Below are 72089 nucleotides of genomic sequence, written 5' to 3'. Positions count from 1 at the left end.
AACAGTTGGAATATCATCACGTGACGGAATTTATATTAGACTGAAAGAGAATACAATAGTAGTCTGAAAGTTTCTTGAGAGCGCAAAGTGACCCTTCGGATGAGTTTAGACCACACTATCAACTACAGGTTTAATGATCAGAAAGTATGTAATACATGGGCTCAAAAAGTTACGCTTCGGCTGCTTAGATCCTACACTACCACCTAAGAATTTAAGACTAGAAATTATCAAATATATGGGGGTAGAGTGTGCCCTCTTTACATTTTGGGTATTATAATGTTCTAATGAATCTTGAAAACGTACGGAGGGGAGGTTGTGTCCAGGGCCTGAAAAAAGAACAAAAATGTTATCCCATTTTAGCATTTATGATTTTAAGCTCTAAAAAGAGTATGTTATTATACTGAAAAAAATATTAATATAAGTGCCAGTGGCTCCTCAAACCCTTCAGAATTAACGAGCCAATGCTTATTAATAATCTTTAAAAAATGTGTGATTTTATTTATTTCTCTCTTAGCAGCGAGGGGATCTTACTTCAAAACTATCGTAGAGTTCCCCTATAGTAAACTAAAAATAATATACATTAGCTAGAAACATCAAGTTTTTTGCCACTCGATAGTTAACATTTTACGAAAAATGTCAATAATTTTACTTACATTAAGATCGACAGCTTGTATGACAGACGTATTCTACTGTTGCTTGGAAGTCAAAAAGGTGCATTCTCGCATTGCATTGGGATCGCAGGCGGCGCAGGTCTTGAAGCCCCGGTGACTTTACTACCTTGGTTGCGGAGGGCATAAAGGCCGGTATTCTTGCCATAAACGAAGACTAATGATCTTGAAGAGCCTGGCAGTCTTGAGGGGGCTGCGTTCTCATCGCTTTGTATAATCCTCAGCTTCTTTGCTAGAGGAGGGCATTTTCCCGAATTTTCCTTAAAAAGAAGCTAAATTTCGTTTATCATGTAGTGAAGAAAACGTCATATTTGATCATATATGGAAGTTAGTTTTTATAAAAAGGACACACATGATATCTTGTTTTTTCTTAGCCTCAGAAATACCCCTATTGCCCCCCCATTAACCTTCACGGGGTAGCCATTAGAAGGAAATACATTTTCAATCGAATGAAAATCCGTGTTTTCTTGCACAAATAATATTTTTCTGTTCAGTCTAGCCAAATGTTTGTTCTTAAATAAAGATACAACAAAGCTAATGAAAAAACTGCAAAACAATTCAATAAAAAAACAAAAATTAAAAGAATTAGAATCTAATACCTAACAAACAATAAAGTAAGTGATTTGCCAATTTCCGCGATTTGCACAAAATCTAAACAAATATGAACTGCTGTCGACGGATACAATGAACAACTGACGAATTTTGTTGGCTCATTCTGCTAGTTTTTCTCAAGCTTTTAGTGACTCATTTTTTACCTGGCGGCAACCCTGATTTAACTAGTAAGAATATATCATATACAAGACCTGTTTTATTGATTAACTGCGTTTTTAATGAAATTAAGTATTGAAGCAAACTATCGTCAATTAAAAAGGATTTTGCTCCAATAACAACTTGTGATCATTCGAAATGATTGTTGACTAGATAGAAATGAAGGGGTGATTATTCAATGAATACTGCTACTACTTCTAACAACTCATCATAGCACCAAGCCACCTGAGACCAACAAAGATGCGTACGCTCCTCTCCCACCCAAATCTATTTAAAGCATCCCTCTTTACAACCATCCAGGAAATCTCTATTTCCCTTAAATCTGTCTTTGCGATATCCTCCCATCCTATCCGCGGATGAAAATAAAAAACTCGGACACATGAACTAGATTAGACTAAATTGTGATGTTTACTTAAAAAAAAAACATAGGGTATATTAAAGTCTTCCTTTTTCAATACGAGCAAAGTTGACATTGCCCAAAAAATTTACTTTCAATCAAATCCATGAATCTCTATTAGAAAACAGAACTCACCAAAGGGATTTAAACCTTTATAATGTTTCCAACTTCTTGGAAGTTCTACTTTGCGAGGATACAGTCATTTGAAAATTTGCTGGTGCCTCTTGGGACCATGTTTTCTTAGTGGATTACTACTAACCAAAATAGAAGGGGCGGGAATAATTTTAAATAGGATTTAATTTGCAGAAAGCCCTAAATAAAGGCCTTGCAATTATATGTCTTACCCATAAGCAAAACAGTCATGTAAAGATAAAGTTTTGCGATATAATGAGATTTGTTTATCATAAATGAATATTATTTTGCATTGCGACTGAACTGTAATAATTAGTGCTAACTATAAGACGCCTGTTGGACAGGAGCTTAGGCAATAAGACAATTTGGAACTGTCTCGGGTACAGAATATATTTCACTCTTTTTTCTCTCCCCCCCCTCCAGCCCTTTTCTGAGGTGAATACCCAATTCTAAAAGCATTCTGTTTGCTCTCGCATTAAGACACCCACCTTTGGATGAGTATTTCTTCCCTAGCCCCAGAACACCAACATTTTTTAATATTAGAAGGATGAAGTTCGTAATAACTGGGAAATATAATTCTGACAACTTTTTGCAAGCTATTAAATAGATAGATAGATTTTCCATATAACAGTAAAATAATTACACAACAATCTACAAATCCCCACAAAGGCTCAATGGCCTTTGGAAGGGGGTTATGAAACGGTCACATAAAGATTCAACGTTTAAATTCTTAATATTTAAACATAACATCAACATTTAAACATAGAAACCTAAACATTTAAACGTGATCATTAAAATCTGACAATGTAAAGCATAGTTTTATTAGAAGGAGAAAAAAAACAAGGGGAGTTTAATCAATAAGCTTTATCAGACTGCAATGAATCACAACATCTACAAATATAATGATAAAAATAATAAATAAGAAATGGATAGCACTATATACGTCAAGAAAAAACTATTCACATAAAGACAAAAAACTTTTACACGTTTTTTGAACGTGCCAAACAAGTGGTATTCTCGAGCCGAACCGGGAAGGATGTTCCAAGTCAAATGAAACGCAACCAAAGGATTAGAATCAGATTTTACTGTTGCTGTACGCAGAGAACTACAGAGCTGATAATTTGACCAATCAGAATCGTAATTCTGACCAATTGACCAATCAGAAACCAATCAGAACCAATTGACCAATCAGAAGACGTAAATCTAAGAGCTTTAGGAATATTAAAATTGAGTTGAAGAAAAGCGAAAGACGTACTGGAAAGAACATACAGTTTTCCAATATCAAGAAACGTTTTAACTATTACTATTATTACTGCTGCTAAAAAGTCACTAGGGAATGAGTCCACCTGAGGCCAACAAAGCTGTGCACGCTCCCACCACCAAATCTATTCAAAAACTTCTTTCTTTACCCCCTTCCCTATTTAGTCCACATTTCCTTACATTCTTTCCTCATGATCTCTTTCCATTCCATTCTGGACGACCTGCTTTGCCCTTAGATGGATGGATAAAAAGGCACAATCTTCGGCAATATGGCATAATCTTCATCCATAAAACATGCCATATTAACCGTTCTTTCATCGTAGGCCAAGAAAGCGGGATCAAAGAATCCTGAATTTTATTTGTCAATTCTTTACCCTCACAGAAAGTCTTTGCGTGTGCACATATACTGCCGTGATTATGTACATTTAAAATTTCAAGTTTTTGAGAAGTCATGGAAGCCTTCTCACTTTCCTTTGAGAAAGAATGGTTTGTGAAAGGCGCATTTTGGGAAAATACCAGGAAAAGTATTTCTTGAGATTAAAACAAGGAGCCTCTCTCGAGAAACGGTCGTCAAGAATAATGTTGATCCTAATTGAAAAAGAAAGAAGTTGCAGATTCCCGCTGGTATTATGAATCTCGGTGGTTTATGGTATTGTGGTGGTTTATGGTCCCCTGAAATATAAACGAAATGGAAAACGTTAGAGCAAGCTTCAGAAGTAAAAACAGTACAGTGTTTATTAAATGCTTAAGCATTTTCCCCAATGGGCACTGGCGCAAACTGGGATCAGGAGGGGGTGCAAATGCCTCTTCTAAATTTTGATAAATATCTTCTTCTGATTTTTCACAAGAGATCAAAGATGTGTTAAAAAAGAACCCTCCCAATATTTTAAATATCTTTCATGTAGCTTCATATAAAAAATCCTTATCCCCCCCCCTACATTTTGAGAATTAGCATCACTACTCATTGTTGCTTCTGTCAAATCCACGGGAGAGGGACAAAGTTGGGCAAAATTTTCCCAGATCAAGTAAAAATGACAGTGAAAAATATAAAAACATCCTTATAGTCCCATAAATACGAAGAAATACTGAAGAAAATTAACCCATTTCTTTGAATTACGCAGGCTTATCTTAGTTTTGAGAATATTTTTGAAGAAACAAATTTCAGCTGTGGGGCAAACTACGGTCTCGAGGGGACAGTTGCCCCCCTCCAGAGCACTAGCAAGTTACGCCCCAGTGCAAAAGGGTGAAGGGGCACCAGCATTCTTCGATTCTTGAAAACTAAAAAAGATATTTAATTTTGAATTCAACACACTAGATCGACCAAACTAGAACATCAAATAGTAATTTTCAATGTATTTCCAATGCATTCGACTTCCAATGCATTTACGAAAAGCAAGTAAGTAGTGGCTCGTGCTAATAGTAACCAAAGCTCTAAAAAGAAGTTTTGGTAACAATTATATACATCAGCAGAATTGTATTTTTATTGTGTTTCCACATTCGAATCATTCATTTAATTTAAGCTACCACGGAAAGTTACAAAATTGAAATTCAATTTCCGCTCAATTGAACCCTCCCCCGATATTCTAAGACCATTGGTTCAATTAGATTACTTTTAAGGAAAAAAAGAAAATAAACAAGCATTCCAGATCATCTTCTAGTAAAACATACAACATTTTGCGTTTTGTAGATTCGGGGTTGAACTCTGCAATAGGGTTTTTTTCAGCACTACAGTTTGTTTTTCTTTTTTCTAAAATTAGAAAATCTTCTTAGGTTCGTAGCTCTTGATTGGCAGCTTTGAAATTAACAAGTCTTATATATTTGAAATTGTCACCATAATAAAAACGATTCTTTTGATGTATATAGTGTTATTGAAACTCCTTTTTTTAGAGTTTCGGCTACTATTTGCACGAGTCACTTCTGATATACTGTTAATCCGAAATGTTTGACAAAAAAAGTCACCCCATAGGAAAGAACCAAATTCATAAATTTTGACCCGTAAAAAAAAATTCGGTCCAAACGGTACCGAAACCTTATCAGTCAGAAACTGTGAGAATTACTGACCACTCTAAGAAATCTTTGTTTATTAAAAAAGATTACAAAGATAACAAATATAACAATTATTTACAAATCTAACAATTTATCAAACAGTTCGTGGTAACGAACTGTAGTAAGGAGCGACCCGGCTCAATAGTAAAAAAGCTCTAAAAAACGAAATTTCGATACCAATAGTTACATCAAAAGAATGGAATTTTAATACTGATTTTAAATATATAAGTTTCATCAAGTTTAGTCCTACCCATCAATAGTTACGAGCCTGAAAAAAGCTTGCCTGATTTTCAAAAAAGGGGGGAAATGCCCCCGAAAATTCTTGTAATTCTAATGAAAATCACACTATCAGACTCAGAAGATAAGAGAATCTTGTTGTAGAGGTTTCAGGCTTGCCCTATTTTAGAGAATAGGGAGAAACACCCCTTAAAAGTCATAGAATCTTAACGAAAATCACATCATTAGATTCAGCGTATCAGACAACCCTACAGTACAAGTTTCAAGCTCCAATCTACAAAAATGTGGAATTTTGTATTTTTTGCCAGAAGACAAATCACGGATGCGTGTTTTTTTTTTTCAGGGATGATCGTATCGACCCAGTGGTCCTAGAATTCTGCAAGAGGGCTGATTCGAACGGAAATGAAAAGTTCTAGTGACCTTTTTAAGTGACCGGAAAATTGGAGGGCACCTAGGCCCCCTCCCACGTTCATTGTTTTCCTAAAGTCGTCAGATCGAAATTCTGAGATAGCCATTTTATTCAGGATAGTCTAAAAATTCAGGATGAAAAAATAAATATGAAAAAGTTTTTTCAACTGAAAGTAAGGAGTAGCATTAAAACTTAAAACGAACAGAAAATATTACGCATATAAGGGGCTCACCTCCTCCTACTACCTCCCTCTTTACGCTAAAGTATTTTTAGTAATTTCAACTATTTATTCTACAGCCTTTGTGATTCAGGGGACAAAATTTAAGCTTTAGTGTAAAGAGCGAGGTATTGACGAGTGGGCAAACCCTCTCATGTACGTAATAAAAACATACAAATACAGAAGTTTTTTACGTAAGCTAATTCGTAAGTTACGCATATCTCTTACTAATGAAAACGTTCTTAAAAAATTAAAAGTTCTAGTTGCCTTTTTAAGTACCCAAAAAATTGGAGGGCAACTGGGCCTCTCCCCCCTCCTTTTTTCTCAAAATCATTCGATCAAAACTATAGGAAAGCCATTTAGCCAAATAAATAAATATGCAAATTTCGCTTGAATTATTCATCTGGGAGAGCCGAAATCAAAACATGGATTAACTAAAAAACGTTCAGAATTTAAATTTAAAAAAAAAGTTCTTTTAACTGAAAGTAAGGAGCGACATTACAACTTAAAACGAGCAGAAATTACCCCGTATATGAAAAGGGCTGTACCCTCTTCAACGATCTGCTCTTTACGCTAAAGTTTTTACTGTTTAAAAAAGTAAAGTTGAGAGAAAGAGTGTAAAGTTGAGAGAGAGAAAATGTGTCTAAGATTCCTGGGAAAATTGGGGTCGGCTTTTAGTTCTGTTGTTTATTCGGAACTCTTATACACACTCTAAAAGCTATGACAATATCACCGCCAATTCTGAATTATTTGGCTCCATAAACTAAAAAAGTTTATAAGAGAAGGGATAGGGTGACCCTTTGAGGTATCGTATAGCCTGTGTAGGTGTCTGTGGCATCTGTATTGGATATCGTAGTGATCCTTTAAAGTATCGTAGGGCATGTGCATGACTTAAGGATGAATGAGCTTAATAATGATTTTGTTTAAAAACATTTAATCAATCAGCAAATAAAACACTTGCAATTATGCATTAGCTGCATTTTTTTGCAGTCATAAGTGCATTTACTAAAAAATATATAAATTTAACATAACGACTTCAACATTAGGAGGGCCTAGACCCCTTATAATAGAATAATCTTTGTTCGTTTCGAAGTTTCATGTTGCCCTTTAGTTTCGCTAAAAAGAATTGTTAGTTTTTTTTTACCCTACAAGAACGATGTGCCGGTCGACAATGTTGATCAACAAGCTCGCAAAATATATCTTTCGGTGGCACCTTTTTATGCATAAGGGGGGAAATATATCTTTCGGTGGCACCATTTTATGCATAAGGGGGGAAATTCTAGAGCTAATACTAATAATTAAATAAAATTCTCTGGAATGGGATCGATCAGAAAAAAAGAGATATACTGGGTCCTAAGACGTCATCAATTGAAACAATTGCTTACCTAGACTAAAATTCTCCGACACCTAGAAGGGCATAGGGCAGCAATGGTCGACACCTAGAAGGGCATAGGGCAGCAATGGTCAAACTCCACGTTGGACGACCTTGAGCCAGAGGCCACAGCTCATTCAGGGATGACCCCATAACTCTTACCTCATCTTCAAGAGAACGACCAATAGTGATCCATAGTCTACCACTCGTCCGGCAGAGTCCAGCACCAGGCTCCAAATGGAAGTTGAGGGATTAACATAGGGATTTTTACATGTGAGATGATAGCCATATTTTGTTCATTTAACACAAAACTATGAGAATTATACTTCGAACGGTTTAGCTTTTCAAAAAGTCACCAAGTCAAAATTTAAGATTAGAAAAGTCAATTTTACGAAGAGCTAGGCTCCATGAACCTTTGGATTTAACCCTGACTGTCTCCTAAATCTCCACTAGGAATGATGTATGTAGTAAAAAAAGGACATATTTCACCTAATTGCTTCTTTTTTCAGACAATAATGGAACGTTTGACACAAATAGAACAGTATGGACAGTTCAAAAATCAGGAAGCAATTTCATGAAACAATTATCCTTCTGGACTTTTGCAGTTGGTATAAAAATCATTCCGTGCATAGCACTTACTTTTCTAAGCTGTTATCTTATCAAGGTAAGTCCAATGCATTATGATGTGAGCTAATGAACGAGCAGTAATGCGTCGCTTATCATGTCGTCCGATTGACTCGAAAGTTTTGATACAAACTCAATTCCTACGCCTCTGAAATTCTACAATAAACAGCAATACCCGTGCAAAAAGGCGTATTTGAGAATTACTTGCTATAACAGACAGCAGATCGTACATTCATTCTGATTATAGATCAAGTGATTGCCCCCCCCCCCCTCCAGAAGGAAACAATGTGTAATTCTGAAAATAACTTGAAAAAATCCCATAATGCTTGCTTACACGATTCCCGAAAGCGCATCACTTTACTTTACCCCTCCCCCCATGCGCAAATATATACCCGAAAATATATATACACAATGCATTTCGGTCGCTTGTTTGCTGTTAAATTAATTTTAAAAGAAGACGGTGACATGTTGAAAATGTATGGAGTATATATAATTTAGGCTATACGTTTGCACGTTAGAAGGTAGGAGTTTAGTAAAGTAATGCGTTTCTAAAAAAAAGTCAGTTTTTAAAATTTTCAAAAAATGGGGCTAAGAATTTTAAGGTAATTCCTTCTGGAGGGGTCAACCACTGAAATATTGCCTTATTTTGTAGTATTCATTTGTATTGCTCTTTTTCCTTTTATCTAGATGGATAAGATTTAGTAATAATTAATCATATATTGACCACATTCTCCTGATCCCCCAAGGGCATTGAGAGGGATTGGAATTATAATCATATCGTTAATACTTATATGGTTAAGACTGATGAAGCTTTCAAAATATATCTACATTTTTAGAATCTAGGCCGAGATAAATTGTAAAATTTAATTGTCAAAATTCTTGAATAAAATTTTGGGATTTTTGACTGAAAATTAAGTACTGATTTTGAACCTAATCCTTTAAAAAAAATTTGATTCCCCAAATTTTTTAAACAAGCTCAAATCTGCTTAAAATATTGTGGAAAATTCCCATAAAAGGACTTAAGGAGAAAATTCCCCTAAAAGAGCCAAACTGACAATTATACCCTTTAACGGAGTGTCACTTAAAATGTTATTGGGCCTTGAATAGGTAAATTCTGTACTGCTGAATCTAACTTAAAATTGATGAAAATTTTTAAATTAATGAAACAACAGTTAATTCTCACATTAAATTATACTGAAATAACTGACCGTTCTATGATCTGCAATGAACAGGTGGTAAGGAAAAGAAGTCTTTGACCCCCCCTCCCTGTCTTTCTCTCTTTGGTAGTCATTTCTCCCTATCATTGCCTTTTCACCGTATAGTTGTTTTGCATATATATCCCCCAAAAGGCGTGGTGTTTTACATAATGCAAAAACAATCATTCTCTTGATAATTTGTATAATGAACAGCTGGTATGAAAAACCAAATTCTATTGCTCTTTTTCTTTCTATTTTCTCACTTTTGTTGTGATTTTTCATGACTTACTTTCCTGGCGGTTTGCTTATGTATTTCTTCACAAGGAGTGATCTTTTAAATAAGGCAAGAGTAATGGTTGGTTTGAAGATTTGTATAATGAACAGCTGATATAAAAAATAAAACTCTGTCCCTATCTTTCTTTCCCCTCTCTCAATTTTTCTCTCTTTTGTTTTAATTTTTTTCGATTTAATTTTTCTTGATGTTTTGCTTATGCATTTCTTCACAAGGAGGGATCTTTTACATAATGCAAAATGATAGTTTGTTTGAAAATCAGCACAATGAGCAGCTGGTAAGAACAAATCTATAAGAACTATCTCCCTGTCTTTTCTCTCTCTCTCTCTCTCTCTCTCTCTCTCTCTCTCTCTTTCTCTTGTGTTGTCGTTTTGTAATTTTGTTTTTCTTGATGTTTCGCTTATGTATTTCTTCACAAGGAGGGATCTTTTACATAATACAAAATGATAGTTTGTTTGAAAATCTCCACAATGCACTGCCGGTAAGAAAAAATGAGCTATCTTCCTCTCTCTCTTTCTCTACCTCTCTTGTGGTGTCATTTTTCTTGATTTTATTTTTCTAGATATTTTGTTGATATGCCCCTTCAAAAGGTGTGGCATTCTACATAATACAAAAAAAAATGCTTCACTTGGAAATTTGCACAGTGAACAGCTAGTATGAAAAACAAAACACTTTATCTCTATCTATCTTTCTCTTTTTTCTCTATCTCTTTGGTTGTCGTGTCTCTCGTAAGGACTGACACAATTTCTTTTTTTTAGAGCCGCAAGATCTAATTTAGGGGGGGGGGCGAGAAAAGGAAAAGACGGACTCATGTTAAGCCTATTTTCAGGACATTTCATCCTATTTAGATGATAAAACATAAAACAACCGACGATCAGGACTGTATCCAAGATATTTTTTGAGGTGGAAGGGTATTTTCATTGGGAGGGGGTGCAAACAAAATTATAAAACGAAACAAAATATGTTTAAATGCATTTTTGTGTGAGTCTGACAAAAATTTCGCAGAGTGGGGGAAGGAGGAAGTTCACTCTGGGTAACCCCCTGGATCGGCCCCTTTTCTTTTAAGCGAAAATAGATTGAAAATGTAATTTTTCTGCAAAATTCTTTTTGAAAACGCAGTGATTTGAAAATCTCAATGAATGACCCTCTGAAAACCACATCCATCTGACAATACTGGCATTGAAGGCCATATCCAGGGGGTGGGTTCACTGGGTTTGAACCCACCCCAAAATTTTCGTTCGACTCATAAAAACGTAATAAAGATAAATAAACATTTTTTTATCCTTTGTTTCAGTTTTTTGCATCCCCCCCAAGCAAAATATTGGATACGTCCTTGCTGCCATTGGTGATTATTTTATTTCTTGCAGGCGATTTTGAGCGCTCAAAAGCGAAGAAAGCAACTAAAAGCGAATGGAAATCAGAATGATCGGACAACAGGGATGCTTGTATCCGTCGTAATTCTTTTTATAATCACGGAGCTTCCCCAGGGAATACTAGCTCTCTTGGGCGCAATACTTGATGAAAGTTTCTTGAAAAACTGCTACGGCAAGCTTGGTGATCTAATGGACATTGTTGCTCTTGTGAATAGTGCAGTTAATTTTGTGCTCTATTGCTGTATGAGTAGGCAATTTAGGACAACATTTTGTAATTTTGTCCTCCCTACCAGTTTTAGAGAGGGATTAAACATCAGGCAGTAGTATTATTTATTGACATTGTTGGAAATGTGCTTTGAGTTTTATTAAAAATAACCCAAAGCTTTTCGAATATCTTCCTGTCTACTTCTTACATGTGGTACGATTACAATTTTGTTAAATTGCCGTATTTTCTAGTATAAACAAGAGAAGGGTATCACCCATCTTTTGTTACTAAACCTTCGTTTTTGGAGGGAATATATTAAAATGTGAAAATTTTTGGTTATCCAACTACATTAAACCCCTTTTAGCGATCGAATAGCTTCTCCCTCATTTCCAATAAAACAACAAAGCCCTCTTCTCCGCTCCTTTCTAAAAAAACAACAAAGCCCCCTTCTCCCTTTCCCCCTCCCTTCCAATAAAACAACGGAGCCCCCTTATCCCCTCCTTTTTAATAAAACAACAAAGTCCCCTTCTTCCCTCCCATCTCCCCTTTACAATAGAACAACAAAGCCCCCTTCTTCCCTTCTTTCTAATAAAACAGCAAATTCCCTTTCTCCCCTCCTTTCTAATAAAACAACAAAGCCCCCTTCTCCCATCCTTTCCAATAAAACAACAAAGCCCTCTTTTCTCTCCATCTTCCCTCCTTTCTAATAAAACAACAAAGCCCCCTTCTCCCCTCCTTTCCAATAAAACAACACAGCCTCCTTCACCCCTCCTTTCTAATAAAACAAAAAAGCCCCCTTCTCCCCTCCTTTCTAATAAAACAACAAAGCCCCCTCCTCCCCTCCTTTCAGATAAAACAAAAAAAGCCCCATTCTCCCTCCTTTCCAATAAAACAGCAAAGCTCCCTTCTCCCCTTCCTCCCTCCTTTCTAATAAAACAACTAAACTCTCTTCTCCCCTCATTTCCAATAAGACAACAAAGCCCCCTGAGTTAACATTTGGTAATTTTGGGGACAGAAATCAAGGGTCAGAACCATCCTCAAAACACTACTTGAGGGCTTCTAGCTTCACAAAGCCAATATCACAATTTTTTATTTCTGGAGTGACGAACAGCCCGCAATTAAAATTTATTAACGCAACGAAAAATTAATCCATCTTTATTAATTACTCCATAAATTACTCTATCTTAAAAATCAGTCAATAAATCCAATGAAAAATCGCTTATTCCATCTGATACAGCTTATAGTTGTAGAGAATTATGAGTCAACATAAATAACAAGTCTTCTAAAGAAACTAAATATCAGGTAAAGGAAAAAAAGCTTCTATCGATTTCATTGAGCCTAGAATTTTTGCTAGTAGTTCCAATAAATCATTTCGTTTTATGAATCTGGACCCTATATCGATTTAATAAGATTTTGATCATATATTTTATTGGAAAAAAAATTCCAATAAAAAACCCCTTGGTTTGCCTCTCATAGATTTTCTTATTAAAATAACAATTAAAAGTGACAAAAATTGGTAAAAGTAAACGAAAATAATAAAGGAAAAACTATTGAATGAATTTCAAAGAGGGCTTAGCACTCTGACCTGAAACACAAGATCAAGCACAAGTATCCAATAGAATTCGTAAATACTTATTTTTGGACCAATGAGATCACATTGTGTTTGATGAGTCGTAACGCCCATTTAAAAACGAAAACCTTACTCTAGATAAAATTCAAATGAATGGAAGAAAAGCGTCAAATGAATCCTAAACAAAATTGGAAAAATAAGAGTTTAACGTAACCAGCAGGGCGCCAATTATGGGGACAGGGAGAGTGGCAATTGACCCCATAGATTCTGAAGAATATATTTTTAGTATTTCATTGAGAGACTATGAAAAATACCTTTTTTCGATCATAATTTGAAAAATCATTACCTCCTCCCTTTAATCTTCGTGGATCGGCGTCCCTGATAATCAATATGTGAGTGTGTGTGTGTGTGTATATGGTAGTATATTTGACAGTCAACACACCCAAAGGGTCATGGCCGCAAAAGATCATAAAAGAAGGCCAGAATCTTAGTACTAATAAAACACCCATTTCCCAACAATTTTTCCACCCAAGGCTAATCCCCCTCATCCATACTAAAAATTTTCTTTTTCAAATCTTTTAACCCTTCACATTTCCCCAGAAAATGAAACCCATTTCCTACCTCTCTCCACACATCGGGCAACTATAAGGACCACTCCTCATTCTAACCTCTTCCAAATATCTTCTTCTTCCCCCAAGTGGCATAAAATTACCTCTACATGAAATTACCCACTTAATATCATCCCTAGATAGCCCAGCTCTAGAGTATACCTCCTTTCCCCGTGTGTCTTTTACCTTAGAATACAAACCAAGAGAGTCAGACGTTCAGATCTGGCACTCCCCTTCTGAATTGTCTGATCAACTAGAATGGAATATACTAGTTTCGACACCTTCCATCTTGCCTACCCTTATCATACCTCCTATTCTATTCACCCGACATTCCACACAAATACAAAAATCGCCTTAATCTGCCCCATACACGAACATCTTCTTCGTCTAGCGGAGTCTCCACTAATGTGTTCTTCACTAACCTATGCTTTTCTATGCTTAATATTCTTTCCCAAAACTTCTATGGTTTTTACTAGCCTCCTACTTGTTAAAGACAAAATTCCCAAATCATCTTTGAGAGCTAAGCTTTTAAACCTCTAAGTTTAATTTGGCATCTTTCTGTAATGCTTTAATTGTATTCATTCTAATACAACACCCTTATCAAGCCACCAGACTTCTGCTCCATGCTCCATTACCGCTAAACACACACCTCTGTAACTTAATATCTCCAAGACCTACCGACCTGAAGAGACTACTTAAAGTCATTCCTATTTACTTATTCCCTTTCTTTTAACTAAATCTACATGCTTACCCCGCTTACCATCTTTTACTAACCTACACCCTAAGTAAATAAACTCATTTACAACAGGTAGATTTTCACATCCAAACATAGACTCCTCTTTCTCCCCCTTCTCACTCCCCCAAAAACAAAACCGCTGATTTATAGGCATTAGGTTATAGCTATTTCACTCGTAGATATCCTTCAACATGTCCAAAAGCCTCTGTAGGTTGCTGAGTTGACCAGCAGTACAATGTCATCAACAAACATTAGAGCAAAAAAGAGCATTAGAGGTTTAGCTCAAACTTATACTCGAAATCCTTCAGATACAGTGATAGCAATAATGGAGAAACTGTGCAACCTTGCTTTACTCCAAGTCACCTTACCACAACTCTACAGACAGATTTCCTAACCCTTACTACTATCTTAACTAACTAATAAATATGAACTAATATTTCAACGTTGGAAGGCCTATATACAATAGAATCTTTATTAATAAATCCCTCCTAACTTCATCAAACGCTCCCCGTAGACCTAGAAACGCAGACCATAATCATCCACCCTTCCTCCTAATATACTTCTTAACTAATGAATCCACTATAGGAATTTGATCTACCGCAGAACAGTTTTTTTCTATTCTGCAGTAGAATGTGCCATTGGATTTTACAATCCCTGCTTGTGGTGCTGATCTCCGTTTCATTATCCTTCAGCCAGGAAATGCAATGGGAGTTCGGGGCTAGCCATAGTGTGCTATACACACCCTTCCTGTTAAAGCTCCCCAGATTTCTTCAGGTACCCATTTAGAGTTGGGTTGACTCTGGCTGAGCTTATAATCATGCCACTGATCCCGGCACAAACCAAACAAACAGCGACATCAGGATTTTCATTTTCAAAATCAATAACTGTATTTATGTATGTACATACAAAGGATATATATCCTTTAGACATATATGTTACACACAGACAAATTCAAACTTATCTAAATTTATACGATTGGAGGCAGCATAAAACTAGATTCTTTTGTTGTGCATGGGCTTTTAAAGTTTATGTTGCTTTTGATACGGAAACTCTCTCCATTAGTATTCATGTCAATGAGCGGTTGCATTTCTAAATTAAAAAGTTAGCAAATCCAGCAAGCTCATTGTGTCATCAATAAAATAAAAATATATTGGCAATATAACACTGCCGTTATTTTCCTTCTTAAGGGGTTTCAAGTCATTTCAAGGTAAGGGGAACTCAAGGCAATACAAATAGCTGATATAACATATTCAATTCTATCTGATAACCAGTAAAACGGGTAAAATTGTTGAAACGGTTAAATGTTAATTAATCCCTGCTTGCTGTTTCTTATGTTGATTTTGGTTATCAGTTTTTTTTTACATCTAGTCTCACAGGTTTTTAAAGTAAATCTTTTAGCGTTTGTAGTTTTCTCCAGAAATATTTGCTTATAAATTGTTCTGAAATTGGAATCCTTGGCAATAGTCTTTGATCATGCTTAGCGATAATGTGACCAACAGTTTTTATTGAGGATCTAAGTGCTTTGAACTCATGTCGTGTGAAGGGAAAGCATTGAATATGTCTTGGGTGCTGAGAGACTGCATAGTTAGAAAAGTTTTGCTGAATACCCCAAGAAGGTGGGGCATAATAACTCAAGGCAATAGCTGATATAATATATTCAATTCTATCTGATAACCAGTAAAACGGGTAAAATTTTTAGGATTATAAAGCTCATTCATGATCCGTTCACGGGCAAAATTAGTTAAGGCCATAAAGAGATCATGGCAAAATTCTAAAAAGAAAATGCACTCCTGCTTTTATCCAATGTAATAATTATATATTGGAAATAATATTATGGATTTTTCTTTGCCTTTACTTTTGTAATAGATTTTTTGCTTTGCCATTTTTTGATTTTTTGATTTTTTGCCAGGATTTTATTTGTTCATTTATGTCTTTAAATTGTGTGTTTCATGCACCATGTTAAAGGTTCAATTCAATTTATTATTAAAAAAACACATAACAACAATAATAATAAAGATCCTAGAAGCGAACTTGTTAAGGACCAAAACAACAACAAAAAATTGAAAATGAAGAAGAGAAAAAAATGAAAGAGAAAACATTGTTAATTAAAGCAAATTGAATAAAAACTTAGAGAAATATAATTTCTCTTAAAAGGTTCCACTCAAAAGGTTGCCTAGCTATTTTTTCTCCTTGGGCTTAAACGGTTAGTATAACCGTTTAAGTTAGGTTTTCTAATTTTTCATAAAAAATCACTAATCTAAGTATTTAAAATATGAAAGTGTTTCATTAGTCGTAGCTATAAGCGGTTTTTTGTCAAAATATATTATAGAGCGGTTTTTAATTAACAGCCGGGGGGCTGACAAATTGTAAATCTGAATGAGGAAACAGTAGAAGTTTCTATAAGCAAAGGGGGAGGCCATCACCTCGCCCACTTAGCTTGGGTGCATATTACAGCTACAATTTATGCAAATGTGCCGGGCATACAGCAAAAACTGGGCAACCATCCTTTCTTGGGCACATAAGGACAAACTTACCAGAAGTGGTTGTACAAACATTAAAAAATGGAAAAATCAAGCAGTCCGTAAAATCGCGAGTTCTCAGGTTCAAATGACGATTTTTGTTCACTTGACAATTTTTTTTATAATGCATTTTTATAATTTTGGTTACTATGGGCTAGGGTTCATTCTTAATTTGTCTTCGGTTTTTTCTTAGCTGCATCTGATCCCCAGGGAATCAGGCAGCAGAGTAACTCAAATATGGCATCATTCCACTGAGAAGCAACTCGTCAAAAGATACGTGCTTTGCATCATCTTGTATATAAAAAGCAGTTTTGGTAAACAATTCCAATTTATTTTAACATAATGTTATTATATTTACAAAAGGTACTAGATATACCAATTTCCTTTCAAATCTACTTTTAAACATCTCTGTATGTTTCAGTGCCCCACTAGCAGCGACAGAAGAAAAAATAACAAAACAAAATGAGGATACACACCACTGCTTCCCATACGAATGAAATGTGTCTTATTGCTCAAGATAGGGGACTGTAACTCTTCTAAATGGGGGTTTTCAGCCATGGTAATTCCAACGGTGTATTTTTTATTTCGGTTCGACAAAAATTTTGTGGGATTTCTGGCAATTTTTGGAAATTCACACAAATTTGTTGTCAGAACAAACTTTTAACATTAACAGTAATCGAAATAATAGCTACTATTCCTGCAAAAGGTTCAAATTGTGATTCTTCCTCACCTGACCTTTTTTAAAAATAAGTTTAAAAATTTTTGCTTACAATGGGCTGGTTATCACAGAGCACTTTCAACGAAATTGAAAGAACTGCAATATTCCCCATTATGTTGCCACTACTGCTTCGGTATTAAGCTGCATCTAAGTTCCGTGTCATCTACTCTGCTCTGACCCTTCCAACGCCTCAGCCACAGTTGATTAACCATCAAGTCATCCATACTCTGAAAGTTGCCCAATCGAAAGCGATTCCTACAAGACGAGCCAAAATTGGGACAGAGATACCGATGTGCTCCGAATCCACTGAACTTCAGTCGGCAAAACGACATGCAAAGCTATGGCTGAAAATTTGGATTACTTGTGGTAGACCGCAACGTAGAACAGTATTCGAGCTGAAACGGAGCACAAAACACAAACACAAAACTGAAATGAAGAGGTACCGAATTAACAAGCAACAATTCACTGGGAATAAGAAATCGTGGCTAAGCCTAATCAGACCAGACGATCGTCCATCTAGTGCTTCTCTGACACTGCATGATTGGCACTCTTACTATGCTTCGATGCATAGAGATGGTATTCTTACTATAGCCAATCAATATGAAACAGAAGTTTCCAGCTGGCTTGCACGTTTTTCAGGGCAGCATCGAGTTGTCCACACTTCGCTTGAGAAGATCAAGTTAGCTGTCTGAGAAGTACCTTCCAAAGCAAAGAATGAGATAGACAGCGAGGGTCTTACAATAAAAAAAAACTCAAGCACTTATCCGAGTCCTTCAATTCCCATCCTCAGCTTATCTTCTAGATGTGCATCACTACGGTTTTATCTCCCTACACTTTCCTGAAAGGGGTCATCTCACCTATCGCCAAAAGGAAAAGATCCGGACGAATGCAAATCTTATAGACCGATAACCGTCTCGTGCATCTTGAGCAAAGTGTTTGAATATGTGATCTAGTCTGAGCTTGATACTGGATGCTTTGGGGACAATCACCTGGGATTCCAGAAAGGTCTAGGGATCCAAGAGGCTCATCGCCTTCTGGCTAACGTACTTTCGAACTCAGAAAGAAATAAGTCACCTCTATTTTTTTGTACTATCTATATATCGAAAGCGTCAATCACATACAAGCAATGAATGCTCTGCTGCACATTGGAGTAAGTTCGAGCATAGTGAGTACTCTGAAATATTAGTATAAAAATTCGACTGTGTTGGCCAAAGTACTATTTCAGATCTCACAAAAATCAGAAGAGGTGTGGGGCAAGGCAGCGTTCTTAGTCCTCTTATTTTCAAACATGCAATCTCCAAGATTTTGGACCATATCTTACCCTCGCTCTTATTATATGGTACTGACCTGTCTTACTTGGCATGCACTGAAGACGTCCCTCTGCTAAGTAGATCCAAAGCAGACTTACAATACAACCTGAATCGACTCCTAAGCGACTTTCTATCTATTGGAATTTCTATCAATATTGATAATTGTCCATTTTTGACCTTTAATGCACCTCAAAGTGACTCTGTCACTCTCGAGAATCATGCTGTCCCTACGGTATCGGAGCTGAGATATCTTGGTATTATGATTGCAGAAACGATCATTAAAACTAGACAAGCAATTGTTAAGCAAACAATTACCCCCGTTAAATGTGCTTATGCGTCTACAGTGCCAAATCACGAAACGCTACTCCAGGAAATCTCTTGCCTTGATTTATCGTTCAGTGTGCCTACCACGCATAATCTACCTCGCTGGTGCATCCCAAATAATGTCAGTGAGAGACACAATAAAAGTCGATAAGTACTACCATAAGTATGCAAAACTTTAACTGTACATGCCCAGGGCTTATAGGAATTCCCGCCTTGCAAAACATGGTCTTAGAGAGCCATCCAAACAATGGTCTAGCATTCGAAATAATTCAATGCTAGAAGTTAAATTACATAGATGACGTTTCTCACCTGCATTTATTTGAGGGTCGTATCTTTGTCTTTTTGGAATCTAGTTTCTTTTTGTTTTGTTCTTTTTGTAATGCTCCACAATAGTCTATTTATGAAGATGGTGGGTGATTAAATGAAATATTGTTATAGACCGCACAAGCAGTATTGTTAACGGTTAGAAAGTATTTCTTAGTTGCAAATCAACCGTTGGAGGAGGGCAGCTATTGGGTGAGAGGAAAGGTAGGTGGGTCTTTTGTAAGAGGAGGGTGTGCCTAAAGCCCCAAAAAATGCATCTTAGAGTTATTTTCCGTGAGAGGTCCTTCCAATCAATAGAAATTCCACCCTTCATATGGAATCAAATATTCGGACTAAGCATTCAGTATCGACGCTAAGGAGAAAAATTATTCCCCATAGTTACAAAAATATATTTAGTGGGAATTAAAAGGTTATATTCATATGACACTACTAAGCGACTGGAGAGGTTCCTCACGCTAAATCTCCAGGATAAGGATCACACTAGATGCTTACTAGGTCTATTTCTTTCCATAAAGTGAACATTTATTTAGTGGTTTTTATTTGAAAAAGACCTATCATATGCTCACTTGCACAAAGGATGAAGGAGGGGGTGGAGTCCAGAGGAGCAATAATTTTACAATAAATCCACACTACCACAACGAAACCTAGAGGAAATGTTTTTGGCATTTGTACTCCCTTCTAAAAATTTTAATGGCTCAACTCTTTGAGGGGGATTTTCATTTTTTGAGCAACGCTAAACTTTAGCTAAGAGACCGGGAGCAGAGTGGGCAGGAGCTCTCCTAATATTTAGGGTTACTCTCATTGTTATATTACAATTGAATAAAATATCAAAAAATATACTTTCAAGGGTAAGTAGAGTAACGTTAAAGCTTAAAACCAATATATCGTAGAAACATCAACCTCGGAAAATTTAAATATTCTTCAGCTTTATATTTACCAGTGCACATCCAGCATAGTAAATTCGGATAAAATGGATACCATCTCTGGAACGCCTAATAAAGCTACAAGGAATGATGGCTCCTTGCTTGACAATTCGGCAAAGGAAATTGGTGACAATACTTTTAGTCAACCAGAAGAAGCCAAAAAATTAAAAATTGAGGTGCTAAAAGATTTATGAGGAACGGATGACAATACTAATTCATTTGAGACCCAAACCATACCCATTACTAGCTGACAAAATGAAATTCTAGTGGGAGAAGACGACACTGAATTAGCTAAAAATCTCGACAAAGCAAAAATTCAGGAAAAAAGGGTCTTACTGAGGGAAAAAAAAGATTAGACCCAAATGAATACAAAATATGTGCTAAAGTATTTTATATCAACTCTTGTTTGCAGGGTTGCCAACAACGGTACAATTGTACCATTTTGGTATATTTCACCTCTAAAGCTACATTCTGGTACAATCACAAATTTCCTGGTACATTTTACAAAATGTGGTACAATACGGTACAATAAGATTTGGCTGGGTGTCAGGACGGAGCGAACGGAGGGAATAGTAGTTTTTATTTGTTTCTCTTCAAGAGTTTTAAGTTTTCGTTTAAACATTTATTTAAGTACCTATTCTTGACCTCTTGCGGTCATAATATATCATGAAGCAGCACAGCCATCTGTACGGCAAGTACAAAATAGATGAGCAGCTATTTGGAGGAGTGACACCAAAATGATCTCTGCAGGGGAAAGGAGGTCTTCCAAATATCTTTGAAAGAAGAAATCTGATACTTTGTTCTCTTTACTGTAATGTAATTTACCGATCGTCCACGTGTTGTTTGTAGCGAAAATTTTTTTTTCCGTCTTGCCCGTAGCACAACACAAAAAAAAAATTGTACAATTGTTTTATCAGTGGTACAATTTTAGGGCGTTTTGCGATACTTTTTCGTTCGAAGCGTTGGCAACACTGCGCGTTTGCTACTCATACGTGAATTCATTCTGGGAAAAGCCCTTAGAGGTGCAGCATATCTGCTATACAGTTTTCTCAGAAACAAAAAGTAACTTATCCAGCCATTTGAGAGTTCATACTGGAGAAAAGCCTTATACCTGCAAGATATCTAACAAATTATTTTCTCAAATTTCTAATTTATACACCCATTTGAAGGTTGATACTGGAGGAACGCCCGGAACATTTCCTACTGATGCCATAAATTAACATTTTCAGCTTGAATAGGGCCAAAAATTATAGAAAGAGTTAATTCTGAGATAGCCAATCCGTTTAGGAATATTAAAAAGTAAATTTTATACTCTCCCAGTTTCAGAACACATACTGCCATGAGGTGGGGCATTTTTCCCTAAAATTTCATGCAGGTCATACAGAATGAACGGTATTGCAGACAGTTGATTTAGCGGTTCATGGGAATTTATTTAACGACAGTAAACCATCGCAGTTTCCCTCCAGCTATTAGATTAGGGTCATCAAATCTTTCCATGGGAGGGGTACCCAAAGCCTAAACATTTAAACCAGGATCCGTGCCTTCTTTTGAAGGAGTATATTTAGACCAAGCAAAAAACGGGTTCAGAGGGAGGTGAAAACTTTACTCTCCTTGTGGAAACGGTGTTTTTAATGAGAAACTTGGTTTTTAAATTTAAAAACTTCAATCTATATAAAAAAAATGGACTCAAGCGAGAAAACATATCTTTAATAAAATTTAAGAAACTTTTATTTTCTTATGTAAAGTAAAATACATGTAAATGGGCTGTTATCTTTAAAATATTATTATACGAAAGGCAAACTGTAGCATACATAGCAGGGGTTTTAAAAGGGCTACAGAATGTTCTCGCCCCCTACTTCCCAAATATTAAGATTACAATATACCATTCATATTGAAAATAAATTATATTTAAAAGAAACTTGTTTCCAAAATGGAAGTGATGAGAAGCATTAAAACTTTGATGAACCCGTTTGTTTTTTTATACAAAAGGGGATTTTGTGCTATCAGCACTCCAAAAATGAACTCTTATAAAATAGTAATGTAGTCAAAAAGTGAATAAAAAAATACTAATTACTTTAAACAAATACTTTGAATATTTTTCTAACAACAACAATAATAAAAAGCTTCAAATAATAAATATTCTCAGTTAAATCATTTTTAAATACAATTGGCAGATAAACAACTCCCAAGTACCAGTTGGGTATATGTAATGAACTTTGAATTGCTTTTAGTAAAGTCCTAGTTAAATGTTAGTGTAAAGAGCGGGATAGCTGGGCCCTTCCTAAAAAGGATAATTTTCTGTTTTCTTTACTGTCATTTGAAATCAGTTTTTATTTTCATTTATATTAATTGCAAGCATTGAAAATCTTACAATAGAAAAGCGCATATGAGTTTAGGTTTCCCATGGACAGTATCTGAAAAACTTTAAGGGTCAGAAGATTATAAATGGGGAACCAGAAGACGATCTCAAAATGGAGCAATCTTGGGAGCAAAAAGGGGGTTTCTCTTGTGTTTTACGTAAAGGTGTTGCAGACTGCGGTGTGCATTCCATCCACTCAGAAAAGATGCACTAAGATCGCTTAAAGAGCCTTATTTGGTGTGCTAGCAATATAGAACTGTGATACTAAAAAATTAATCTTAAAAAAAAGTGATCTGTGATCTGTTGATTAATAAAAAAAAGGAAACTTTACAGAAGAAAAAACCCAGTTTATCATTAAAGAAGTTTAGAAGCCACATTGTTTTTTTTTTCATTATTATTTAATTTAACGATCATAGACTTTGACTGCATCCTCATTTTCTTAATAGAACAATTTTTGGACCAAAAATGCGACTTCCCGAACTTTACTGAAATATTCCAAGTTAATATTCTTTTTTTAATTATTGCTTTATAGATAAAAAGAATATTAAAAATTTGTAACTAAAATTCAATTGAAAAATATTAAATGAGAATTAAAATGGTAAAAAATGACTAAAACAAGAAATAAAAAAAATTTAAAGACAAAATTAAAAAAAAATATTTATAAATAAATTTAAATAAAAAAAAATTTAAATTAAAAATTCCGAGTTTTGTTTAAATGTTTAATAGATGGCTGTCTGTTTGCCGTCCATAAAGAAAAGATACGTTGTGATCAAACAGTTCGTGGTAACGAACTGTAGTAAGGAGCGACCCGGCTCAATAGTAAACGAAACTCTAAAAAACGGAATTTTGATGCTAAAATATATATCGAAAGAATCAGATTTTCAGGTTTATTTTAAATATATAAGTTTCATCAAATTTAGTCTTACTCATCAAAAGTTACGAGCCTGAGAAAAATTTGCCTTATTCAAGAAAATAGGGGGAAACACCTCCTAAAAGTCATAAAATCTTAACGAAAATCACACCATCGTATTCGGCGTATCAGAGAACCCTATAGAAAAAAATTTCAAGCTCCAATCTACAAAAATGTGGAAATTCGTATTTTTTGCCAGAAGACAAATCAAGAGTGCGTGTTTATTTGTTTGTTTTTTTTTCCAAGGGTCTTCGTATCGACCAAGTGGTCCTAGGATGTCGGAAGAGGGCTCATTCTAACGGAAATGAAAAGTTCTAGTGCCCTTTTTAAGTGACCAAAAAATTGGAGGGCACCTAGGCCCCCTCCCACGCTCATTTTTTTCCCAAAGTCAACAGATCAAAATTTTGAGATAGCCATTTTGTTCCGCATAGTCGAAAACCATAATAACTATGTCTTTGCGAATGACTTACTCCTCCACAATCCCTGGGGGAGGGGCTGCAAGTTACAAACTTTGACCAGTGTTCACATACAGTAATGGTTATTGGGAAGTGTACAGACGTTTTCAGGGGGAATTTTTGGTTTAGGGGGTGGGATTGAGGGGAGGAGGCTATGTGGGAAGATCTTTCCTTGGAGGAATATGTCATAGGGGAAGAAAAATTCAATGAAAAGAGCGCAGGATTTTCTAGCATTATTATAAAAAAAAATAATGAAAAAATAAACATGAAAACGTTTTTTCAATTGAAAGTAAGGAGTAGCAATGAAACTTAAAACGAACAGAGATTATTACGCATATGAGGGGTTCTAAAAATACTGTAGCATAAAGAGCGAGGTATTTAGGAGGAGATAAATACCTCGCTCTTTATGCTAAAGTATTTTTAGTAATCTCAACTATTTGTTCTACGGCCTTTCTGATTCAGAGGTCATTCTCAGGAATAGGGACAAAACTTACGATTTAGCGTAAAGAGCGAGGTATTAACGAGGGTACAAACCCCCTCATATCCATAATAAAAATATAAGAATATAAAAGTTTGTTACGTAAGTTAAATCTCAAGTTACGTATATTTTTTACTAATAAAAACGTTCGTTAAAAATTAAAGGTTCTAGTTGTCTTTTTAAGTAACCGAAAAACTGGAGGGCAACTAGGCCTCCTTCCCCACCCCTTATTTCTCAAAATCGTCTGATCAAAACTAAGAGAAAGCCATTTAGCCAAAAAAAAAAAGAATTAATGTGCAAATTTCATTTTAATAATTTATGTGCGGAGAGCCAAAATCAAACATGCATTAATTCAAAAACATTCAGAAATTAAATAAAAAAAATAGTTTTTTTAACTGAAAGCAAGGAGCGACATTAAAACTTAAAACGAATCGGAATTACTCCGTATATGAAATGGGTTGTCCCCTCCGCAATCCCTCGCTCTTTACGCTAAAGTTTGACTCTTTGCCACAATTCTACTTTTTAAAACAATTAAAAGCTTTAGCGTAAAGAGCGAGGGATTGCGGGATGCGAGTGTTTTCCAAGTTTTAGGTTTCCCGCTCCCAACTTCCCCCCAATGTCACCAGATCCGGTCGGGTTTAACACAAGAGCTCTGAGCCACGATATCCTTCTAAATATCAAATTTCATTGAGATGCAATCACTCGTTCGTAAGTTAAAAATACCTCATTTTTTCTAATTTTTCAGAAATACCCCCCCCCCCCCAATTACCCCAAAGAGAGCGGATCCGTTCCGTTTATGTCAATCATGTATCTAGGACTTGTGTTTATTTTTCCCACCAAGTTTCATCCCGATCCCTCCACTCTAAGTGTTTTCCAAGTTTTAGGTTTCCTCCTCCCAAACCCCCCCCACCCATTTTCCCCAGATCCGGTCAAGCTTTAAAATAAGAGCTCTAAGACACGATATCCTTCTAAACATCAAATTTCATTGAGATCCCATCACCCGTTCGTAAGTTAAAAATATATCATTTTTCCTAATTTTTCAGAATTACTCCCCCCCCCAACTACCCCAAAGAGAGCGGATCCGTTCCGATTATGTCAATCATGTATCTGGGACTTGTGCTGATTTTTCCCATCAAGTTTCATCCCGATCCCTCCACTCTAAGTGTTTTCCAAGATTTTAGGTTTCCCCCCCTCCAACTCCCCCCAATGTCATCAGATCCGGTCGGGATTTAAAATAAGAGCTCTGAGACACAATATCATTCCAAACATCAAATTTCATTAAGACCATCACCCGCTGATAAGTTAAAAATACTTCATTTTTTCTATTTTTTTACGAATTAACCGGGCCCCCACTCCCCCCCCAGATGGTCAAATGGGAAAATGACTATTTCTAATTTAAGCTGGTCATGTCCCTGATACGCCTGCCAAATTTCATCGTCCTAGCTTACCTGGAAGTGCCTAAAGTAGCAAAACCGGGACCGACAGACCGACAGACAGACCGAAAGACCGACAGAATTGGCGATTGCTATATGTCACTTGGTTAATACCAAGTGCCATAAAAACTAGTTTTTTTTTTTTATTTAATCGCTTAAAAAGCTCCATTTGGTGCACCAATAACATAAGGTCTTTGACACCACCTGAATAAAAAAAAAATGCTAGAGAATTACTTCCATTTAGTACTAAATCCATTGATGAACCAAATTTATTTTTTTTGCTTTTTGAATCTACTTAAAGGATCATAAACTTTGACTACATCCTCCGTTTCTTGACTTCCCAAAACCTCCTCCATAACCTTAAGTTTCTCTTCGGCTGTTTCTTTAATAAAACGACGTCGAGTTTCATCTGTCAATTGCCGCTTAACATGAAACTGTTTGGCCGATCCAAGACCTTTGTTCTTTTTCAGTTCAATTTTCGGGGGTTTTACAAATAAAACCTTAGTTCTGATCTGAATTTTTTCCTCCAAAGTCATTTCATCCACTTGACCTAGTTGACCTGAAATAACAAAGAATCGGCATTAGCTATATGTAATCAAGATACATTTTGCTTGTGGGTGGTTGCAAACCTATTTAAACTTTGAAAAACACGACTTCCATGCGCAGTTTTTGGGGTTACCAGGGGCAAAAAAACATAGAATTTAAGAAAATTTACGAGAATGTATATATATATATACATATATATATATATATATATATATATATATATATATATATATATATATATATATATGTATGTATATATATATATATATATATATATATATATATATATATATATATATATATATATATATATATATATATATATATATATATATATATATATATATACATAAGTAATATATATAAGTAATGATATAACAGAATATGAAAACCAAATTTCGAAAAATCAAAGAATAAAATACAGCCTACCTATGCAATATAGCACACCTAATAGTTTCGGTACAGTTATATTCATAGAACTAACTAAAACTCAATAAAATATATTTATATTTAAATTACGCAAAAAGTAGAACCACAGTCAAAAATCAACACAACTCCTGAATACTTCTACTTCGAATTTCGGAAACACACTTCCCAAATATCTTCTCTATAATATTAGAAATAATCCCTACCAACAAACCTAATACCGCATATGGAATAACACGAGCGGAAATTCATTGTAGCTAAATAGAGATTTAGAGCATATTAAACTCCTTTGCAAAGAGATCTTAGGGGACCACTGACAAAAGTCATCAATGACGGGCCACGTGCGGTAAACGGGCAACTTGGTGGCCATGCCTTAAATTGCCATGCTTTAGTTCAAATATTTCAATTCAAAACGTGGTTCTGCAATAAAAGACATAAAGATGGAGTAAAAAACTAATTCTATATTCTTCTCGATAATGAGTTATCTGCTAGATCAACACAATGCCGGATCGGAGACCTTTGACGGGTATAATTGAATCTCAGCTATGAAACGATAGTAAAGTTTTTATTTGTTATTTTATTTTTTTGTTGACATATTAAAATCGTAAGAGAGCAGAAAGATAAAACTGTATATCTATATCCGGTAAAAAACAGAAAAAGTTCTACAAATGGAAAGCAGATGAATCATTGGATGACTCATCGTATCATACATGGCGCACTTCGTGTCAGGCACAGCATACTTCACCCCCACGATTTTTGAAATTTTGCAACCCTTCTTCAGACACTTTAGCTAGTTAATTTATTGAAAACCAAGAATCAAAATAAAGCTTTTACAAAAACATTTAGATATTATATAAGCACTAAAAAAAGTTATCAATATTAGTAAAAATTATCACAGTCTTTTTTTTTCATTTTTCGCTCCCCTTTGAAGTTTGGTGGTTATAAATTTAAGCCTTTTAAGTTATGACACCCATTAAAAACATATATATATAAGAATTTTTTTATATAAAAAAAGAATCGGTTTATTACTTAAACATTCAAATTAGGGTCAGTTTCCCATCTGTTACGCATAACTGATTTTGATTATCGATAGACCCATTATGGTGTAAAAAGTCGATTTACCAAATATTAAATTTGAATCCAATCCAACTCTCCTTTTTCACTTTTAACAGTTACGGTATCAAAGTATGAAACCGGTACAGAGAGTAATGTCAGTGTCCTCTACTACTGCTGTTACTACTACTAACAACTCAGTGCAACACCAAACCACCTTGGGTTAACATGTCTATGCACATACACACCCTCCTCCATCCCATTCTGTTAAAAGCGTCCCTCTTCGCTTCCCTCTGAAGAATTTCCTAGTTCCTTTAGATCTTTTCTTACGAAATCCTTCCATCATATTTGGAGACAACCTGCTCTTTGTTTGACCTTAGAAGGTCGGCCTTGAAGATCGAGAGAGACTGGTTCAAAGAGAAATTAAAAGCTTAAGTGGCTTTTAAGTGACCAAAAAGATTACAAGGCAACTAGCCCCCCCTCTCCAGCCCCCGTTTTTCCCCAATATCATCTGGTGTAAAAATTTTAGATGGCCGTTTTGATGAGCACAGTTTAAAGGTCGAATAAACATACCTCTGGAGATGATGAAACCGCCCATAGCCCCTTGGGAGAGGGCTCTAAGCTATGAAGTTTACCTACTTTTTACATGCAGTGTGTGTTATTGGGAAATAAACGGACATTTTTTTGGGATGGGGGAGTTTTCGGTGGGGGGATTTTCCACGGGGACAATTTTCCTTGGGAAAAGAAGTTTTTAGGAAAGAACTTTAAAAGGGAAATTTTACAGAGCTTAGAACTTTAAAAGGGAAACTATTAATTAATCTTTAGTTTTAATTAATTAGTTGTTTTATCTAATTAATTTTATTCTTTATTGAGCTATAATACAGAAAGCAACTATTTATAATTATATATATCATCTTATTTACAATTAACAAAAGATAAATCAAACAGGAATTTCTTAATTTCAGTTATGGTTTAGTCTCGGTCACCATGTATTTTATTGTAAGTCTTATTTTATATTAAACAAAAAAAACAAGTTTTTTTAAATGAAAGTAAGGAGCGACATTAAAACTTAAAACGAACAAAAATTACTCCGTATATGAAAGGGGCTTTTCCTCCTCAACGCCCTACTCTTTACGCTAAAGTTTGACTATTTCTCTTTGCTCTACATTTTAAAACAGTAAAAAACTTTAGCGTAAAGAGCGGGGCGTTGAGGAGGAAAAGCCCCTTTCATATACGGAGTATTTTTTGTTCGTTTTAAGTTTTAATGTCGCTCCTTACTTTCATTTAAAAAAACTTGTTTTTTCTTTTTCGTTTTATTTCTGGACGTTTTTTTTAATTAATGCATTTTATTTAATCTTGGCTCTCCACGCATAAATAATTAAAACGAAATTTGCATATTATTTTTTTTTTGGGGGCTAAATGGCTTTTTCATAGTTTTAATCGGAAGATTTTGAGAAAAAAGGAGCGAGGGAGGAGGCCTAGTTGCCCTCCAATTTTTTGATTACTTAAAAAGTCAACTATAACTTTTGATTTTTTACGAACGTTTTCATAAGTAAAAAATATACGTAACTTACGAATTAGCTTACGTAGCGAACTTCTATATTCGTATGTTTTTATTGCGTATATGAGGGGGCTTACCCCTCGTAGATACCTCGCTCTTTACACTACAGCTTAAATTTTGTCCCAATTCCTTAAGAATGGCCCCTGAATACTTTAGCGTAAAGAGTGAGGTAATACGAGGAGGTAAACCCCTTATATGCTTAATAATTTCTGTTCGTTTTAAGTTTTAATGCTGCTCCTCACTTTCAGTAGAAAAAATTTTCATATTAATTTTTTCATTGTTTTTTTTTTAAATAATGCTAGAAAATCCTGCGCCCCCTCCATTGAAAGTCTCTTCCCCAATAAAACGTTCCTCCATTGAAAGATTCTCCCACGTAACGCCCCCTTCAACTCTCCCCCCAAACCAAAAAGATCCCCCTGAAAACGTCTGTACACTTCCCAGTAACCATTACTATATATACACAGGTCAAAGTTTGTAACTTGCAGCCCCTCCCACGGCGACTGCAGGGAAGTAAGTCGTCCCCAAAGACATAGTTATTATGTTATTCAACTATGAGGAATAAAATGGCTATCTCAGAATTTTGATCCGTTGACTTTGGGGAAACAATTAGCGTGGGAGGGGCCTAGGTGCCCTCCAATTTTTTTGGTCACTTGAAAGGGACACTAGAACTTTCAATTTCCGTTAAAATGAGCCCTTTTGCGACATTCTAGGACCACTGAGTCGATACGATCACCCCTGGGGAAAAAAAAGAAAACAAAAAAACAAATAAACACGCATCCGTGATTTGTCTTCTGGCAAAAAATGCTAAATTCCACATTTTTGTAGATAGGGGCTTGAAACTTCTACAGTAAGGTTTTCTGATACACTGAATGTGATGGTGTGATTTTCGTTAAGATTGTATGACTTTTAGGGGGTGTTTCCCCCTGTTTTCTAAAATGAGGCAAATTTTCTCAGGCTCGTAACTTTTGATGGGTATTACTGATCTTGATGAAACTTATATATTTAAAATCAGCATTAAAATGCGATTCTTTTGATGTAACTATTGGTATCAAAATTCCATTTTTTAGAGTTTTGGTTACTATTGAGCCGGGTCGCTCCTGACTACAGTTCGTTACCACGAACTGTTTGATTTATCTGTGCTTTGCTTATGACGGGTCTGAGATACAAATCCACAAGGTTCTTTTGAAAAAAATTTCCCCATCTGAAAATAATCCCCCATTATTGCTCCTTTTGTGATTTGCATAATGGAAAGGCAGTGTTGTTTTCGTCTTTGCTTATATTTAGTTTACTTGGGGGGGGGGAAATAATAAAGAAAATATTTTAATATGAATTGCCCAAGAACTCGAGAAAATTTAAGATTTCGGAATGGACCGGTAATAACCAAGCAAAATGAATCCTAGCCCCCCCCCCTCTGGCGTACGTCCCTGGCGTTATCGAATGAGTCTTAAACCCAATAACAAAATATATCACTCATTCGGCAACTAAGTAGAAGGAATAGTATTTTGACCTCTGTTAGGAAAGATTAAATAGATGTTCTCAATTAGAAAGACAGGTCATTATTTCGTCACCAAGTAATATCAAAGTCAGCTAAATGATCAAGACGCATTGATATTTTTTTTCTAGATTAGATCTTTCTGTTATTAAGAAACTTTTCTAATAAAAGATACGATGTTGTTATCCTATATATTTATTAATTAGATAAAAAGCTGTTGCAATTTTCTAATATTCTTAACGGAATAATGATATAGATCTACTTACATGGCAATATTACGTATTAGCTCCTCTTTCATGGAAAGGGCAATAACAGTATCTAAGATCTTACACAACATTAGCAAAATAGCCTATTATCAATAATAAAATAATTGAAACGAAGCAACTACTAAAATACTCAAGCTTACTAGACAAGTGCCAGGGATCTTGTTTTTGGTGGTAGGGGGGATTCTAAATTGGAAAATACCTTTTTTTAAACAACATAAAAGAATTAATATTTTACAATTATTTAGATTCAGATTTTAATGAGAAAAAAGTTGAGATGGCCAGGGCATGTGTATACACACACACACACACACATATATATATATATATATATATATATATATATATGTATATATATATATATATATATATATATATATATATAATATATATATATAGAAGACAACTCTGTTGGAAGCTACAGTGATGACAGTAGTCAAGCATGGTTCTGAAGAATGGCCGCTCCGACAAACAGAGGATGATTTGCTAGACGTTTTCCAGAGACATTACCTAAGGACTGTTTTGGGTACCTGACTGACTGACCGTATTTCAAACAGTAGGCTGTGCGAAAAGTGTGGTTCAATTCCGCTCTTTCGTTTTATAATGAGAGAAAAGTTGAGATGGCTAGGGCACATTCTGTGGATGCAAGGATTACAAATTGTCGGAAATTGTCCTTTTCAACCAACCGTCTAGGGTTAAACGGCAAGCTAGTCGTCTTCGTTGGGATAGGAGGATGCCGTAAGGAAATATTTAAGGGAAAAGGGAACTTCCTGGGAGTGTGTAAAGAGGGAGGCCGGAACCTTTGTTTCTTTTAATTGTTCATGTGGTGGGACAAAACTTCTTTTTCTTCTATCGAACTATCTAGTCCAGGTGTTTAATTTCCAAAGGTATGGTAGGCATTGATGACCTTATTCATTAAGGTATGGTAGGCATTGATGACCTTATTCATGAAGGTATGGTAGGCATTGATGGCATTGATGACCTTATTCATGAAGGTATGGTAGGCATTGATGTCAAATCCCAAACCCAATCACGTTTTGATTCTCCATACGTTTATTCTTGACACGTTTTCATTCTCACTATCCAGGTTGATTGTCATTGACTCGCTCACATGCTCGGTGTCGCATGTCTTCTAACCGCGTGTGTCTTTGTTCTTCATTTTCATTTTTGACACGCCACCGCTTTTCTTCTACCCGTGTGTGTCTTTGCTCTTCATTTTCATTATTGACACGCCGTCGCTTTTTTTCTAATCGCGTGTGTCTTTGCTCTTCATTTTCATTTTTGACAAGAACTAATTGTCGTTTTTGTATATCTTCTAACCGCCTCTTGTCTGTTCTTCATTTTCATTTTTGAGACGCCGTACCTTTTTCCTAACTGCGTGTGTCTTTGCTCTTCATTTTCATTTTTGATTCACTCACTTGCTCGGTGTCGCATGTCTTCTAACCATGTGTGTCTTTGCTCTTCATTTTCACTTTTGACAAGTTCTAATTGTCGTTTTCGTATATCTTCTAACCGCCCGTGTCTTTGCTCTTCATTTTTGACAAGTTTTTAGATTTTGATTACTTCAGACAATTTAGCAATGGCTTTGGCTTTAGCCACCCGTAATGGCGTTGTCGCAACTGATGGTCCAGGTAATCGATTTACCTGCAACTATAAATCTTCATTTTTTGGGTCTTCCAGCAGACATCTATATATATAAAAATAAGTTGTTTGTCTGTGGGTCTGTCGAGTGACGTCATGTCATCATGTCGTCATGAAGTTAGTTGTCGTCATGTTTGTTATGACGATGACGTCATTAAAAGTATTTAAGAAAATCGTTCAAAGACAAATTTTTAATTGTAAGAAGATCGTGGACGGAAAAATGTTTAATCGTAAAACGACTGAAGAACCTACAGTGGCAACAGCCGAGGAAGCTGCTCAAAGAGTCTATGCCAAAAAACTTGCGGCTGATAGAGAAAGTAAGAAAAGAAAGCGTGCCGAGGAATCACAAGAACAGCAAGAAAACAGGCTTGCGGCTAAAGAACCCAAAACCGCGCAGTTAGATGAAAATCCACCTGGACAGCGAGAGTCAAAACATATCAAAACTGAAAATGATAGCTATGATGATTGGGTTTGGGATTTTGACTTGGATAAGGTCATCAATGCCTACCAGATTTTAGTTAAAAAAACAAAGGTTCGGTGATAGGTATTTCATAGTGACGCTGAAAAATAAAGAAGAAAGAGAAAACTGAAAAAAGAAAAAAGGTAAAAAACTAAAAAACAAGAGCTAAGAGCTCATATGGCACTTGTGACGAGGCGAGAAGAGCTAAGAGCCAAGAGATCATATGGTATGAGCTCTAACAAAATTCTATGAATCAATAGATTGATTTAAAAAGGAAAATAAGAGGCTTGATGCCGGTCAAGATTTAAAATAAGAGCTCTGAGTCACAAAGTCCTTCTAAATATCAAAATTTATTAAGATCCGATCACCCACTCGTAAGTTATAAATATCTAATTTTTTCTAATTTTTCCTCTCCCTTTTGCCCCCCAGATGGTCGAATCTGGGAAAACGACTTTATCAAGTCAAATTGTGCAGCTCCCTGACATGCCTACCAATTTTCATCGCCCTAGCACGTCCAGAAGCACCGAACTCGCCAAATCACTGAAACCTCCCCCCAACCCCCCCAAAAAGAGCGAATCTAGTACGATTCTGTCAATCACGTATCAAGGACATTTGTTTATTCTATCCACCAAGCTTCATCCCGATTCCTCCACTCCAAGTGTTTTTCCAAGATTTCCCCCTCCAACTCCCCCAATGTCAAAAGATCTGGTCGGGATTTGAAATAAGAGCTCTGAGACATGAATTCCTTCTAAAAATCAAATTTCATTACGATCCGATCATCTATTCGTAAGATAAAAATACCCCAATTTTAATGTTTTCCAAGAATTCCGGTTCCCCCCTCCAACTCCCCCGGATGTCACAGGATTTGGTCGGAATTTGAAATTAGAACTTTAAAGCACAAGATCCTTCTAAATATCAAATTTCATTAAGATCTGGTCACCCTTTCGTATGTTACAAATACCTCAATTTTCAAAATACCCCCCCCCCCCCAATTCCACCAAAGATAGCAGATCCGGTCCAAGTATGTCAGTCACGTATCTTAGACAGGTTTCTATTCTTCCCATCCAGTTTCATCCTGATCTCACCGCTTTAAGTATTTTCTAAGATTTCCGGTCCCCTCAACTGCCCCCCCCCAATTACGCTTGATCCGGTTGAGATTTAAAATAAGATATCTGAGTTACGAGGTTCTTCTAAATATGAAGTTTCATGAAGATCCGATCACTCCTTCGTAAGTTAAAAATACGTCATTTTTTCTTATTTTTCAGAATTACCCCCCCCCCCCAAATTGAGCGGATCCGTTCTAATTATGTAAATCACGTATGCAAGACTTCTGCTTATTTTTCCAACCATGTTTCATCCCAATCCCTCCAATCTAAGCGTTTTCCATCATTTTAGGTTTCCCTACCCCAAACTTCCCCCAATGTCACCAAATCCGGTCAGGATTTAAAATAAGAGCTTTGAGACACGATATTCTTCTAAATATCAAATTTCATGGAGATCCAATCACCCGTTCGTAAGTTAAAAATACCTCATTTTTTCTAATTTTTCAGAATTAACCCCCCCCCCCAACTACCCCAAAGAGAGCGGATCCGTTCTGGTTATAAAATAAGAGCTCTAAGACACGATATCCTTCTAAACATCAAATTTCATTGAGATCCGATCACCCGTTCGTAAGTTGAAAATACCTCATTCTTTCTAATTTTTAAGAATTACTTCCCCCCCCCAACTACCCCAAAGAGAGCGAATCAGTTCCGATTATGTCAATCATGTATCTGGGACTTGCGTTTATTTTTCCCATCAAGTTTCATCCCGATCCCTCCACTCTAAGTGTTTTCCAAGATTTTAGGTTTTCCCCCTCCAACTCCCCCCAATGTCATCCGATCCGGTCGGGATTTAAAATCAGGGCTCTGAGACACAATATCATTTCAAACATCAAATTTCATTAAGATCCAATCACCCGCTCATAAGTTAAAAATACTTCATTTTTTGTATTTTTTCTGAATTAACCGGCCCCCCACTCCCCCCCCAGATGTTCAAATCGGGAAAACGACTATTTCTAATTTAATCTGGTCCGGTCCCTGATACGCTTGCCAAATTTCATCGTCCTAGCTTACCTGGAAGTACCTAAAGTAGCAAAACCGGGACTTTAGGTTTCCCCCCTCCAATTCCCCCCAATGTCATCAGATCCGGTTGGGATTTAAAATAAGAGCTCTGAGACACAATATCATTCCAAATATCAAATTTCATTAAGATCCAATCACCCACTCATAAGTTAAAAATACTTCATTTTTTCTATTTTTTGCGAATTAACTGGCCTCCTACTCCCCCCCCCAGATGGTCAAATCGGGAAAACGACTATTTCTAATTTAATATGGTCCGGTGCCTGATACGCTTGCCAAATTTCATTGTCCTAGCTTACCTGGAAGTGCCTAAAGTAGCAAAACCGGGACCGACAGACCGACAGAATTCGCGATTGCTATATGTCACTTGGTTAATACCAAGTACCATAAAGACTAAATAGAAAAAAGACTCAAAGAGAAATTACAGACCGGGACACAAATGACGACCGGGACAGAGGGAATATAAATGACGACCGGGACACTCAAAGAGAAATTACAGACTGGGATACCGGGACACAAATGACGACCGGGACACATGGAATATAAATGACGACCAGGACACAGGTATTTAAGAATATCGTTCAAGACAAATTTTTAATTGTAAGAAGATCGTTGAAAGAGAAATTTCTAATTGTAAAATGACTGAAGAACCTACAATGGCAACACTCGAGGAAGCTGCTCAAAACGAATGTATTCACGCCGAAGTAGCTGAGTTGGTAAAGCGTTATGTTTCAGGTTCTAGGTCCGAGAGGCTCCAGGTTTGAACCTTGGCTTTAGCATTAATACAAAAGAAGAAAAAACTAAAAAAGGTAAAAACTACCAAAAAAAACTAAAAAGAAAATACTGAAAAACTAAAAAAGCTAAAAAACTATAAAAAAAAGGTAAAAAACTAAAAACTAAAAAAGAAAAAAAATCTAAAAAAAAAGTAAAAACTACAAAAAAAAACTAAAAAGAAAAAAAAACTAAAAACTAATAAAAAAAACTAAAAAAAACTAACAACTGAAAAAGAAAAAAAAAGAAAAAAAGGAAATAAACTGAAAAATAAAGGAGGAAAAGAAAACTAAAAGCTGGGACACAGGGAATATAAATGACGACCGGGACACTCAAAGATAAATTACAGACCGGGACACCGGGACACAAATGACGACCGGGACACAAGGAACATAAATGACGAATGGGACGCTCAAAGAGAAATTACAGACTGGGACACTGGGACACAAATGACGACCGGGATACTGGGAATATAAATGACGACCGGGACACAGGGAATGTTCGATTAGCAATCACCATCACAAAGCTCAAGGGCAATCATTAGAATAATGAGGTATAGATCTGAATACGGATTGTTTTTCCCATGGACAATTTATGTTGCATGTTCAAGAGTCGGTAAACCTGACAATCTATTTATATGCACAGACGATGGGACATCGAAGAATGTTGTATATTCGCAAGTTTTACGTAGTTAAAAACACATATATATCTATAACGAAAAGAGAAATCTTTTCGCTTTTATCTATATTCACAGGTGGGACACAGGGACACAACTACAATGGCGTGTAACTAATATGGCGCGTAACGACTTACGCGCGCGGGGGGGGGGCTTGGGGGTTTGCGAAGCGCCCCCACCAACTAGGTGTTGGGGTGGCGCGAAGCGCCACCCCAACAGCTAGTAATATTATAAAAATAACTGATGCATTGGAGACTCAAAAATCTTATTTACACTATGCATGACATCATATAAAAAATTGTTTACATGATGTCATATATATCAAGCCGTTCTCAGGGCTCAAGCCACAAAAAAAGAGAGGGAAGGAAAAAAAGTTAAAAATAAAACAAGAAATATTTCTTAGAAAGTGCTTACGTCTGAACTAGGATAAACTTTTTCACATCTCCCTGGGAGTTTATCACTATCTTAAATTGAGTAATTTTTAAAACCTCATATTTTAACCATTCCTTCTTTAATTCATTAATTACGAAAGTAGAAAGGCGCTCCACGCGAAAGAATTATCCCGACTCATATCCTACCATAGTGGTGACAGTAAAATTCTAATATTTCGGAAATTTCCCCACATCAAAACTCTCACAGTAAATATGCTACCAAAATTGTCATTGCAAGGAATTCAGCAGCATTTAGCAAAAAAAATATAGTTATTGTCCATGAGGTAATAGCCAAAATCTAATGGATTTGCCAGTATTTACGTATCCTCTTCGATATTTAGTCTTTGGCAATTCTCAAGACAAATATTTGGATAGTAAACAAAACTATATTGCCAAAAAAGTAATAAAAATGGGAGAAGAAAAAGGAAACTGAAGAAAAATCGAATTTATGTGTTACAGGTGTTTCCACGTGACGTTTTCCTGGAATAGAGGAAGGGGAACATTACTCAGTATTGAGATGTCAATATTTACTGGAAACAGGCAAGCCGTTTTTGCAGATAAAACTTGCACCACATAAGATTGTAAGGTCAAAAGACTTTCAATTTCCCAGAAGTTCATTTGTACACTTCAAAAATGCTTCTGTTAAAATTACGTCCCTGAAGACCTTAGTCTATGAACGTACGTAGGGGGAATGGTTAGTCTCAATCCACTTCTAAATAAAAAAAACAATTCCAGGTCACTTCTTGCTCAAATAATTAAATAAAACTTGTTGCATTTATAATTCCTCCTTGACTCGAAAAAACACATGTGTACCTCCCGGTCTTGGACATACAAACAAAATCCCCTTCCCTCGGAAGACATCAAATTTTGCGAAGACAACGAATGTAAAGTCAAGGGGGGAGGGGTCTGAATAAAGCTATTAAAATAATCGGAAAGAAGAATTGAATTCAAATTTTCAGAAATATAGGAAAGGGGAAAACTCGTGACGACCGAGATGAGAATTTCCTAAAGTGGAAGGAGGAAGGAATTAAAACTTTTGATGTGTTTATGGCTCGTAGAGAAACCAAAACAAGTTAACTGCGAAATAAAATTTTCAGCAAAATAGTAAAGTAAATCTGCTAGATGGAAAATTTTGGTAAACATTATGCTTCTTATTGAGATATTTAAACCACCCCAGCGATTTCTCAGACGTCATAAGTCGAAGAAGAAGGTATGTAATCATCTTTAATAATGTTCAAATATAACTACAATCACTGACAATAGCCTGGAAAAGCAGCAATGAAATTACAAACAGATTGTCCATGGTTCAACCGCTCTGTTTTCATTTCTGTGTTTTTTATTCAGGCTATTTGCAGGGATATTTGGACATTATTAAAATGTGAGTTTTACTTATTTTTTTTACTTTTTATATGTTGTGTTTAGTTTGACTTTACTCATTTTTTCCCGTTGATAAAGATTCACGGACTTGGAGTTGATCTTTTCGGTTCTTTGTTATTTAAAGTGTGTTTTTTTTTCTGGTTTGTTCCACTGTTTTGTTTAAAGATTATACCCGTTTTTATCCCTATATTTTCATTTATTACATTCTGATTTTTATTATTGCTCCCCCCCTGAGAAAAACTTCTTGCGTAGCTGCCTGATTCCTGGTACTGTATTATGTCCTAGACACGGATCATGAGCTGGATGGCATATAAGTTGGGCTAACTAATTAGACTACTAATTAGTACTAATTAGAGCGCCTTTTCACTTTAGTAAATGATAAAGAAAAGAAGAATGATCAAGCTGTAAGGGTTGAAAGTCAAATTGACCTATGTTCAGAAAATAAATCCTTCCAGGATCAGACCTACAGAAAATTAAAAACCCGTTTACAGGTATGGTATTCATCATACCCTACCTATTGGCTGTTTGAAGGAGAAGTAGAAGTAGAAGTGGTCTTGGTGTGAAATCTTACAAGCATGACTCGTGCGCCTAAAAAAATTAATTTTTTTATGTCTATCTTCAAATGCACTAAAAAGTAAAGAATGAGATTTTTTCTGTCCTTCGGAAACACGTAAAATTTTTAAGACCAAATATGAAAATGTGGGGTAGTCATAAGTACTTTACAATTGCGCCCGTGGCAAACTATTGATTATCCCCTCCCAATCTGTCTCCCAAATATTTTCAGGCCAAATTTTAACAAAGCTTTCGTTTATTAACCAATTACACTCAGTTCATAAATTAATTAATAGTTTACTGTTTAATTATTTATTCATTTGTTATTTAAATGATTTAATTCTTTAATTAACATTAATTATATTAATTTAGTTATTTTAATTATTATCATTTTATTTATTTTTATTTTATCAATTATTTAGTTTTGTATTAAGTATTTTCATTTATTAACCGTGTTCTCTACTGTATTAAAAAAAATAATCAAAAATTACAAAATGATTATAATTGTTAGATTAATTATTTGAAATTTTGCATCCAGGTTAAGTGCCCCTCTGTCCCTCTCCTAAAACCGTCTCTGACTGTTCTACACTTTCATGAAGAGTTTTGTTAGCGAAGCTTTTCTTTTAAATTTTTTGACTTTAGTATACAACCAGGCAACGTATCCACGACTTTATTCAGAGAAGGGAAGGATCCAAAAAACGAGAACTATAGGAAATATACCGGAAATTTGAGAAAAACTGTAAAAATCTTGGCAATTCTAGCAGGGAGGAGCAAACCAACAAAACGTAAATTTTTGGTTTTTTAGAAAAATTTACTTTCATTTCTCAGTGCTATATTTTTACGCTCTTGTCAATAATATCGTGAATTCTTTTTTTAAAACAAAACATTTTTTCTGAGCATCAATCAATGACGAGACAATGGAAACTGTTAAATAGAAAAACCTGCTTCCGGACTTCAAGCCTTTACTCACAGCATTGCCAATAGAATAAACTCTCACGCTTAAAAACATTATAAAAAGAGGGAATTGATCTAGCTCGGCGTACAGCTGAGTAAACAATATTAAGTGGGTTATATGAGCCAAAATTGTTAATCAAAGCTATTTCCGTGGGATAAGAAATATTTCGTAATCATTTCTACAATTTATACCAAACGTAATAGAGATCCAATATCAGTATGGATTTAAACCCTTATTTTCCAAATGTATTGAATACATTCTACGTAAGAAGGGTAATAATGTTGCATTTACACTATCCTATTTAGAAGACGAAGTATATATAACATAGATGTCCAATCGATATATATATATATACATATATATATATATATATATATATATATATATATATATATATATATATATATATATATATATATATATATATATATATATATATATATATATATATCGATCTATACAAAATAGATGTCCAATCGATAGGTTTGGTCCCTTTGCTCTAAGTTTTAGGTTTCCGTCAAAATGATTTTATGAGTGTCTCCGGGGGCGTAATATGCTGCCCTCCCTCGACCTGGGTTTGCCCCCTCCCCCGGAAAACACCCCCAGAGAATCCCCCCGTGGAAAATTAGGCTTTCTAAATTTTCGAGTTTTATTTGAGTTTTTTTTTGGTTGAGGGAATTTCGGTACTAGTGTATTATGCGCCACTCGCTGAAGTTTACGCTGTGTAAAACTTGAGAACAACCGGTTTCTTCGTTAGTTTTTTTCAGCTTAGCGCGAGACAAGACAAAGACAAGTCACAGAATATATCGGAAATATATAATTTGGGCTATACATTCGCACATAAGGGGGGGGGGGGTTAAAGCATTTGGAAATTTTGAAGTCAGAAAACACTTACCCACCCTCCTATTGTGCAAATCTTTAGCCCAAATTCGTTGCTAAAGTAACGAAGAAACTAACGAAAAAAAAACAGTTTGCTAAAATAAAATTCTCAAATTTGGAAAGCCTTATTTTCCACGAAGGGTATTTTCCGCGGGGGGGTATTTTCCGGAGGGGGGGGTAAATTGCCGGGTAGCGCTGGCCAACATATCATACAAGTACTATATTTTTTCTTAGTCAAAAGACAAAATTGTCTTGGTATTTTTATTTAGTTTAGTCCCTTTAAATTCTGCGACTTTTAATTGTTTTGACATTTTGATGGGGGTTTTTATCAGGCCTGACTGTCTTATCAGAGTGATTTGCCATTGGACGTGCAATCTTGTGCCCTTCGGGCAGGTAATCGAGTTCTGGCGTGTTTGTTTGGGACAGGATGACTCTGAAGCTCAGCCAGAGTGAAGAACAAAAGTACTTCAAAACTGGAGTGATTTTCGAAGTAATTTTCGAAAACAATGGGTCAATGGCAAGTAGGAAGAAAAAGAACGAATATACAACAAGGCGTTTTGGCGTTTAAAATGGGAAAAGATTTAAACAATAACAATTTTAAAAAAGCAACGAATCTAAAATCAACTGGAATAAAAAGAAAAATCAAATCATAATACACAATAATTACCTCTGGGGGGTTTTACATTGAATATTTATTTGTATGAATTGATTTGATTTTTCTTTGCATTCTCTTTTAATTTAGCTTTTTCCGTCTTTTAAATAGTTGGAGTACAAATCCTTTCCATTTTTCCTCTAAATAAATCTTGGAATTAAAGTTCTTTAGTTTAATGCTTCTATGATTCGGTTTTAAGCCAAGTCGAAAAATGTGTTACATTCCTGGAGCTGTTGTCACTTGGTCAAAAAAAGATAAATAAGAACGAAAAATTATTTTTATGTATTGATATGATTTTCTTTGTGTTCTCTTTTATTTTAGCCTTTTCCTTCTATTTATAGTTATAGTACAAATTCTTTAATTACTTTCCTCTAAATAAATCTTGGAATTAACGTTCTTTAGTTTAATGCTTCTATGTTTCGGTTTTAAGCCAAGTCGAAATTTTTTTTACATTTCTGTAAAAAAAATGTTGTCACTTGGTCAAAAAAAGAATAAACAAGAAAGAAACATTATTTGTTTGGATTCATTTTATTTCTCTTTATGTTCTCTTTTATTTTAGCCTCTTCCTTCTTTCAAATAGTTAAGGTACAAATTCTTTCCTTTTCTTCCTCTAAATAAATCTTGGAATTAACGTTCTTTAGTTTAATGCTTCTATGTTTCAGTTTTAAGCCAAGTCGAAAAACTTGTTACATTTATGGAGCTGTTGTCACTTCGTCAAAAAAGATAAACAAGAAAGAAACAATATTTGTATGGATTGATTTGATATCTCTTTATGTTCTCTTTTATTTTAGCGTCTTCCTTCTTTCAAATAGTTATGGTACAAATTCTTTCCTTCGATCCTCTAAATAAATCTTGGAATTAACGTTCCTTAGTTTAATGCTTCTATGTTTCGGTTTTAAGCGAAATCGAAAAACTTGTTACATTTCTGGAGCTGTTGTCACTTGATCAAAAAAGATAAATAAGAAAGAAACATTATTTGTATGCATTGATTTGATATCTCTTTATGTTCTCTTTTATTTTAGCCTCTTCCTTCTTTTAAATAGTTATGGTACAAATTCTTTCCTTTTTTCCTCTAAATAAATAGAGTATTAACGTTCATTAGTTTAATGCTTCTATGTTTCGGTTTTAAGCCAAGTCGAAAAACCTGTTACATTCCTGGAGCTGTTGTCACTTAGTCAAAAAAGATAAATAAAAAATAAACATTATTTGTATGCATTAATTCCTCTTTATGTTCTCTTTTATTTTAGCCTCTTCCTTCTTTTAAATAGTTATGGTACAAATTGTTTCCTTTTTTCCTCTAAAAATCTTGGGATTAACGTTCTTTAGTTTAATGCTTCTATGTTTCGGTTATAAGCCAAGTCGAAAAACTTTTTAGATTTTTGGAGCTGTTGTCACTTGGTCAAAAAAGATAAGCAAGAAAGAAACATTATTTGTATGGATTGAATTAATTTCTCTTTATGTTCTCTTTTATTTTAGCCTCTTCCTTCTTTTAAATAGTTATGGTACAAATTGTTTCCTTCGTTCCTCCAAATAAATCTTGGAATTAACGTTCTTTAGTTCAACGCTTCTATGTTTCAGTTTTAAGCTTGTTAACGTGTTACATTCTTGGAGCTGTTGTCACTTGGTTAAAAAAGATAAAACAGAAATAAATATTATTTGTATGTATTGATTTGATTTTTCTTTGTTATTTTTTATTTTAGCTTTTACCTTCTTTTAAATATTTACGGTACAAATTCTTTCCTTTTTTCCTCCAAATAAATCTTCGAATTGACGTTCTTTAGTTTAATGCTTCTAGGTTTCGGTTTTAAGCCAAGTCGAAAAACGTGTTACATTCTTGGAGCTGTTGTCACTTGGTTAAAAAAGATAAAACAGAAATAAATATTATTTGTATGTATTGATTTGATTTTTCTTTGTTATTTTTTATTTTAGCTTTTACCTTCTTTTAAATATTTACGGTACAAATTCTTTCCTTTTTTCCTCCAAATAAATCTTCGAATTGACGTTCTTTAGTTTAATGCTTCTAGGTTTCGGTTTTAAGCCAAGTCGAAAAACGTGTTACATTCTTGGAGCTGTTGTCACTTTGTCAAAAAAGATAAAACAGAAATAAATATTATTTGTATGTATTGATTTGATTTTTCTTTAGCTTTTTCCTTCTTTTAAATATTTACGGTACAAATTCTTTGCTTTTTTCCTCTAAATAAATCTTCGAATTGACGATCTTTAGTTTAATGCTTCTAGGTTTCGGTTTTAAGCCAAGTCGAAAAACGTAATACATTCTTGGAGCTGTTGTCACTTGGTCAAAAAGATAGATAAGAAAGAAACCTTATTTGTACGGATTGATTTGATTTCTCTTTATGTTCTCTTTTATTTTAGCCTCTTCCTTCTTTTAAATAGTTATGGTACAAATTCTTTCCTTTGTTCCTCGAAATAAATCTTGGAATTGACGTTCTTTAGTTTCATGCTTCTCTGTTTCGGTTTTAAGCTTGTTAAAAAACTTGTTACATTTCTGGAGCTGTTGGCGCTTGGTTAAAAAAAAAAACTAAATAAGATTTGATCCTTCACCCTTTAAAAATTGTAATCCCTCTCTAAAAATTCGACCTTGTGGATCTAGGGAGCTTTGTGCAATTACCCTCCAGTTAAGTTATAATTGTACGACAAATCTTTAAAGTTAGGTTTAGCGATGGCTCAGACTCTAAAATAGAACAGCGAACAACATAAAATCGAACTCTCAAAAAAGAAAGCTCAAGATCCCATGCTAATCTTCAGATTTGCGCAGTGATGGTCATCATAGCCACAGCTACTAATCTCAAACGGATTCCAAGTCCAGTCTTGTTTGACCAAGCCAAATCTCGTCTAGCTTAAAATAATATATTTTGCTGGACTTCAAAATCCTTTCAACTTGACATCATTAGATAGAAAACATACCTGTTTCGTCACCCAGGATAATTCAAGAATTAGGCCTTAAAGGGATGCGATCATATTAAAAACCTTCTTAGCTCGCTTTACATATTTAAACCTTATTTTAGCTTTAAACTCTCTCCTGTATCTTATCATGGCTTATCAACCACGGAGTAAAAAAACAATACTTGAAGAGCAATCTACTGTGGGAGAAAGAAGACCCCTTGATAGTACAGATTCAGAAAACTAAGTGCCAGTTGCCGCTGATGGCTGGTAGGTGACTCTATATTCTCCCTGAGGGACGATCTTGCCTGCCCTATTGATACCTATTGATTATACATCAATAATATACCTATTGACTACATAAAATACTCTTTTCTTCTCAAACAATTTTCCTTACGGTCCTGAATTTCGTATATTAATACTCAAGGCCAAACCATGAGAGGGGGAACTTGACTCCCTAACCTTCCGTCTTGCCTAATATAATTTATCATATATAATATATGGTACTATAATATAGTACCAATTAGATTATACCAATATAGTACCATAATATTATATATTCTACCATATACAATATCCGGTATATACATTACCTATTTAATATAATATGCACTTTTTGCTCCTGTAATGACTAAAAGGAAAACCAGTTCCTGTAGTCCAACTTCTTCTCTCCCCCCCCCCCAAGTAAAACCTGGGGTACAGACTTGCTACTACAATAGAGTAGTCTAAACAGAACAAATGGACAGAAACACCAGCACCGAGAATACCCTAATATTCCAAAACATTTCTCCCGATCTTCCTGAAAGCTTCTCTCTAGCTGAAAACAAATAGATAAAAATGAAAACTTTACTTTGGTAAATTACTGCTCAAGACCAAACCATCAGAGGAGGATTGAGCTAGAGGCGCCATTGGGGGGGGGGGGGGGGTCAGGGGTGGTCAAATACCCACCCCATATTTTCCAGGGGGCCCAAGTTTCCACCACAAAGGGCCCTTTTCCGGTCAGAATTATCCATTATGTCCAACCTAATCCATTCTGTCCAAATGATTTGAACTAACAGCACGCCTATTAGCCAAAGAGCGTAATTGCCTGACGACCCTTGGGGTAATTACGCTATTTGCTATTAATCATCGTAAACTTTGAAACTAGGTTGGATTCATAATAAAAGTCTCAAGTTCTGTCAAATGCCCCATGCCCACCCCAAGATTTGGCACAAATGGCGCCTCTGTTTGAGCCCCTCTCCCATCATCCTTGCCAATTGTAAATTACCACAAAAATATGCACTTTTTGCTCCTGTAATGGCTAAAAAGAAATCAAATCCCTGTAGTTGACCCCCCCCCCATCAAAACCTGGAGTACAACCCTTATACTGCAATAAAGTAGGCTAAACTGAATAAATGAACGGAAATACCTGAGTCAAGAAGAAGGCCAAACCAAGGGAGGAGCATTTCGACCCCCTCCCCTTTCATCCTTGCCAATTGTTTACGACCAAATAAAGATATACACTTTTAACAGAAAACAAATTCCAGTAACATATACCCCTCCTCAAAACCCAGGGTACAACTCAACATTGACGTAGTCGTAACTGAATAAATGAACGAAAATACCTGGATCGAGAAGAAGGCCAAACCATGGAAGGGGCATTTCGAACCCTTCTCCTTTCATCCTTGCCAATTGTCTATGACCGAATAAAGATATGTACATTTTAAAGAAAACAAATTCCAGTAATCTATGCCCCCCCCTCGAAACCCAGGGTACAACTCAAAATTGACGTAGTCCTAACTTAATAAATGAACGGAAATACCTGGATCGACAAGAAGGCCAAACCATGAGAGGGCATTTCGACCCCCTCCCCTTTCATCCTTGCCAATTGTCTATGACCAAATAAAGATATGCACATTTAAAAGAAAACAAATTGCAGTAACCTACACCCCCCCTCGAAACCCAGGGTACAACTCAACATTGACTTAGTCGTAACTGAATAAATGAACGAAAATACCTGGATCGAGCGTAATTAGTTCCGGTTGTATCTTTTCCAGCAGTTGCTTCACTTCCACTTCCCTTCTCTGAGATTGAGTTTGGAATGGATTGGCTTCAAACGCGTCAGGATTCGGCTCACCCGCCCCAGGCACCAGCATACTGGTAAACCCTCTTCTATGTCCAACCCCTAAAACATCTTCATATGGACAAAATTCGAGGTTCTCAATATCTGATGGTAATCTGTGTCTCAGGTAAACGCCATCTACTGCCTTTGTACACTGATCTTTATAGATGTCAACAATGTCGCCTGTGCTAACAGCTAAGAGGTTTCGATGGCTGAAAGCTAGGTTACTAGCAGCACAATTTAAACGGTAGGATTGTAAACATTTAAAATTACGGATATCCCAAATTTTCATGGATTTATCCACTGCAGCAGTGGCCATATATAGTCCACGTTGGTCTATCGTCAAAGCTAAAAAAAAGAATAGATACAACATAATTACAACAAAAAAGCTTTTGGCTTCTCAACCTCCAAACCAAAAATAACAGCAGCAACAGTAAGATGATCCCATGGTATGGAGCAACATTTTTATATATTGAAGCCATTCTATGGTTGGGAAGGGGGAAGGGGGGATCTAGAGGAGAGACCCCTCCCCCTCTACGTACTTACATTTGACTATTTGCCTATGTCTACTGAGTATCCTAAAATGGATAAACACTGTAATTAATTAGTCTACAAAAAGGTGCTAATTAGAATTATTTTTATTAAACATTGAATACCAACATATTTAAATATTCTTGTGCTAAATTTTAAGTTTAAAAAAAATTTAAACACATCTTACCCTAAGGTAGGGGGCCTTCAGACCAATCTAGAGGAGGTCTTGTCTGCCCTCTTGGCAACCGCTGAGCAAAATGTAGGGTAGCAAAATAGCAATGCTACTCGGAAGCTTTCAAGTTTGTTAGCAGATTTTGACGGAAAATACATTTTCACATATAAAAATACTTTTTGCTCAAAGAAAATCTGTCAAAAAACAAGTTTTTTGACAGTAGTCCTACAAGTAGGACTATGTAGGACTAAATTCCCTGAAGGTATCCATTGGTATGCCAAGCTGTTATATGATTTATCTCATTACATAGTACCCAGCCATATGACGAGTAATTAATTCAAGTGTGTGCCATATTTTGTTAGCATTTCGGACGGAAAATTAAAGTGAACAATAGATCTAAACACAAACAAAAAAATGTCCCAAATAAGGCTAGTCTTGGCACCTTCTCGAAACCTCCAAAAATCTAGTATAGTATCATTAGCATTTTGTGATATTGTAACCACTTTTCTGAAACACTTTTGTGAAAAGTGTGAACACTTTTGTGATGCTGGTGAAACTACAAAAAAAATCTAAAAGTAGATCATTATAGAAAAGGCTTTTTTCCCAGAAGACGACTTTCGAAGGTTCAACAGTCACCTAAAAATAGTGTCGGCAGCTTTTGGAATTCTTTCGAATTCTGCTATTGGCAGCTTTAGTACTTTTTCCATACCTGCTTGACACATTCAAGGGCAAGAAAATGTCTCCTCGTTATTGTCACGAGACCCGTAAAAGGAGAGAAAAATCAATCAATCATTCTCAATTATTCTGATACTGATACTGGCAATCAATTGATTGGTTTTTCTGATTGATTTTTTGATTGACAAACTGATACTTGGCAGCTCTTATTGAAGAAAAAAATCTATATTAGACAAAGTAGCTGCTTATACTAATACTTACCAAAATTTCTTCCCTAAAGAGGCCAACATAAACATCTGACAATCTTCAAAACTAAATATTTGAACATGTAGTCAAATTTAATAGATAAGCTTTAGCAGAACCCCTTTACAAAATTACGTCTGATGATTCTCCAAAATGGGTTGGGGAAAGGGCCTACATTGCCCCCATTCCATTCACCAGAACAGACATATCCAAAGGGTCCCTTTTCCCCTGGACAAACATGGTGACACAGAATGCAGTGCTTTGTACCATTAAAAATCTTCATACATTCATAAATGTATAAGGGGGGGGGTCTTTTCTTATGTTTTTTCAAAGGGCCTCTTTCCCTAACAGTTAAAAAATAGCACTTTTTTGTGTTTGAAAACTGAAAACTTTTTTGTTTTTTCTTTTATCTATTGTTACTCCTCTTCTGTTTTTTAAACAATTCACAAAACAACTCCTTGTCAAACCAGGACCAACTCCTTAGTCAAAGAAAAAATCGAAAAAATAAAGATAGAAAATAGGAAAAAGAAAAACAGAAAAAAAAATAGAAAAAGAAAAAAAATCAAAAAAGGAAAAATAGAGAATAGAAAAAATAGAAATAACACAAAAAAAAGAAAAAACAGAAAAAAATAGAAAAAGAGAAAAAAATAGAAAAAAGAAAAATTGAAAAAAGAAAAAAGTTCATCTTGGAAAGGACCAACACACTTTTTTTCTGAACAAAATGATATTTAAAGCTATAAATCCCCTGGCCATGTGGACCCTAATTTATAAGACAAATTTTGTTTAGGGACAAGATCTCCTTTAAAAATAAGGCACAAATTCAAATCTTACCTCTAATTGGTGTTCCATGGCACAGCATTTTTGCAACAGGTTCTTTCATATTTGGGGTCCACATTGACACGAAGCCCTTAGAATGCCCTGCACAGAGAATAGCATTGTAGGGATTTTGGCACAGCTTATCAATTCGTCCCATTTTTGAGAAAAACTGTGCTACCATTTTGCCTAATGACACATCCAACCAGCTAAGGAATCCATTTTCGCTGGCAGTTGCAAGTAAGAAGTGATAGGGGAGAAACTCCATTTTTAAAACCCTGTAAAGTCCTTTTAGACAGTGTAATTCAATGCCTCTATTATCATAAATATATGTCCAGTCTTTCTGTGCAGCTGCAAACATTGTCTCATTGTGAAGCCAAGTTATATCGTGGACTGACTCGAGTGTATTCATTTCACATTGTAAATGTTTAGTTGAGAAATCAAGGGATGCAATATGCCCTAACCTTCCTCCAAGTAGTAGATGGCGACCATTTCTCAAGAACTTCACTCTATAAGGACCAAGTTCCAACTGAAGATTGAATTGTTTTGCTGCGCTAGTTATATCAACAGCATCTTTAATTTGCGTTTGGGTGACCTCAGCTGTGTCTTCAAGCTCATTCTCTGGTTCTATGAAACCTGACTGTTCAGGCAAAAGCAGTTCTGATCTAGCAGCAATTTCATGAGATAATTTATAAAGTTCCTCTTTTTGTTTTATTTGCTTCTTATTCTTTGGTAGTTTAATCCTTTTCAAGTTTACACTTTCTCCTTTCCTTTCGTGTCTTTTCAGCTTGTCTTTTGAAATTGGCGCTGAACCAGGAAATGGATCATTCTCACTTTTCTTTTGCTTCAAAAACTTTTTATTTTTCCACTTCTTTCGGCTTTCTTTGTGTATGATTGCAGCCTTTTTAATATCCTGGATAGTGGATAAATCATGTACAATAGGTGCTTTCTCAGTGAAATAACGACTCATATCCTAAAAAATTAAAATAATAAATAAACTATTTAGAAGCACAATCCATATAAAAAGGGCACCTTGTAAGGATCCAGCAATTTTCCCCCAACACAGTTAATTTTCTGGGTTAAGTAGTTAAGTTGTGTTACATTAAGTATAACCTTTCACATTTAAACAATTGCTTTTGCACTAGGCTAAGGCAAAAATCCATAAAATCATCTAAATCATAAGCCAGCTGTTTAAAAATAGAAAATATAGAATAAAGATTCCAGCTTTGATGATGGTCTTAGGGTTACTGCAGCAGAATAACGCACCTTTGACATCTGTGCTACACAGGCCTGCGTAAAAGGCTTTATAGGAAGAGTCTATAAATTTGCTTGCTAAACTTATTAAATTTTCATCCTGAAATTCCGTTTCGTTGATACTGTGTTTACTTCTCCATGTTGTAAGATAAAGTTGAACTTGAACTTGAGTTACATAACAGAAAATTCCCTGAAGAGCTCGATCCTACTTGGCACTGCTTATGTAATGAAAAAATGGCTCTTTAGGATTAGCCCTACACCATGGTGTGAGAGCACTATTAAGACTCACCACAACACAAAGAGACCAAACAACTAACAAACTAAATAAAATATAGATTGAGTAACTTAATATCAAATGTTAAACCTTCATTTGTAGTTAATTGAATGGACTCAAGCTAATTTGTTTTCAACATTATCAACAAGTGGACATGAAGCCTTTTGACTTAAGGACTCAAAAACAAAATCTCCAACATGAATCATTTTAATAGTTGAATTTGGTTTCATTTTGGTACATCAGGAGCTTTAGTACTCATTTAAAATGACGAGTATACCTATCACAACGGCTCAGTGGCGCCAATTCACGATAACTGAGAGTTGAGCAAAATATATTTTCAGTACTAAGGGAGGGAGGGTAAATTTTTGGGTTTTTAATTTTGTAAAAAAAAAACAACTAAAAGGGCATTTTACAATGAATCCACGCCAAAAGAGGTAATTTTCAAAATCTAGGGGATAACAAAAAATTTAAGGAGACACAGCCCCCCCCCCTCTCCCAAATCGACATTATTTCACGTAAAACTAGGCTATATTCCTTCTACTCAATACTTATCCACAAACTCGAATTTCTAATTATATTCATATGTATAATTACTCCAGTAAATTTAGTTGGAACACACAGTTTGTTGTTCCTGTCTCCCTTAGAAAAAAAAAAAATCTCAAATTAATATTATGTAAAATAACTTATCACGTAAAAATTATATACACTTACATAAAATTCCGACTAAAAAAAATATTGGCAAGGAGAAGTAGGAGATGCTAAACATATCTCAACTCCTCTCCTCCCAACTCCCTAAAAAAAATAGCAAGAGAAGTAGAGGATGCTAAACACATATCAGCTCCTCCCCGACCAACTCCTCTATAAAATCATCCCAGGAAGAAGTAGGAGGTGCTAAACATATCTCAACTCCTCTCCTCCAATTCCCCCAAAAAAATCTTAGCAAGGAGATGCTAAACATATCTCAACTCCTCAAAAAAAATCTTACCAAGAGAGGCAGGAGATGCTAAATATATCTCAACTCCTCTAAAAAAATCTTAGCAAGGAGAAATAGAAGATGCTAAACATATTTCAACTCCCCTCCTCCCAACTCCTCTTTAAAAAAAATCTTAGCAAGGAGAAATAGGATATGCTAAATATATCTCAACCCCTCTCCTCTTAACTCCTCTAAAAAAATGTTAGCAAGGAAAAGCAGAAGATGCTTAACATATCTCAACTCCTGTAAAAAAAAATCTTACCAAGAGAGGTAGGAGATGCTAAACATATCTCAACTCCTCTCCTCCCAACTCCCTAAAAAAATACCAAGAGAAGTAGGGGATGCTAAAAACATATCAGCTCCTCCCTGACCAACTCCTCTACAAAATCATCCCAGGAAGAAGTAGGAGGTGCTAAACGTATCTCAACTCCTCTCCTCCAATTCCCCCAAAAAAATCTTAGCAAGGAGATGCTAAACATATCTCAACTCCTCAAAAAAAATCTTACCAAGAGAGGCAGGAGATGCTAAATATATCTCAACTCCTCTAAAAAAATCTTAGCAAGGAGAAATAGAAGATGCTAAACATATTTCAACTCCCCTCCTCCCAACTCCTCTTTAAAAAAAATCTTAGCAAGGAGAAATAGGATATGCTAAATATATCTCAACCCCTCTCCTCTCAACTCCTCTAAAAAAATGTTAGCAAGGAAAAGCAGAAGATGCTTAACATATCTCAACTCCTGTAAAAAAAAAATCTTACCAAGAGAGGTAGGAGATGCTAAACATATCTCAACTCCTCTCCACCCAACTCCTCTTAAGAAATCTAACCAAGGAGAAGTGGGAGGTGCTAAACATATATCAACTCCACTAACACAATCTTAGCAAGGAGAAGTAGGAGATACTAAACATATCTCAACTGCTTTTTTCATTTCTAGTTCTAAGAACTTTTTATGGGATGTTTGGGTCAAAACAAAAGGTGTGTCTAAGGCCCCATGCTTCTGGTTGTATGTGTATGTGCAGTGCATGTTTGCTATTCAGGTTGTTGCAATGCTTTATCACAAATCAGTGAACCCATTCACATATCACATTAACCCAATATAATTTTAAGATGCAATTGGTCAAAGATGGCAAATAATATATATAAGGGTTTTCAATTATCAATAAAGCCGAAATAACCCAAACAATAGAAAAAAAAATGACATAATATTCTGGAACAATGTTTTTAACCTATCTTAATCGCTGAAAAAACAGAAAGTGAGCAAAGAAAAAATGTCAAAACACTGTAAAGAATGAAGTAAAAAAAAAACAGGGGAATAGAAAAACTTCAAATTATTAACAGAAGAACAAAAATTCTAAAACACATGCAATTACCTTCCTCAAATATTAAACCGATTTCAGATTGAATAGCCTCCTTCCTGAGAAGCCAAATGAAAAATTATCTCCCCCTCCCTCTCAAACCTTCAAGTTGATACAAAAAATAAAATCCTAAAAACTAATATGGAATATTTTCTCAAATATGTAGCCAATTTATGATTCAGCAGGCCCCTGGCTCCTGAGAAGCCACATGGAATAAATTCGGTTGTAGTTTGTATCATATAAATGGCTACATAAAGACCTTTTTCCCATAGTTGCCCCCCCCCTCAGGATTTATATTGAGGCCATCTCCCAGCCTGAGCAGGAGTATGGTATTTAACCAATCCAAAATAAAATCTTATGACAGTGAAGTAAAAGTATGCTAAACATACTTAACTCTGCTTCCAGACTTGATTCCTTTTCTATACATAGAGGTAAAAATAAAGTTTAGAGCTATAACTTTTATTTTATCTTTAGTTAAAATTATTTCTTACCTTTTATTTTAGTCTTTCTCTTGGTTTTGTTTATCTATTTGGTTGGCAGTCTAGTTTTTACTTTTAGCAGCTCCTGCAAGATTTGCAATTCAAACCTAATCTTTGATTGAGTCAAGAAGGCTTAAGTTCATCATGCAATCTTATAAGGATATCAATGCTAAAAAAGACATTGCGAGTAGAATAAAATTGCTCAGACCCCTTGATTTAATCTCTGTGGAGCGGGTGCAACTATGGAAAACATGTTTATGGAACCATTAAAAAAAAAAGGTAAATCATAGTTTACATTCTGGGGGGGGGAGTTTTCCTTTTGGCTTCCAAGAAGTTATAATACCACTCATTTGTTAACAGAATTAATATTTAATATTCAGAAATAATAATGATTAATTAAAAGTAATATTCAGCCTCTTTTTTGTAGACTACTTAAGCACCTTTCTATTCCTAAGAGAAAATACTATTTTTTAAATTTTATGTGGTTTCAGTAAAGTACTAGTTTTTTTCAGAAATTAAAAATACACAAAAGCATCACAGGTCATTTTATTTGAGCTTTATTTGTAGATATGTGTTGCATAAACTGTGAAGCAATAATTTTTGTTTGCTTTAAATTTATCCTCAATCCTTACTTCAATCAGAAAAAAAACTAGTTTTTTAAATTACTATCAAACAGTTTGTGGTAACAAACTGCAGTAAGGAGCAACCCGTCTCAATAGTAACCAAATATCTAAAAAACGAAATTTTGATACCAATAGTTACATCAAAAGAATTGCATTTTAATGCTGATTTTAAATATATAAGTTTCGTCAAGTTCAGTCTTACCCATCAAAAGTTACGAGCCTGAGTTTAAGGCTTGCAACTTTTACAAGCTTTAACTCAGCTTGTAAAAGTTACTTAACTGATCCTATTATATAGGATCAGTTAAGTTTTGACCATTTCTAAATGAGGGTATATAAAATACCCTCTCTATATTTTTATTTGTTAGATTCTGCTGGCCCCATTATAGAGGGATGGGATGCAATTGTGCTGACTGCACTATTATATAGGATCAGTTAAGTTTTGACCATTTCTAAATGAGGGTATATAAAATACCCTCTCTATATTTTTATTTGTTAGATTCTGCTGGCCCCATTATAGAGGGATGGGATGCAATTGTGCTGACTGCACTATTATATAGGATCAGTTAAGTTTTGACCATTTCTAAATGAGGGTATATAAAATACCCTCTCTATATTTTTATTTGTTAGATTCTGCTGGCCCCATTATAGAGGGATGGGATGCAATTGTGCTGACTGCACTATTATATAGGATCAGTTAAGTTTTGACCATTTCTAAATGAGGGTATATAAAATACCCTCTCTATATTTTTATTTGTTAGATTCTGCTGGCCCCATTATAGAGGGATGGGATGCAATTGTGCTGACTGCACTATTATATAGGATCAGTTAAGTTTTGACCATTTCTAAATGAGGGTATATAAAATACCCTCTCTATATTTTTATTTGTTAGATTCTGCTGGCCCCATTATAGAGGGATGGGATGCAATTGTGCTGACTGCACTATTATATAGGATCAGTTAAGTTTTGACCATTTCTAAATGAGGGTATATAAAATACCCTCTCTATATTTTTATTTGTTAGATTCTGCTGGCCCCATTATAGAGGGATGGGATGCAATTGTGCTGACTGCACTATTATATAGGATCAGTTAAGTTTTGACCATTTCTAAATGAGGGTATATAAAATACCCTCTCTATATTTTTATTTGTTAGATTCTGCTGGCCCCATTATAGAGGGATGGGATGCAATTGTGCTGACTGCACTATTATATAGGATCAGTTAAGTTTTGACCATTTCTAAATGAGGGTATATAAAATACCCTCTCTATATTTTTATTTGTTAGATTCTGCTGGCCCCATTATAGAGGGATGGGATGCAATTGTGCTGACTGCACTATTATATAGGATCAGTTAAGTTTTGACCATTTCTAAATGAGGGTATATAAAATACCCTCTCTATATTTTTATTTGTTAGATTCTGCTGGCCCCATTATAGAGGGATGGGATGCAATTGTGCTGACTGCACTATTATATAGGATCAGTTAAGTTTTGACCATTTCTAAATGAGGGTATATAAAATACCCTCTCTATATTTTTATTTGTTAGATTCTGCTGGCCCCATTATAGAGGGATGGGATGCAATTGTGCTGACTGCACTATTTTATAGGATCAGTTAAGTTTTGACCATTTCTAAATGAAACACGGCAATAAAATAAAGTTCCTTATTTTGAGCTTTATCCTAACACCATGATTGCTTTTCTGACAATGAAGCCCAGCCACCCAATGGTTCTAAACACATTCCTAGTATTATATTTATTTATTGTGGGTAATCTCTGGAATGACATAATTCTTCTTTGTTAAAATGAGTCTCTGTAATCTTGGCTTGATGAAATTTGGTTTTGCCTGAGGAAGAACAACTGAATTTGTGACTGAAAATATTTCTTGGAATGGTGTATTAATGTAGATAATAATGGAAGGGAAGATAAACATCTGATTTATAGAAACATGCTGTATATTACAATGTCAGAACCTCAACGTTTTCTTTTATTTTTTTAGCCTATATACTCCTTGAGCTATATCTGAGATCATCAGGGAGGGGGTGGGGTACATTATCAGAAAAGCAGCTATGATGTTTGGGGAAAGCATTAAACAAGGAATCTAACAGTACTGTTTTTATTTCATTAGGATAATTCCTATAAAGTTGTAAACCACTAAACTGATGGCTATTATATTTGGAAAGAAAACTGAATGGCAAATCAACTGGAATATTCATTTCTTCTGATTTTTTTTTTTCCAATTGATTTTTGTCTTACACTGTAAGTTTACCTTGGTTGCTTGAAAGCTATGTGTAATTTGGCACATTTTCAGTGAATTATATCTAAACTTATTGTATTTATTTTTGCTATTTTCAATGTTTTTCCTTGATAATAATGTGTAGGCTGATTTGTAATATGTTTACAGATCTACAGCCTCAATATACCTACAAATCAGACTGTTATAATTATTTGCTATTGTAAAACGAATGGAAAAATTTTCTTTGGAAAAAGTCTTGGAAAGAGGTAAGGTTAGGAAAATAAACTTTCAGTAATGAATTCAGGGCCGAAAATACTACAGAAAGGTATTGCAAACCTATTCATCAATGCTCTTCTGATTTTTATATCTCAGAAATTTGCCTAGGCTACATGACAGGTCTGTACCAATTGGGATTTTTGAAAAACAACATTAGATCTTAATTATCAGTTGTTTTTCTCTGGTTTTAGTTCTGGGTATCTAATTCCTGTTACTGGAGTAAAATTTTAGCCATATCATTGGGTTTTTCTCCCCTAAATTTAGGAAATACATTTGCAGACCCTTGAAACCTTTTAAATTGGGATCTTCAAAATCTTTTAAAGTAGGATTGAGAAAATTGTGAAGTTAAAAAACTTTTTGGTAATTGCTTAGTTTTGTCACAAGCTGTCTAAAGTATGCTGCAAAGCAGCATACTTTCCAGCAGGGAAAGTTTGGGTTATACAATATGAATGAAATTATATTTGAAATACTAATTCCAGTCATCACTGGTAATTTCTGTATAGTAGGAAGTCAAAAAGATAATTAAACAAGAGCTAAGAGCTCATATGGCACTTGTGACAAGGTTGGAAGAGCTCAAATGGTATTAGCTCTAGCAAAATTCTAAGAATCACTAGATTGTTTAAAAAGGAAAATCGAGGGTTAATGCTGGTCAGGATTTAAAATAAGAGCTCTGAGTCACAAGGTCCTTCTAAATATCAATATTCATTAAAATCCAATCACCCACTTGTAAGTTAAAAATACCTCAATTTTTCTGATTTTTCCAAATTAACAACCCCCAGCTCCCTCAGAGAGAACAGATCTGTACCAATTATGTCAATCTTGTATCTATAGCTTGTGCTTATTCTTCCCATCAAGTTTCATCCTGATCTCTCCACTCTAAGGGTTTTCCAAGATTTCTGGTTTCCAAGATTTCTGTTTCCCCCCTCCAACCCCCTATGTCCACAGATCAAATTCGAATTGAAAATCTCTGATCACCCATAATATCTGATCACCCATTTGTAAGTTACAAATACCCCATTTTTTCTAATTTTTTGGAATTACTCCCCCCCCCCCAACTCCACCAAAGAGAGCAGATCTGGTCCGGTTATGTCAGTCACCTATCTTGGGCTTGTGCTTATTCTTTCCACCAAGTTTCATCCTGATCTCTCTGCTTTAAGCGTTTTCCAAGATTTCTGGTCCCCTCCCCCCTAATGACACTGGATCTGGTCAGGATTTAAAATAAGAGATCTGAGTTTCGAGGTCCTTCTAAATATGAAATTTCATTAAGATACAATCACTCTTTTGTAAGCCAAAAATACATCATTTTTTCTAATTTTCAAGAATTAACCCTCCGCCCAACTCCCCCAAAGAAAGCAGATCCGTTCTGATTATGTCAATCCTGTATCTAGGACTTGTGCTTATTTTTCCCACCAAGTTTCATCCTGATCTCTCCACTCTAAGTGTTTTCCAAGATTTTAGGTTCTGCCCCCCAAACTTCCCCTTCACCAGATCTGGCCGGGATTTAAAATAAGAGCTCTGAGACATGATATCCTTCTAAAGATCACATTTCATTAAGATCTGATCATTCCTTTGTAAGTTAAAAATACCTCATTTTTTTTCAGGATTAACCCTCCTCCCCCAACTCCCCTAAAGAGAGCAGATCTGTTCCAGTTATTTCAAACATGTATCTAGGACTTATGATTATTTTTACCACCAAGTTTCATCCTGATCCCTCAACTCTAAGTGTTTTCTGAGATTTTAGGTTCCCCCCTCAATTCCCCCCAATGTCACCAGATCCAGTTGGGATTTAAAATAAGAGCTCTGAGACACAATATTCTTCCAAACTTCAAATTTCGTCAAGATCTGAACACTCCTTTGTAAGTTAAAAATACCTCATTTATTCTAATTTTCAGAATCAATACCCAACTCCCCCAAACAGAGCAGATCTGTTCTGGTTATGTCAAACATGTATCTAGGACTTCTGCTTATTTTTCCCACCAAGTTTCATCCCAATCTCTCTATTCTAAGTGTTTTTCAAGATTTTAGGTCCCCACCCAACTCCTGCCAATGTCACTGGGACTGGTTTGGATTTAAACTAAGTGCTCTGAGACATGATATCTTTCCCAACATCAAATTTCATGAAGATCCCATTACCCATTCTTAAGTTAAAAATACTTCATTTTTTCTACTTTTTCCAAATTAACTACCAAATTAACAGATGTTATGAGCAAGCTTTCGATTCTGTTGATAGAACAGCGTTAACAAAGGTCTTATCATTATATGGTATACCAGAAAAATACATTAAAGTGATTTGCGCTATGTACGAGAATAATACTGCTGCGGTTAAGGTAGGAAATGAGGTTAGCAACTGGTTTTGTATTAAATCAGGAGTTAAGCAGGGTTGTGTTCTATCCCCCTTTATATGGATCATTTTGATGGACTTCGTCTTAAGGAGCACAGGAAAGGCAATTGGAGACCATGGAATCAAATGGGGAGGAAGAACGCTCCTGGACTTAGATTATGCTGATGATTTAAGCATATTAGATGAAAGTGTGAGCAAAATGAATGAATTTTTAGAGGTTTTACGAGTTTGGGGTGCTAAAATAGGCTTGAAAATTAATGTTAAGAAGACTAAGTCACTAAGGCTAGGAATAAGTGAAGATGAACAGGTGACCTTAGGTAACGAAAAGATTGATCAGGTTGGTAGCTTCAGTTACCTTGGTAGTATTATTAGTAAAGATGGTGGGAGCAGTGAAGATGTTAAAAGTAGAATAGCTAAAGCTCAGGGTGTTTTTTCACAGTTAAAAAAAGTTTGGAAGAATAGAAAGATAAGCCTACAAACCAAGATTAGAATATTGGAAGCTACAGTGATGACAGTGGTCAAATATGGCTCTGAAGCATGGACACTCCGAAAAGCAGATGAAAATTTACTAGATGTTTTCCAGAGAAATTGCCTACAGATTGTTCTGGGTACCCGGCTGACTGACCGTATTTCAAACAGTAGGTTGTACGAAAAGTGTGGTTCAATCCCGCTTTCTGGGGCTATAATGAAAGAAAGGTTGAGATGGCTAGGCCACGTTCTACAGATGAAGGATGACAGATTACCAAAGATTGTCCTTTTTGGCCAACCGTCTGGGGCTAAACGGAAAGTAGGTTGTCCTTGTCTGGGTTGGGAGGATGTCATAAATAAGGATTTAAAGGAAATGGGAACTTCCTGGGAGGGTGTAAAGAGGGAGGCTTTAAATAGATTAGGTTGGAGGAGGAGCGTGCGTAGCTGTGTTGGCCTCAGGCGGCTTGGTGCTGCAGTGAGTTATTAGTAGTAGTAGTAGTAGTAATACCAAGTGCCATAAAAACTCACTTATTCACTGATGATTATATGCACTTTCACTTTTGAGTTTAAACTAGCAAGCTCTTTGAAGAAAACAGTTGTCCAATTTTGCTTATACATAACAGTACCTATAGAGCAAAGCAAATTAGTCCATGAGCCCTGAAGCCAGCAGGGCAAGGTCTGTATTCTGATTGGTTGACTTGTTAGCTGATGTTTATGACCTACTTTTTGTTTATTCTTTCAGGCTTCAAGCCAAATAATTATTAAATAAATATAGAGTACAGACCTCACCCTGCTGCCTGCAGGGCTCATGGACTAATTTACTTTACTCTATAGGTAATGTTAAATCAGTATTCAACCAAATCTGTTTCACCTTACCATAGTTAAAGCATCAATTTAAACAAACTGAATCTCAAATTGAAAAACTGTATAATCTCCATTCTGTTGGAAGGCATTTCTTCAAATCAACAGAACACAAATGTAATGTTTAACTAATTGCACTTATTCACTGGTTCACTGGCTAGTTTAAACTTGAAAATGAAAGTGGATAATTAGCATTAATGGATGCATAAGTTTTTTAATTATCTTTTGACTACTTACTATACGGAAATTACCAGTGATGACTGGAGATAGTATTTAAAATATAATATCATTCATATTGTAGAATCCTAACATTTCCCTTGGCTTCAAAACCATGCCCACTTTAAGCATTTTCAGTTCATTAAAGGGGAATTTTAGAAAGCTAAAAAATGGATGTACTTCTAGAATTTGCATTTCTAAGTGCTCTAAACTGAAAACTATGCTGCTTTGCAGCATAGTTTTCAGTTTAAACAGCTTGTGATGAAACTAAACATTTACCTACTTTTTGTATACTTCATTTTTAAAGGATTTATTTTTGTAAAACAAAGATTTTTAAAGGTCATCAAAGATTAGTACTGTCTAGAGAGAGAAGGGGGGGAGGTAAATACTTCAAAATAGCCTACCTTCCCAGGACATACTATAGTCTGCAAATCTATCCCTGAAAGCTTCATTTTCTTAACCTGGTTATGGAAATGAAACTTCCAGGGATGGGTCTACAGGCTGAAGTATATCCTGGAAAGGTATTTTGAAGTACCCACCTCTACTCCTTCTCCCCCTAGAGGGCCCTGAAATTTGCCTACATGACAGGTCTACACCTATTGAAATTTCGACAAAACAACATTTTACCTTAATTTTCAGTTACCAGTTGATTTTATCTGCTTTTAGTTTGAAAACGTAATTCCTGTTATTTGAATAGAATTCTGAGCCATATCAATGTTTTTTTTTCAAAATTTAGGAAATGTATTTGCATATCTTTAAAACCTTATAAATTGGGATTAAGCAAAGTTGTGAAGCTGAAAACAATTTTGTTGTGCTTGATTCAAGCAGAAGATCTATTTTACAAGGTTTCACATTTATAACACATATTTTTAAAGGTCAGGACCCTCTGGAGGGAGAAGGAGTGGAGTTAGGTACTTCAAAGTACCTTCCCAGGATACACTTTAGTATGTAGACCCATCCCTGAAAGTTTCATTTCCCTAACCTAACCCCTTGCCAAGATAGCTAGAAGTCCATGAACTAGAATTTTACCTCTTAAACTAACTACTTTCTCTGTTTCATACAATTTTTTTCAGTTTTATACAATAGCCCTACAAATAAAGAAAACATACTACTCAGTGCCTATTTTCTGCTCTTTACAAATATAATAATTGCTTCTGTTGCAAATTAGAATTTATACCCTTTTTGAATGCTTGAAAACGACCAAAAAATTTCTACGATTCCCTTTAAAATATATTTGTCTGCATCTTTATCATAATCTAGCCTAGACTCTGAAATTCATTCCCAGAAGTTTCATTCTCCTTTTGCATCTATTTTTCGAGATAACGATTAAGTTCTCATACAGAATTATTACACATTTTGTTCATAAAATATATCCTGCATCAAGATTACTCAGCCAATATCTTTTAAGTCAATTACTTAGGCTACTTATTAAAGGCAAAAATTCTGCTCCGCGATAAATGTTTCTTCTATTTCTTTTTCAAAGTCTGTTAGATAGTAAGCAGTGTTTCTATATGCTACATTCCGAAACAATAGGAGAGATAAAAAAAAAGTAAATGAATTTGAAGTAGAAAAGGTTATGAAAAAGCTGATAACAAGGGGCTAAGAAAGGATATTTCATACAATAAAACTGAGTATAGCATTCTCATGCTACAGCTTTCAAAAATTTTGTCCATGCTAGACAGATTTCTTATATAGCAAGATCATTTGATGCAAGATTCGCGCAAGTTTTTTCAACTGAAGTTAGGGAGCAACATTAAAACTTGAAACAAGCAGAAGTCATTCTCTAAAAGTGGAAGGCTGTCCCTTCCTGAAATCTCGAGCTTTACGCTAAAATCTTTTGCCTTCAAAATCAAAGGCTTTTGTGTTTGAGTAGCCTATTCTAGAAAATTAGGACAAAAAGTCAAACTTTAGAGTAAAACACGAGGCCTTAAAAAAAGGCAGCCCTTCTCATATATAGAATATTTCCTGTTTGCTTCAAGTTTCAATGTTGCTCCTTAATTTAAACTGAAATTATTTTTATAAATTTAATATCTGGCTGTTTTTCAAATCACACCTGGAATCGACCTCCCCCTTCGTGTAAAATTTCTCTTGCAAAATTTCCCTGGTACCTTTCTTTCCTATTGAAAATCCTTCCCGTGTAAAATTTTCTCCACTCGTTTTCGTAGAAAATCAATTTCTCCCCTTCCTGCAGAAAATTGTCCCAACAATTTTTCGTATATTTTCTAATAGAAAATACTATATGTAAATAATTTGGGCAATTTGTGTAACTCACAAATTTTTCCCTAGGGACGATGAACGGTCAGTTTATCACTAAAAGTACAGTTATTAGGCTTTTCGCTATGCTGAATTAAAGGGCCACCTTAAAGTTTTCATTCGATATCTCAAAGATTAAATGATTATGTGAAGGTATTAGATGTACTACAGTCGGTTTGGTCAATTTAAAAGGGAACTAGAAATTTTGATTTTTGTTAAAATAAGAAATATCTCAATTTTCTAGGACCATTAGTTCGATATAATCACCCCTGTGAAAAAATAACAAAGAAAAATAATAATAATCACGCATCCGTAATCTTTCTTCTGCCAAATTACAAAATCTTCACATTTTTACAGACAGGAGCATGATACCCCTCTTGTAAGGATTCTCTAATATACTGAACATGATGGGATGATTTATATTAAGATCCGCTGACTTTTTGGTGGTGTTTCCATTTAATTGAAATCAAATAAATTTTCGGAGGCTCGCGGCTTTTGAAGGGCAATTCTTTTCAGACATAGGACTTTAATTTATAAAACAAGCACATAGATACAAGTAGAACAGAATAATACAGGAGGTTAGCTAAGCTACATGACATAGAAACAAGCTGACAATATTCTTTTTCGGTCACGCTTGAAAGCTTAAGAAACGCTACCTAGTATTTTGTATTATGAGTCTGTTGCACTTTATTTGCTCTGTTTCTGATGCTTTTTAACAAAATCGTCAAGGACTGGGAAGCTTCCTCTCTTTCTCTTTATATCACACCTTGTCTGAAGAGTAGTACACTGAATAAAAACCGTTATTCAATTGTGCTTTCACAAAAAAAGAACATTATAAAAATCCCATTAAAACAAAAAAAAATTTTTGGAGGGAAGTAAAGAGCAAAGTCAAACAGTTCGTGGTAACGAACTATAGTAAGGAGCGACCCGGCTCAATATTAAACGAAACTCTAAAAAACGGAATTTTGATGCAAAAAGATATATCAAAAGAATCAATTTTTTTTTGCTGATTTTAAATATATAAGTTTCATCAAGTTTAGTCTTTGTCATCAAAAGTTACGAGCCTGAGAAATTTTGCCTTATTTTGGAAAATAGAGGGAAACACCCCCTAAAAGTCATAGGATCTTAACAAAAACCACACCATCGCATTCAACGTATCAGAAAACCCTATAGAAAAAATTTCAAGGTCCAATCTACAAAAATGTGGGATTTCGTATTTTTTGCCAGAAGACAAATCACGGGTATGTGTTTATTTGTTTGTTTGTTTGTTGTTTAATTTTTTTCCCAGGGATCATCGTATCGACCAAGTGGTCCTAGAGTGTTGCAAAAGGGCTCATTCTAACGGAAATAAAGAGTTCTAGTGCCCTTTTTAAGTGACCAAAAAAATTGAAGGGCACCTAGGCACCCTCCCACGCTCATTTTTTTCTCAAAGTCAACAGATCAAAATTTTGACATAGCCATTTTGTTCCGCATTGTCGAAAACCATAATAACTATGTCTTTTGGATGACTTACCCCCCCCCCCACAGTCCCTGGGGGAGGGGCTGCAAGTTACAAACTTTGACCAATGTTTACATACAGTAAAGGTTATTGGGAAGTGTACCGACGTTTTCAGTGGGATTTTTTTGGTTTGGGTGTGGGGTTCAGGCTGGCACGTACACAGGGGGGCCTTCCTCCCCCCCAAAAAAAAAACTTTGTAAAATGTTAAATTAGTCCATGGTTTCTTGGGATTTCTGGCAAAAGTAGGACATTTATTAAGAATCTAGATACATGTGTGAAGCCTTTTTTGGGGGATATTACAGCACGCCATTATCCGGTCAATGCACTGCCCAATTATTAACCCATTTTCTATCTAACTTTTTATCCTCTTTTAAGTAATTAGAAATTGTGCTGTTATTTTTCTTTGTAAATAGAGTTTGTTTTCCACAGCAAAATAGAATTATCCTTGATATTAGGGCTTTTACCCCCCCCCCCCTTTCAGGATAAAGTACAGCTTTTAATGGATCAATTTTGGAAACTGTCATTTTTAATTAAAATCTACGTTTTTGCAACAAAAGAACTATCCCCCACAGCATCCATATTGCACTGTCAACCCTAAAATTTCCCTTTCAGTGGGATATAATAGATTAATTACTGGTTCTAAATCGCTATGAACATAACCCGAGCCTAAAACGTACTTTTGAGGCTTCAGTCTTCTCCCCCCCCCATCCGCTACAATACTACAGATTAAAGTTAGTCTGTATTCTCCGATATACGTGCTTTTCGCATTACTAAATAAAAAAAGTGCTACTTTATATCTGCTGTTTCGAAGGTTTTGGCCCCCCCCCGAAAAAAATCTTGCGTACGTGCCTGGGTTCAGGGGAGGGGGCTATATGGGAGGATCTTTCCTTCGAGGAATATTTCATGGGGGAAGAGAAATTCAATGAAAAGGGCGCAGGATTTTCTAGCATTACTATTAAAAAAAAAAAACAATGAAAATATAAACATGAAAAAGTTTTTTTTTTCAATTGAAAGTAAGGAGAAGCATTAATACTTAAAACGAACAGAGATTATTACGCATATGAGGGGTTCTAAAAATACTTTAGCATAAAGAGCGATGTATTTAGGAGGAGATAAATACTTCGCTCTTTATGCTAAATTATTTTTAGTAATTTCAACTATTTATTCTACGGCCTTTCTGATTCGGGGGTCATTCTTAGAGAATTGGGACAAAACTTAAGATTTAGTGTGAAGAGCGAGGTATTAACGAGGGGACAAACCCCCTCATATGTATAATAAAAAATATAATAATATAAAAGTTCGTTACGTAAGTTAATTCTTAAGTTACGTATATTTTTTACTAATAAAAACGTTCGTTAAAAATTAAAAGTTCTAGTTGCCTTTTTAAGTAACCGAAAAATTGGAGGGCAACTAGGCCTACTTCCCCACCCCTTATTTCTCAAAATCGTCTGATCAAAACTAAAAGAAAGCCATTTAGTCAAAAAAAGAATTAATATGCAAATTTCATTTTAATAATTTATGTACGGAGAGCCAAAATCAGACATGCATTAATTCAAAAACTTTCAGAAATTAAATAAAAAAACAAGTTTTTTGAAATGAAAGTAAGGAGCGACATTAAAACTTAAAACGAATAGAAATTACTCCGTATATGAAAGGGGCTTTCCTCCTCGACACCCTGCTCCTTGCGCTAAAGTTTGATTCTTTCTCGCAACTCTACTTTTTAAAACAATAAAAAACTTTAGCGTAAAGAGCGGAGTGTCGATGAGGAAAGCCCCTTTCATATACGGAGTAATTTCTGTTCGTTTTAAGTTTTAATGTCGCTCCTTACTTTCATTTCAAAAAACTTGTTTTTTTTATTTAATTACAATATAGAACAAACAACGATTATTGCTTCGGAGTATATATCTACAAACAATAATGCAAACAAACTGGCTCATCATTTTATTATGCTTTAATGACTTTTCATAAAGTACAATAATGTTGGCTTCAAAAGTCAGAATCTATTTTTTTAAACAAGTAAAACAACCTTAGTCAGTTTGTTTGTACTAGTTTTATAAATGTATATTGCACAGATTACGAAGTACTACTTACTTTCCCAACTATTGTTTAATGTTTTAAGAAGGACTATATCAGGAAAAAATACCCAAGCATTGTTCTTTCCTTACAAATTTTAAACTCAGGTGGTCTAATATCTGCCATTCAGCTAGCGATATGAAAGTATGTCCATAGATTTGACGGTTAATACGCAAGTTTTTGTCAACATTTACCAAAATAGAACTTGTTCTACTATTTTTTTTGCCAAGATCTCGCAGAAGCTGAATATTTCGAACGGAAACCTTTTTTTTGTCAAACTACAACGTAAAGCATAGCCTCATTCAAGTTCATCCCTCACTTTCCATGTTTCATCGAGGCATGGTTTTAATTTTAGTTAGCAAAAAGGAATTAACGAACATTGCTTGTTTTATTTAGGATTGATTGTTCTCCCTATTTTACCAAGTTGAGGAATAAGAACTTACTATAGTAGCAAGTTCTTATCATTCCTTAAATGGGTTAAACAGAGAAGAAATCATTACCTAATAAAACATAAAAGGTTCATCTCTTCAACTTTAATTATTATAACTTAACATTGTTCTCTAATTAAAAACAGTCAAGGGGAATAATCTGGAATGAAGTTTTCTTTAATAGACTTTGAAGTCAAGAGAGTTGAAGTACAAATTTTTTTACCACTACCAATAATTTTGAAAAGCGTTTTGGCAACCACTGGAAAAAGGATGGAGGTGTTGAAGTTAGTCAACCAGATTCTGATTGTGACTTAATTTTTCATTACTCATTATATTTCATCAATATACTTGGATTCTGAAGCAACCTTTGGATGGTTTAAATTAGAATGAAAAACAGTGTTACCTAAAAATTATCTAAAACAGCCAAATACAATGATTATTTTATTTATTTTTCCCACCATATCCGTCTGTGACGTGCTAACAAAACCAATTATGTATTATAAATGCCCTTGCGTTACAAAAAATGGAACTGAATTCTATTTCTCTTAGTCGTCTTACTACACTCTACACGCCTTATGGTACCGCGCTTTAATGTATAAGTATTGTTTTGTTTTTAACCTTGTTTTGTTCCTCGAAGCGAATTTCAACTAAAATTATATTTATTCTTACAGCTTATATTTTCAGTCCTGTTTTGACAGGCCTGTCGACTGATAAGCAGCAATTTTGACTGATATGACTCGCATTCACAAGATGCAGATTCAGGAATTTGTCGATAAACCCAGATCCTAAACCGTAGTCGATAATGAAAGAGAATTATTCTAAGTGGAAAGAAGATACTCTAGTCTAAGTAACTGAACTTTAGTCGCAAAATAAGTCGGCTTGAAAAACTGGAGGTGAAAGTATGCATAACAAGGCTTTGCTAGTGATTTGGGAATCACTTCCCAGTGAATCACTTTGCAAGTGATTTGGGAATCACACAGTGATTTAAAAACAACTGGGAAGCTTTGGGGATTTTGGAATTGAAAATTGGGATTTTCCACCAACCTCTTAGTTATTTTTGAAAAATATGTGGAAAGACTGGACTGTTTGACAAGTAAGAAACTGTACAAAAATGTTGTTTTATTCCAATTTTAGGGCTATAAAAAAAGAAGTTAGCCAGGACATTTATTGCGGATAAGGAATCAAAGATTATGGTTATCATTGTCAGACATCAGATTATCATTAAGATTATCATTATCAAAGATTATGATTCTAACCATCCTTCTTAGGCCGCAAGAAACCTAATTCATCCCCACTTAGGATAGGAAAAGATCATAAGGAAGGATTTAAAATAAATTGGAGCTTAATTTGGGGGGGGGGGGAAAGGGCTAAGGAATGGAGCTTAGAATAGATTGAGATGGGAGACGAGTGAATGCAGCTGGGTTGGCATCAGACAGCTTGTTCTTGCGTTGAGTAGATAGTAGGAGCACGAGTAGTATATTTAAGTTCTAAGTATTAGTATTTCACTATATGGGCTGGGATGGAAAGTAAAAAAATTGTTTAGAAACTCATAGATAAAAAAGAGATAAAAAGGGATTAGGCTTTTATTTTCACTTCAATGGTAGATGGCAGTGATGTCTAATAGAAGATATGGATTACAATCCCAGTGGATGCATTAACATATGTGAATAATATGCAGTAATATTCATAGTATTAAACTAACTTTTCAAGTTCTGTCGACATCAACTTAACAATTGCATTTTTATCTTATACTATTTATTATCTTATATTTTTATCATGAAAATATATATATTTTATCTTATATTTGTATATTTTTATCTTGTTTTATTTATCTATAACGCTATGAGAAATTGCTTCTGTAGTTCTTGGATAATCCTAATTATGTGTGATTCTCCGTCACTTTAATTTTGTCTGCAGCCTCTTATTATAGTAAACTAGCTGAAAGTAGTGTTAGGCTTTTATTTTAACTTCAATGTTAGATGGCAGTGATATAGATTACAATCCCAGTAAATACTGTTGAAATACATATGAAATACTGATACTATATACTAATACTAATACTATATGAAATACAAAGTGACGTGGCTTCATAAGCTCAAATTTCAAAAGAGGATCGGACGTATACGAGCGGTTGATTCGCTCAAACGTCAACTAAACAACAACATATGAAATACTATTCATAGTATTAAACTAACTTTTCAAGTTCTATCGATATCAACTTAACAATCGCATTTTTATCTTATCAAAACATGCAAATTCGACAAAAATTTCGATCATCCCTTAGTTCTATGACTATTTACATTAGTTCTGCCCTAGGATGGATTAATGATAGACTATCTATCAACAAGTGAAAATGACAACATTTTTATACAGTCCAGAAAAAGCTTATACGGGATTTGCCTCTCACTCAGACTATCTGTCTTGGCTGTTTCTCCAATTAGCCATGGTTTAGCCATTTATTTTGCCATCAAGCCATGGTAGCCATGGCTCGATGGCAACTTGATTTAAGTTAAAAATCAACTGACTCTGTCCACTGGATAGACATAAAACAAGGGACAACCTAGACATAGGAGGTCCAAGTTTTGACCTACTCTCGAAAAGAAAATGAATTATTTCAGAAATTGAAAGTTCAGCAAATCCCAAATGAGCCCTGTTTAACTCAAAATTCAGGATTAAATCAGCAGCTAACCTCACTTTCTTTTGTATCTGCAACAATATTGTTCTTGTACATACCCCTAATTATATCAATAAGCTTTCCAGTTATCAAACAGTTCGTGGTAATGAACTATTTGATAAGTAAGGGGCGACTCACCTCATTAATAATCAAAACTTTAAAAGACTGAATTTGATAATAATAGATACATCAAAAGAAATAATTTTAATGTTGATTCCAAATATATAAGATTCATAAAGTTTAATGTTACCCATCAAAATTTGCAAACATCAGAAAGTTTGCCTTATTTTCGAAACAGGGGAAAAATTTCCCCCAAAAGTCACGGAATCTTCTTGAAAATCACACCATCAGATTCAGCTTATCAGAGAAGTACTTATTAGAGATTTCAAGTTTCCATATGCAAAATGTGGAACTTTTTGCCAGATGAAAGATCACGGATGTGTGTTCATTTCTTTGTTGTTTTTTTTTTTTGCTTGTTTTTCTGTTCTTTCCAGCGGTGATCGTATCGAACCAATAGTCCTAGAGGATCAGAAGTTGGTTAGTTTAAAATTTATTTAAGAGTTCTAGTGCCCTTTTGAAATGGCCAAAAGATTGGAGGACATCTAGACTCATCCCATGACCCTTTTTTCCACAAAGTCGGCTGATCAAAATTGTGAGATAGTCATTTTGTTCAGCATGCATTTTTTGAGAGGGAAAATATTTTGCGGGATGGGAGGGGAAGCTCTCAAGGAGAAATTTTTTATGAGGGGATTTCCTGAGGGGACCACTTTAAGTGGTAAAACTTTTCATAAAGAAATTTTTCGTGAGTTGGGAACTTTTCCAGGAGAGGTAGGTCTCCCGATATTATTTAAAAAACCATCAGAAATTAAATATTATATTTTTTTTACAACTGAAAGTAAGGAGCAGCAATAGCCACTGTTCAACCCTTTCCCCCAGAAAATAATCCCTAGGGAAAAAACACCACCGTAGAAATTACCTCCCGGAAAATAACCCCCCCCCCCTCGTGACTGGTTGGTCTTCAATCTCTTTCGACTTATAAATAAAGGAATAACTCTCAATTTATGATGTAATGAGCACCCTCCGAAGTTTCGCCGACTATGAGGTGGAGGTAGGCACCAGGAAAAGGCAGTCCCTCTCCTAAACTCTATAAATTCTGCTCATTTGTGGGTTTAATGTGTCTTTTTACTTTCATAAGAACAGTGTAGACCAGAATTGTTCTCAGAAATTAAGACAGATTAAATATCCATTCCACATTTTTTATGTATTTTATAAGTTTTTTACCCCCCCCCCCCCCACAAAAAAGCCATTCCCTCCTCCCAACGAAAGTTCTGGATGCTGCTCTTGGGATTATATATTAATTCCTACCTCCAGCTTCTACTCTTTTCTCCTTTGAAACTAATTACGCATTTATCTGACGGCTCAATGATAGTTAGGAGGTTTTGGCACTAAAATGCACCCTTTCAGGTATCTCCCTCTTTTCCTAATTACAAAACAATCAGAGAACCGGATTGAAGTGGTTTAAAGCCATTATATGCAAGTGTTTCGAACTGTAAAAGAACGGGAGTTTAACTATGACATTTGACATTTTGACAATGACAGTGAATTTTTTTACACCTTCAAAATATTTCGACTAGTTAAGGAGGGAGGGAGGTACCTCAAAGGATGAATTTGAATGTCAAAACTTGCCAACTCTCACCGAGCCTAAATACAAAATTAGATCTAAGGGAGAGACAAGGGGAGGGCGGAGGATCAAGGACTTGTGTTTGAGGGTTAGTTTTTCGAGTGGGGGGAGGGGTCGTAGAAAAACTTTGAAAAATGTGTCAAAATATGAAAATAATATTTAATCTTTCTTGATATCTGGGAATATTTCTGGTGTACGATGTTATTTTGAAAGTAAAGATAAATATTCGACCTCAAAATATGTATAATTTATTCCGTATAACAGTGGGACTGCCCCTTCCCCGTCTCACCTATGCTTCAGGGTCGTAGAAGCTTCATATGGTGCTCATTCGATCAGATATTGATAGATCTGGTCCTTTTTATTTATAAGTCTAAAGTTATTGAAGATGAACCAGACGCGGAGAGGTATTTTCCGAGGAGGGGGTGCTTTCCTGGTGAGTATTTTCCGTGGTGAGGGGGAAATACCATGGTGGGGTATTTTCTGGAGGGTGTTTTCGAGGGAGTATTTTCTGGAGAGGGGTTATTTTTGTCTGGGTGGGGGGGGTTTATTTTACGGGGAAAATTTAAAATGGGGTAAACGCCTAGCTCCGAAGCAGCCTTAAAACTTAAACGAACAGAAATTATCCTGTATATGAGGGAGGCTGCCTCCTCCTTAATACCCCACTCCTTACGCTAAAGTTAGACATTTTGTTCCAATGCTTAAAGAACTACACCTGAAACACAAGGAGTGATTAATTAAAACATGGAACTTTTCTAAAAGCACTTTAAACTTTAGAGTGAAGAGAGGGGTATTGTGGAGGAGGCAGTCCCCTCATATACATAATAATTTCTGTTTGTCTTAAGCTTTAATGTTGCTCCTTACTTTCAGTTTATTTTTTTTATTTGATAATAGGTAGCGCAATAGCGCTGCCTAAGTAAAGAGCGATGTGGACACAATGTATTAATATTTTTTTTAGACCAGATCACTTTTGTATAGAAGG

The 72089-nt window shown here is 35.2% G+C and overlaps 2 protein-coding genes and 1 long non-coding RNA gene across 6 annotated transcripts in view; 1 reads left to right on the top strand and 2 right to left on the bottom strand.

Moving 5' to 3' along the window:
• Nucleotides 1–11382, top strand: part of LOC136028368 (G-protein coupled receptor dmsr-1-like) — a 97021-nt gene extending 85639 nt beyond the window's left edge. For both annotated transcript variants that reach the window (XM_065706160.1, XM_065706159.1), the window contains exons 5-6: nt 8016–8170; nt 10986–11382. In XM_065706160.1, coding sequence (XP_065562232.1) covers nt 8016–8170; nt 10986–11315 — 485 coding nt within the window. In that variant the 3' untranslated portion in view covers nt 11316–11382. The remainder of the gene's footprint in view (nt 1–8015; nt 8171–10985) is intronic.
• A 14732-nt stretch (nt 11383–26114) lies between these two features.
• LOC136028366 (WD repeat-containing protein 46-like) lies at nt 26115–61989 on the bottom strand. Of its 3 annotated transcripts, none has more exons than XM_065706157.1 (4): nt 61920–61989; nt 49173–50127; nt 46616–47068; nt 26115–26422 (listed from the first exon to the last, which is right to left on the bottom strand). In XM_065706157.1, exons 2-4 carry the CDS (start codon nt 50122–50124, stop codon nt 26133–26135), a joined length of 1695 nt encoding a protein of 564 aa, XP_065562229.1. In that variant the 5' UTR covers nt 50125–50127; nt 61920–61989; the 3' UTR covers nt 26115–26132. The 3 variants fall into 3 exon arrangements, with proteins under 3 accessions (XP_065562229.1, XP_065562230.1, XP_065562228.1); XM_065706158.1 differs by having other exon boundaries at nt 61929–61985; XM_065706156.1 differs by having other exon boundaries at nt 61844–61980.
• Nucleotides 42256–45468, bottom strand: LOC136028367 (uncharacterized). The gene is made up of 2 exons (XR_010617816.1): nt 43313–45468; nt 42256–42862 (listed from the first exon to the last, which is right to left on the bottom strand). It is a non-coding gene; the product is annotated as an uncharacterized LOC136028367 (long non-coding RNA).
• Nucleotides 61990–72089: the final 10100 nt, after the last annotated feature.

This window comes from Artemia franciscana, chromosome 6, assembly GCF_032884065.1.
Source record: "Artemia franciscana chromosome 6, ASM3288406v1, whole genome shotgun sequence".
In the NCBI taxonomy this organism is placed as follows: Eukaryota; Metazoa; Arthropoda; class Branchiopoda; order Anostraca; family Artemiidae; genus Artemia; species Artemia franciscana.
This window is presented reverse-complemented; position numbering and strand designations above follow the sequence as displayed.

What these genes read in the sequence shown, in the direction of transcription:
- LOC136028366 (XM_065706156.1), bottom strand. Translation starts at nt 61,867, where the DNA reads ATGAACAAAATGTGTAATAATTCT. An exon ending in ACAAAATGTGTAATAATTCT is followed by an intron (nt 50,128 to 61,843) that starts GTATGAGAACTT and finishes TTAATTTTTTAG; the next exon opens with GATATGAGTCGTTATTTCAC. An exon ending in CCATGGAACACCAATTAGAG is followed by an intron (nt 47,069 to 49,172) that starts GTAAGATTTGAA and finishes TCTTTTTTTTAG; the next exon opens with CTTTGACGATAGACCAACGT.